The 72089-nt window shown below is 45.7% G+C and overlaps 1 protein-coding gene across 3 annotated transcripts; it reads left to right on the top strand.

The window, feature by feature from the left end:
* Nucleotides 1-31498: 31498 nt before the first annotated feature.
* On the top strand, nt 31499-64896 carry LOC141103007 (pyruvate dehydrogenase E1 component subunit beta, mitochondrial). 3 transcript variants are annotated; one of them, XM_073592122.1, is made up of 9 exons: nt 31499-31624; nt 50208-50315; nt 54050-54112; nt 55816-55851; nt 55932-56217; nt 56320-56430; nt 59020-59111; nt 62509-62650; nt 64352-64896. In XM_073592122.1, exons 2-9 carry the CDS (start codon nt 50274-50276, stop codon nt 64498-64500), a joined length of 921 nt encoding a protein of 306 aa, XP_073448223.1. In that variant the 5' UTR covers nt 31499-31624; nt 50208-50273; the 3' UTR covers nt 64501-64896. The 3 variants fall into 3 exon arrangements, with proteins under 3 accessions (XP_073448223.1, XP_073448222.1, XP_073448225.1); XM_073592121.1 differs by lacking the exon at nt 31499-31624 and adding an exon at nt 33151-33172; XM_073592124.1 differs by lacking the exon at nt 31499-31624 and adding an exon at nt 36074-36096.
* Nucleotides 64897-72089: the final 7193 nt, after the last annotated feature.

Here is a 72089-nt window from a genome sequence, read left to right as displayed (position 1 = left end):
CGGGTTAGCCCCCCCTTATCAAATTTTCTGGCCAAAAATCATTCAGGCTAATAGATATTCGTTAGATCCGGTAAGATCAAGTGGTTTTAACGTTAGATCTCACATAATTAGAGACTTATTAAGTGATTAATGAGGGGGGCCCCCCTTATCAAATTTTCGGGCCAAAAATCATTCAGGCTAATAGATATTCGTTAGATCCGGTAAGATCAAGTGTTTTTAACATTAGATCTCACATAATTTCAGAGATATTCCACATCAAAATAGAGATATTAGGTGGTACATATGGACGGGTTAGCCCCCCTTATCAAATTTTCTGGCCAAAAATCATTCAGGCTAATAGATATTCATTAGATCCGGTAAGATCAAGTGGTTTTAATGTTAGATCTCACATAATTTCAGAGATATTCCTCATCAAAATAGAGATATTAGGTGGTACATATTGACGGGCTGGCCCCCCCTTATCAAATTTTCTGGCCAAAAATCCATCAGGCTAATAGATATTTGTTAGATCCGGTAAGATCAAGTGGTTTTAACGTTAGATCTCACATCATTTCAGAGATATTCCACATCAAAATAGAGATATTAGGTGGTACATATGGACGGGTTAGCCCCCCCTTATCAAATTTTCGGGCCAAAAATCATTCAGGCTAATAGATATTCGTTAGATCCGGTAAGATCAAGTGGTTTTAACGTTAGATCTCACATCATTTCAGAGATATTCCACATCAAAATAGAGATATTAGGTGGTACATATGGACGGGTTAGCCCCCCCTTATCAAATTTTCGGGCCAAAAATCATTCAGGCTAATAGATATTCATTAGATCCGGTAAGATCAAGTGGTTTTAACGTTAGATCTCACATCATTTCAGAGATATTCCACATCAAAATACAGATATTAGGTGGTACATATGGACGAGTTAGCCCCCCCTTATCAAATTTTCGGGCCAAAAATCATTCAGGCTAATAGTTATTCGTTAGATCCGGTAAGATCAAGTGGTTTTAACGTTAGATATCACATCATTTCAGAGATATTCCATAAAAAATTGAGATTTTAGGTGGTACAGAAGGTACATCCATCTTCAACCGTCTCTGGATGGTCTTTGGAACCTTCTTTGCATGGTTCTTCAGCGGTGATCTCTCCTCAGACCAACAAGCTTAAGTCTTTAGCTAGCCCCCCCTTCTTGCAAAGCAGGCTGGGCTTGGTAGTTCCACCCCCTGTCGAAATCAATGGGGCTGTATTGTGGGTCGTGGTCCTCTGCTGCTGCTTGATTGGCTTCCTCTCCCTGCCAATAGGGACACAGGAAGAGGAGAGGGAGGGGGAGAAATCCCCCACAGGGACTCACAGGTGTGCTCTCCCTCAGTGAGTGCCTGTGTTAGTGTCTATTCAGTCCGGCAGTCGCTGGCAGGAATGGCGGGAGGTGTGGGACCATGGGTAATAGAGTAGCCCCGCTACACACTCCTCCCCACCAAAGAAACTTTGGTCCACCAAAGGAGGTAAAGAGTATATGACCTGTTACATGCTTTTGATATACACACGGAAAAAAAAAAAAACAGGTTAGTGTGCACAGGAAACCATACAATTTACATCTGCATAAAACCCTGGCAGAGGAACATCCCAACAATTAGCATAGGGGGGGAGGTTAACTGGAATGGCCCAGCTAGATGTGCCAGGGGCTGAGTGTCAGAAACCAAGAAATCAGGCCAAGACAGAAGTACAGTTAAATCACACTTGTTTAATAATAAAAGTAAAAAGAACAAACGTAATCAAAACATAGCCAAAGTTCAGTAACCGGAACGGATAGTCAGTCAAGCCAGAAGTCAGGGATCAATGTAGTGGAACAGCAAGTCTTGAACAGGATCACAGGAGATTGTTTCTGTGATGTTGACCAAGGCGAAGGCAGAGATCCTCTGGACTGGACGGCTTATATAGGCAGGACTGACGAGCAGGTTATCATCAACAGCTGAGTAACTGTGGGGAGATAAGAGCTGGCAATTATCCAACAGCTGAGTGGCCAGCTCAGAGAAGGAAGGGCTGAGCCCAGCCCTGACAGTGAGTTGGGATTGTCCACCACCAAATCTGCAGTGGAAGGGTCAGTTTCTTCAAGAGTCCTTTTTGCAATGAGAACGACCTCCTCAGAGCTTTCACTCAAAGTATCATATATTAGTCTTTTGGGTGGGTGAATAACCCTTCGCTCTTGCTGTTCTTTAGGTTTTGGGGTTACAGGCACACTGGTCTCTTCTTCTTCCTGCATATCAGCTTCCTCAATGAAGGATGGAAAGTCTTAGGGGTCTGTTGTCAGCAGGGAAGATTGAGGGTCTTCCAACTCTTCAAAAGGTGGACTTTGAGGTACAAACTCAAGAGCCTCTGGCCTGAAAGTCACCTCAGTCACCTTGGAAGGAGAAGAAAGGGTAGGGGGGGTGGCAGGCCCTAGCATTCGAGATGGCCACAGACAATCTTTTCTCTTCATCCTCGCTGTTTTCATCTTCAGCAAGGGGTACAGAGTGAGATCTAGTCACTGGCTGGGATCTTTGAGAGGCCGTGGGTGTGGACTGTAAATCTGGCTGTGGTGGCACATGAACTGCTTCTGACAGAGGCAACAGATGATTGTGATGCTAAGTCTTCAGCAGGCCTGTGCTTCCCTCTGGCCGGATTTGATATACTGGTTGTCTGGGCAGATGCTTGCAAACGACATAGGGCTGCGACTTTTAGCAGTTAGCCAACTTGTGCTTTCCAGGGACACCCAGGTTTCTCAGCAGTACCTTGTCATCCGGCTGTAGGTCCTGCACTCGTACCCTAAGGTCAAAGTTTATTTTGTTTCTCTGTCCTCGGGCATATGAGGCAGCTTGAGCCTTATCATAGGTGGTTTTCAGACGTCTCTGCAGGCGATCCACATACCCTCTGTGGAAAGTTGCTAAGGTATGGTCGAGGGATGTGCCAAAGGCCAAGTCTACTGGCAGCCGGGCCTACGGTCTGAACATCAAACTATAGGGAGAGTAACCTGTGGCATCATTGGCGGTGCTGTTATAAGCATGCACAATAGCCACTATATGCTTGCTCCAGTGCTGCTTTTGTTCTGAACTTAGAGTTCCAAGTATATCCAGGAGGGTTCAGTTGAATCTCTCTGGTTGAGGATCTCCTTGAGGATGATACGGGGTGGTTTTAGACTTCCTGATGCCCAACAGGTCTGAAAGTCTCTTGATGAGACTACTCTTGACCTCTCTCGCTTGATCAGAGTGGATGCGTTGGGACAGACCATAGTGCACAATTTCTCGGCGAAGATCTTGGATGCTTGTTGGTCCCTCGTGGAAAACGCCTGGGCATACCGAGTGAAATGGTCAGTCACTACCAGGGAATTTCCCTGCCCGCTCAAATCAGGCTCCAAGCACAGAATGTCAATGCACACCAGCTCCATGGGTCCTTGGCTCTGAAGATGGTCCATTGGGGCAGCTCGGTGAGGCAAAGTCTTCCTTTGGATACATCTGATGCAGGAGTGGCAATAGTCCTCAACTTCAGCCTGCATGCAGGGCCAGTGGAACCGGTCCCTCACCAGGAGAAAAGTCCTCTTGGGCCCTAGGTGGCCAAGGTTGTCATGTAGGTGTCAGGGCTGGGCTCAGCTCTTCCTTCTCTGAGCTGGCCGCTCAGCTGTCGGCTAATTGCCAGCTCCCATTTCTCTCCACAGTTACCCAGCAAGTTGTCCAGCTCACTTGATCTCTGCCTTCACCTTTGTCAACATCACAGAGTCTTTCTCCTGCGTTCCTGTTGAAGACTTGCTAGGCTGACGTTCTTTCTGGCTCCTGATCTTGCTTGCTGTACTACTACGTTTATCTCTGGCTCTCTGACATTTGCTTGGCTGACTACCCAATCCGGTTACTGAACTCTGGCTTGTTTTGACTACGCTTACTCTGTTTACCTTATTATTATTATTAAAGAAGTGTGATTTAACTATACTTCTGTCTCGGTCTGATTCATGGTTTCTGATAGTAGGGCAGTTAATACTGTCTCCGTATGTTTTTCATGTAGGAATAGTTGCCATTTTTCTTCAGAATCGTCAGAGGGGCCCCTTCGGTAGACCAACCCTCTGTGCACCTGAAACCGATCCCACTAGTCAGGGCATTGGCTCTCCAAGGCCTTGAATGCCAAGCTACAGGGAGGGTCCTCTAACTGGTCCCTCCACAGGTCTTTGACAGCTTGGGCAGACCTTCATCCCCGACTTGGGCGACATTGCAATAACATCTGGGGACACCAACGGCTGACACTCCCACCTCTTCGGTCCTGGATCCTACTCCAGGTTGATGTTCTGCTCCTTGACATAAGGCTTGTACCCTTCAGGTGTCAGTTGGGCCTATTCTTCTGGAGGGTCTCTGGAACAATGGGGCTTTCTTGACAAAGCATCAGCGTCTTGTTTCCTGACCCCGGTCGATACTTCAGGCTGATTATAAACCCTGATAGAGCAGCCAACCATTTGTGACCCGTGGCGTCCAACTTGGTGGTAGTGAGGATGTAGGTGAGAGCATTGTTGTCGGTCTTGATCACAAACTCCACTCCATACAGGTAATCCCTCAGCTTATCCACCCACTTCAAGGCCAGAAACTCAAGTTTGTGCATGGGATAGTTCTTCTCGGCGGGGGCCAAGTTCCGACTCACGTAGGTAACAGGCCGTAGATGGCAGTCATGTTCTTAATATAGCACCCCACCTAACCCATCTCGACTGGCGTCAAAGTGTAGCTCGTATGGCCTGGTTGGATCTTCATAGGCCATGACTGGAGCGGTTGTTAGGCTTCACTTCAGCTGCCTAAAACCTCTTCACACTTCAGAGTCAAGTGTTCCTTAATGTACTCTCTGGGTTTTCTGGCCCTCCAGCTGGTCTGACAGGCTTCGCCAGATTAGGGTCAGTGTCTTAGCGAATCCCTTGACAAATCTTCTGTAATAAGAGCAGAATCCCAGAAATGACCCAAGCTCAGTCACGTTGGTAGGCCTCGGCCAGGAGGTCAGTGGCCACTTCATCAGCAGACACAATGTGACCAAGGTAGTTGACCGAGGGTTGATAAAACTGGCACTTTTCCAGAGACAGCTTCAACCCCCTCACCATGGAGTCTCTTAAGGACCTTCTGCAGAAACTCTTCATGCTCTTCCAGGGTCTTGCTGAAAACGATGATGTCGTGTAAGTACACCAACACCTCGATCAGTTTCACGTCACCCATGGTTTTCTCCATTAGCCTTTGGAAGGTTGCTGGGGCACCAGACAGGCCTTGATGCATACAGTCAAATCCAAAGATCCCCTGCGGGTTAATGAAAATGGTCTTCTCCCGATCCTCGGGGTGCATGGGGATTTGGTAATGTCACGGAACGTCCCACACTCCGCTTGAGTGCTTCCGTCATATACCACTTCCTCCCAGTCTGTATACAGATATCAGATATTCCAACCTCTCTGAGCAGAAAACAAGGCGACACTTGCTTCACTGCTAACATGGACTGTTTATTATGAATCAAAGTTACAAGACTTTATATGCCGTTGGAACCTCCTCTAACGATACAACTGTAACTTAATTAACATGAGCTAATTATCTAATCCTTTATACAGCCTAGGTGACTGAGACATGACCTTTCGCCCAGACTTGTGGTCACCGAGCTTCACACAGTTAATTAACACAAACAACAATGGGTGAAAAGACTCCTAGAGCCACACTAGACTTATTTACAATAAACCCATTATAGCAGAATTGATGACATTAGCATTTAACAGTACGAGTCCCAACGGTATAAATCAGTCACCATTCTAATATGGCATATAAAGGGTTCCCAGAGTCTGTGTGTTTTTGGGGGGACATGGAGCTGAATCCAAAGTAACACCAACCCCAGGGTCCCCAGGCATACAGCTCATAGAGAGCACCATTCCCCCCAAATGCTAGGGCCCATAATCAAAAGGCAACAGGCCCGCACCCAGTCCTCTCCAACAGCCTCTGTCCCGGCCAGGTCCGTCACATTTCTTCCCTTTCGGCAGGAGACTAACACAGGAGGAGACCCCAGACGGGTTGACTCCGAAGTTAGTCAGTAGTTCCAGTCCTCTAATGCCTGTACCCACACAGTACCCCAAATAACTTATTCCAAACAGAGTATTACTCACCCAGCCAACCTCTGCCTCTCTCAGAGAACATATCTGCCGCTGGGGAGAGGCCTGGACTGGCTCTTCTCCCTGGAATCCTTTCTGCCGCTGGAGAGAAGACAGGGTGTCTGGGCTCACTCTGTCATGCTGTTGGGGATCTGGGCCCACTGCCCAGCATCCCTGGGGTATACAGGTGGAGACTGAAGTCCCATCCACCTTCACAGGAAATCCATCCTCTGTTGAGGGCAGAGTCCAGCAGTCCTCGGCCCTGTTGCCAGCCCTTCTGCTGGAAACCCCACACCATCTGTTCCGGCTAACTGTTGGAGAGGGAGGCCGACTGCCCCGCCTCCCTGGAACTCTGTAGTTGTTGCCGGTGCTGGGCAGAGGTTGGTAGCACTCTGCCCTGTTGCCAGCACTTCTGCTGGGGACTCCGCATCCTCCACTCCGGCTAACCGTTGGGGCAGGAGGCTGGCTTCCTCCACTCCCAAACTGTGTAGCTGCCATTGGGGAGGTGAGCCGGCTGCTTCCTTTTCCATTCCCTCATCTGGTACTGTCTCCCAGGTGCATGGATCTTTGCTGGGGAGGAAAGCCCGCTTCCTCCACCCTGGCCAACTGTTGGGGAGGGACAACACACACCTCCTCTCCCTTCTCCCCCTGTATCTGCTGCTGGGAAGTGATTGCCATCTTCTCACCCTGAGCCTCCACAATTGCTGCAGGTGTGGGGCAGAGGTCTTGGACCCTCTGTCCAGTTGCCAGCACTTCTGCTGGGGGTTTTCCAGGTGGTTCCTCCTCTACAGAAACGTCTATTAAATCCCCAGTCTCTGGAATTGGTAAAAGTGTGGGACAGAGGTCTTGGACCCTCTGTTCAGTTACCAGATCTTCAGCTGGAGAAGTTTGTTTTAACTCCATAGATGCTGCTGGCAGAAAATCACATGTCCCTGTCAGTGTTGTGGGAGAAAGGCCGACTACCTCTTCTCTCAAGAAGGCCGAAGCCACTGTTGGTGCTGGGCAGAACACAGTGAACTTTGGCCCTGATAGCAGCTCTTCTGCTGGAGGCTCATCAGGTTGTTCTTCCTCAGCAGAAAAGTCTATCAAATCCCATGTCTCTGCAACTGATGTCTGGGGATAGAGGTTCACCATCTCCTGTCCATGGAACCCAGAAGATGCTATCATTTCTGGGCAGAGGTTAGCAGAGCTCTGCCCTGTTGTCAGCACTTCAGGTTTGGGGACGGCAATCTCCGGATTTTCCACTGCCGATTCTCTGGCATGCTGCTGAACTTGTTCTAGCAGTTTCCTGTATGCCCTTTCCAGATGCTGTTCCTTCCTTAGCAAATGGTCCAGATCAGGTTTGAGCTCTGAGACCCCTGCAAGACCGAGCATAGACTCTCTATAGTCTCTCAGGTCCTCAAGGTCAGGTTCCCCTTCATCGCCAAACATAAAAAGATCTGTAAGGCTCTCCCACAGCAATCCAGGGCCGCCAAAGTCATATCCCTCCGGAGAGCATTCTGTTGTCTCCCCTAAATATCCCTCCTCTGCGTGCCTTTGCAGAGCCCGATAACGATTGTCCAGCTCTATCTCCTGCTGGGCCAACCTGTCCAACTCAGTCACCCATTGCTCCTGGGGCTGCTCTACCAGGAATGCCATCCGCAATGCCCGTTGGTCACTGGCCCGTTGCTCTTGGGTTGGAAAGCACTTGCCCTGTTTTATACCAGCGAGACGGAGGGCTGCAATCCAGAGCTCCACCCGAATTTGCTGCCTAAGCTCCAGGTACTCATCCTCAGACACAGTCCTGGTGTATGTTGAAAGGATGATCCGCAGCAGCCCCGGGAACTCTGATGCCAGGTCCATATCTCCGCTGGGGTGACCGAAGTCTGCTATGCTGATCTTGGATCTAGTTGGAGGTTTGGATGTCCCAGACTTCAGGAAGCTTTCCCGCTGCTTGCCACCAATGTCACGGAACGTCCCACACTCCGCTTGAGTGCTTCCGTCATATACCACTTCCTCCCAGTCTGTATACAGATATCAGATATTCCAACCTCTCTGAGCAGAAAACAAGGCGACACTTGCTTCACTGGATGATCGAGATACCCACTCTTCAAATCCAGCATGCTGAACCACTTCGCTCCTGACAGGCTCTGCAAGACATCTTCTATCCTTGGGGTGGTATATTGGTCGGGAATGGTCCTTAAGTTCAGCGTCCGGTAGTCAATACCCAGCCTCAGTGACCCATTCTTCTTCTGTACCACCACTATTGGGGAAGCGTATAGACTCTGGGACTCGGATGATACCTGCCCTCTTCAACTCTGCCAGTTGTTCATGCAGATCCTCCAAGTCCCCTAAAGGAATCTATCAAACTCTTTCCCTGAACGGCTTATGCACTCGAAGAGATGGATCTGGTATTGGGCACTTTTTTACACCCCACATCAAATTCACTCTTGGAGAATGCAACCTGCCATCTCAGGAGCTGAGTCTTGGCCCTTTCTTTCCATTCAGGCAAAAGGGGAGTATTTTTCAGATAGAGCTCCTCCACAGAGATCCCATCCTTTGCTCCCCCCACCAAATCAGACGGTGGGACTGGATTGGCCAGATTCATTTGTCCCAGCAACATCTGAGCCGGCATCTTCACTGGCGAGGCTGTTATGTTGTGGACACTAACCAAGATCTTTCCGTGACTTCTTTGCAACCCTTTGGTTGAAACTACCTCAGGAATTATCTCCACTCCTATGTCTTCTCTCTGTCCGTCTGATTCAAGGACAATGAAAGGGCCTGCTTGCTTCCAATTTAGCTTGACAGATGCTCGTAAATAGGCCACTTTACCAGGCTGTAACACCTTCTCACACTGGTCCAAGCGCCAGATCTTTCCCTTCTGTTTTTGTACCAGGTGCTGGTAGGCTTGTCTCAGCATGGGGTGCAAACTTGTAGTTGAAGTGCCCGGCTCCAGAACAAGAGGTGTCAACAGCCTTCTGACAAGATCAGTATTGGTCTCTATGATGAGAGAACTCTTACTGGCCCCTGGTGGGCGAGAACAGACCACTGCCTGAGTTTCAAAAGTCTTGGCTTTCCCAGCCATGGAGGGATCGAAGGTCAGCTTGACCGGTAGATAGCCATCATAGGGGAAGTTCTGAGTCACAATGCCCCATATCTGCAGCTCTTCCAACTTCTGCAAAGGCAGGTGCTTGAGGTGCCTGTCATAGAAGTCTCTGTAGAGAAGAGTCACTTAAGCTCCAGTATCCAGAGGCGCCTTGGTGTAGACTCCATTTACTTGGATGGAAACAACAGGAGAAGGTCCCACCAGCTTGTCAGGGAGCATGGAGGAAGTGGTGGCCCTGGCCTGTTCGGTGGTTTGTATCCGCGCTCCTCTCTGCGAGGTTCTGATTGGGCTTAAATCTGTGCTAAGTTCTGGGAGTCTAGTGTGCATTGACTCTCCAACACCAGGCAGCATTTGTCAAAAGAAACAGGACACTGGGTTGTTTGGAGGCAACAATGGGGGGCCCTCTGCAAGGGTTTGAACTTTCGCTGCTGTCTCTTCGTGTCATTGGTTTTGAGCCAGCTACCGTAGATGGGCACATGGTTGACTCCTTCACCAGAGCCCTCCGAAGTTTCCCTCTGGCTTCTGTGACTGTGCTTCAGGCTTCACTGGGCTTGGACACACCTGTCGATTAATGTCCCACATAATTTCAGCATACCTCGGTATGCTCAATGGCACTCCTCACTGGTACATGTGAAAATGCTCATCACCGCCTCCGGTATAGACACTAGTATGGATATACGTGCATCGTTACCAAATATCCATAATATCCCTGTAATTATGGATAATCAAACATTAAAATCACTTGATCTTACCGGATCTAATGAATATCAATTAGCCGGGTGATTTTTTGGCCAGAAAATTTGATAAGAGGGGGTCAGCCCCCCTCATTAATCACTTAATAAGTCTCTAATTATGTGAGATCTAATCTCATCATTACGTACTACCACCTAATATCACTAAAGTTAAAACCACTTGATCTTTCCGGATCTAACGAATATCTGTTAGCCTAGATGATTTTTGGCCAGAAAATTGCATGTAGGGGGGCTAACCCGTCCACATGTACCACCTAATATCTCTATTTTGATGGGGAATATCTCTGAAATGATGTGAGATCTAACGTTAAAACCACGTGATCTTACCGGATCTAACAAATATCTATTAGCCTGAATGATTTTTGGCCAGAAAATTTGATAAGGAGGGGCCAACCCGTCCATATGTACCACCTAATATCTCTATTTGGATGTGGAATATCTCTGAAATGATGTGAGATCTAACGTTAAAAACACTTGATCTTACTGGATCTAACGAATATCTATTAGCCTGAATGATTTTTGGCCCGAAAATTCGATAAGGGGGGGGCCAGCCTGTCCATATGTACCACCTAATATCTCTATATTGATGTGGAATATCTCTGAAATGATGTGAGATCTAACGTTAAAAACACTTGATCTTTACCGGATCTAACGAATATCTATTAGCCTGAATGATTTTTGGCCCAAAAATTTGATAAGGGGGGCCAGCCCCCCCTCATTAATCACCTAATAAGTGTCTAATTATGTGAGATCTAACGTTAAAAACACTTGATCATACCGGATCTAACAAATTGCTTCCAAAATAGCTGTTTGGTCAATTTTTTGATAAGGGGGGGGCTGATGACGGGTTAGCCCCCCCAGCAAATAACTGTTAATATCGCTTCTTCTGTGTGAGATCTAACGCAAACAACGGTTGATCTAACCTGATCTAACAAAGATCTAACAAACTGCATAAGATTTTTTCAAAAATTTTGATATGGGGGGGCTAACCCGGCAGAAGTAATACAGATCAAGCACCACCTTTCACAGCTCCACTGCTGATGAAGCCAAGTGGTTATGGCCTTTTTCAGTAGCATTGTGAAGTGTTTGCTTAACCACTTACCAACCGACCCATAGCCGAATGACGGCTGCAGGGTGGTTGGATAACTCTGGGAGGGCGTACTATGACGTCCTCCCAGAATTCCCCTCTCGAGCGCCCCCTGGGGCGCGCACCCGAACGCATCCGTGACCGCCAGGTCCAGAGGACCCGGCGCATCACGGATCCTGGTAAATGGCCGCTGATCGCGGCCGTTTACCATGTGATCGCTCCGTCAAATGACGGAGCGATCACATGTAAACAGACCGGCGTCATCTCCTCTCCTCCCCTCCTGTGTACCGATCGGTACACTGTGAGCGGAGAGGGGGATGGATGGATGGCTGCAGCGCTGTGGACTGGATGTGTAGTGCCCACAGCGCTGCACAGAGACATCCAACCATCCAGCCATCCATGCTCAGCCATCCATAATGCTCTGCAATGCTGTGCAATACTCTGCAATGCCCTGCACTACTCTGCAATGCCCCACAATACTCTGCAATACCCCCACAATACTCTGCAATACCCCTACAATACTCTGCAATACCCCCACAGTACTCTGCAATACCCCCACAGTACTCTGCAATACCCCCACAGTACTCTGCAATACCCCGCAATACTCTCCAATACCCCGCAATACTCTCCAATACCCCGCAATACTCTCCAATACCCCGCAATACTCTCCAATACCCCGCAATACTCTCCAATACCCCCCAGTACTCTCCAATACCCCGCAGTACTCTCCAATACCCCGCAGTACTCTGCAATACCCCGCAGTACTCTCCAATACCCTGCAATACTCTCCAATACCCTGCAATACTCTCCAATACCCCGCAGTACTCTGCAATACCCCGCAATACTCTGCAACACCCCACAATACTCTGCAACACCCCACAATACTCAGCAATACCCCGCAGTACTCTGCAATACCCCGCAGTACTCTGCAGTACCCCGCAATTCCCCGCAATACTCTCCAATACCCCACAATACCCCACAGTACTCTGCAATACCCCGCAGTACTCTCCAATACCCCGTAGTACTCTCCAATACCCCGCAATACTCTCCAATACCCCGCAATACTCTCCAATACCCCGCAATACCCCGCAGTACTCTGCAATACCCTGTAGTACACTGCAATACCCCACAGTACTCTCCAATACCCCGCAATACTCTCCAATACCCCGCAATACTCTGCAACACCCCGCAATACTCTGCAACACCCCGCAATACTCAGCAATACTCCGCAGTACTCTGCAGTACTCTGCAATACCCCGCAATACTCTCCAATACCCCGCAATACTCTCCAATACCCCGCAGTACTCTGCAATACCCCGCAGTACTCTGCAATACCCCGCAGTACTCTGCAATACCCCGCAGTACTCTGCAATACCCTGCAGTACCCCGCAGTACTCTGCAATACCCTGCAATACCCCGCAGTACTCTGCAATACCCCATAGTACTCTGCAATACCCCGCAGTACTCTGCAATACCCTGCAGTACCCCGCCATACCCAGACATACCCAGCCATACTCGGCTGTACTCGGCCTCTGTATGTGGCCAGGCTGTGGAAGTCTGACACATGTGGTATCGCCGTACTCAGGAGGAGTAGGAGAATCTATTTTGGGGTGTCATTTTTGGTATGTACATGCTATGTGTTAGAAATATTGTATAAATGGTCAACTTTGTGTTAAAAGAAAAAAATGCGTTTTAACCACTTCCCGCCCGCCGGCTGTCATATGACGTCCTTGACTTTGTGCGGGGATATCTGAATGATGGGTGCAGCTACAGGCATCATTCAGATATCAGCTTTTTCAGCCAGCGATTCCCTACACCATAAGAACGATCATAGCGGCTGTTCCACGGCTTGATCGTTCTTACGGGAGGCGAGAGGGGATGTCCCCCCCTCCCGCCGCCCTCCGGTGCTTCTACCAACTCACCGCTATGATCGAAGCCAGGATCTTTTTTTTTTTTTTTTTTTTTAATTTCAGGCTTCCCAACCTAGAGGTGAGATATGGGGTCTTATTGACCCCATATCTCACTGTAAAGAGGACCTGGCATGCCATATTCCTATTACAAGGGATGTTTACATTCCTTGTAATAGGAATAAAAGTGGTCAAAAAATTTTTTTTTTGGAAAAAAGCATCAAACTAAAATAAATAAAGTAAAATGAACAATAAAAAAAAAAAAAAAAAATTAAAGCGCTCCTGTCCCCGTGTGCTCGCATGCAGAAGCGAACGCATATGTAAGTCCGGCCCACATATGAAAACAGTGTTCAAACCACACATGTGAGGTATCGCTGCGATCGGTAGAGCGAGAGCAATAATTTTGGCCCTAGACCTCCTCTGTAACTCAAAACATGTAACCAGTAAAAAATTTTAAAGCGTTGCCTATGGGGATTTTTGAGTAGCGAAGTTTGGCGCCATTCCACAAGCGCATGCAATTTTGAAAGGTGACATGTTGGGTATCTATTTACTCGGCGTAACTTCATCTTTCACATTATGCAAAAACATTGGGCTAACTTTACTGTTTTGGGTTTTTTTAAAGCACAAAACTGTTTTTTGTTTTTTTTAAAAAGTGTTACAAAAATTGCTGCGCAAATACCGTGCGAGATAAAAAGTTGCAATGACCACCATTGTATTCTCCAGGGTCTTTGCTAAAATAACATATATAATGTTTTGGGATTCTATGTAATTTTCTAGCTAATAAATGATGATTTTTACATGTAGGAGAGAAATGTCAGAATTGGCCTGGGAGCTCCAGAACGCCTGAAGGTGCTCCCCTGCATGTTGGGCCTCTGTATGTGGCCACGCTGTGTAAAAGACTCACACATGTGGTATCACCGTACTCGGGAGGAGTAGGAGAATCTATTTTGGGGTGTCATTTTTGGTATGTACATGCTATGTGTTAGAAATATTGTATAAATGGTCAACTTTGTGTTAAAAGAAAAAAATGCGTTTTAACCACTTCCCGCCCGCCGGCTGTCATATGACGTCCTTGACTTTGTGCGGGGATATCTGAATGATGGGTGCAGCTACAGGCATCATTCAGATATCAGCTTTTTCAGCCAGCGATTCCCTACACCATAAGAACGATCATAGCGGCTGTTCCATGGCTTGATCGTTCTTACGGGAGGCGAGAGGGGATGTCCCCCCCTCCCGCCGCCCTCCGGTGCTTCTACCGACTCACCGCTATGATCGAAGCCAGGATCTTTTTTTTTTTTTTTTTTTTTTTTAATTTCAGGCTTCCCAAACTAGAGGTGAGATATGGGGTCTTATTGACCCCATATCTCACTGTAAAGAGGACCTGGCATGCCATATTCCTAGTACAAGGGATGTTTACATTCCTTGTAATAGGAATAAAAGTGGTCAAAAATTTTTTTTTTGGAAAAAAGCATCAAACTAAAATAAATAAAGTAAAATGAACAATAAAAAAAAAAAAAAAAATTAAAGCGCTACTATCCCCGTGTGCTCGCATGCAGAAGCGAACGCATATGTAAGTCCGGCCCACATATGAAAACGGTGTTCAAACCACACATGTGAGGTATCGCTGCGATCGGTAGAGCGAGAGCAATAATTTTGGCCCTAGACCTCCTCTGTAACTCAAAACATGTAACCAGTAAAAATTTTTAAAGCGTTGCCTATGGGGATTTTTGAGTAGCGAAGTTTGGCGCCATTCCACAAGCGCATGCAATTTTGAAAGGTGACATGTTGGGTATCTATTTACTCGGCGTAACTTCATCTTTCACATTATGCAAAAACATTGGGCTAACTTTACTGTTTTGGGTTTTTTTAAAGCACAAAACTGTTTTTTGTTTTTTTTAAAAAGTGTTACAAAAATTGCTGCGTAAATACCGTGCGAGATAAAAAGTTGCAATGACCACCATTGTATTCTCCAGGGTCTTTGCTAAAATAACATATATAATGTTTTGGGATTCTATGTAATTTTCTAGCTAATAAATGATGATTTTTACATGTAGGAGAGAAATGTCAGAATTGGCCTGGGAGCTCCAGAACTCCTGAAGGTGCTCCATTCATGTTGGGCCTCTGTATGTGGCCACGCTGTTTAAAAGACTCACACATATGGTATCACCGTATTCGGGAGTAATAGCAGAATGTGTTTTGGGGTGTAATTTGTGGTATGCATATGCTGTGTGTGAGAAATAACCTGGTAATATGACAATTTTGTGAAAAAAAAAAGTAAAAAAAAAAACTTGGATTTGCAAAGAATTGTGGGAAAAAATGACAACTTCAAAAAACTCACCATGCATCTTTCTAAATACCTTGGAATGTCTTCTTTCCAAAAAGGGGTCATTTGGGGGTATTTGTACTTTTCTGGCATGTTAGGGCCTCAAGAAATTAGATAGGCCGTCAGTACTTCAGGTGTGATTAATTTTCAGATATTGGCACCATAGCTTTTGGACTCTATAACTTTCACAAAGACCAAATAATATCCACCGATTTGGGTTATTTTTACCAAAGATAAGTAGCGGTATAAATTTTGGCCAAAATATATGAAGAAAAATTACTAATTTGCAAAATTTTATTAAGAAATTAAGAAAAATGCATTTTTTACAGATTTTTTGGTCTTTTTTCTTTTGTAGCGCAAAAAATAAAGAACCCAGCTGTAATTAAATACCACCAAAAGAAAGCTCTATTTGTGTGAAAAAAAGGACAAACATTTCATATAGGTACAGTGTTGCATGACTGAGCAATTGTCATTCAATTGTAATTCAAAATGTGAGAGCACAGAAAGCTGAAAATTGGTCTGGTTAGGAAGGGGGTTTAAGTGCCCAGTTGTCAAGTGGTTGAAGTGGGGTTCCACCCAAAAAAACAAAAATACCTGAAAAATTCTAAAAAACAAAAAAAAAAACAAAAAAAAAACATTTGGATATTTATTTTTTTTTTACTTACCTTAAATGCCTGTTGCTAGGTGGTCCCTCGTAGTCTGCCTCTTCCTTTGCCTGGGCTGGTGACATCACTTCCCCCTCGGCACAGGAAGGCTCGGCTCTGCTCCCTCCCTCCTGTCAATCATCTGGGACCCATTACAGGTCCCAGGTGATTGAGCGGCCAATCATGGCGCGCGGTGCCGCTCGCGCATGCGCAGTGGGTGCCAGGCTGTGAAGCCACAGCCCGGCGCCCACAGTTGAAATACCGGCGCCGACGAGTGGTGGGGGGGGGACGAGCGGGGCTTCAATCCCCCGCATCGCTGGACCCAGGGACAGGTAAGTGTCCAATTAAAAGTCAGCATCTGCAGTATTTGTAGCTGCTGACTTTTAATTTTTTTTTAATGGACCCCCTGGGTGGAACTCCTCTTTAAAGTGGATGTAAACCCGAAATTTTTTTTTTTTTAATGTCATAGTGTAGAGTATAAGATTTCCTATGATTTGAGCCCAGTCTTGCCACGAAGAGTTAATCCAGTTCTCAGAAATCCTCCTTTACTGTTCAGTGAGATAAATCTTGACAAACAGAGAAAAACTTTGTCAAATCCTCCCTCTTGCTGTGAGTGACAGGTGATTTACATATCTCGTGAACTAGACGAAGACACAGGCATTATTTTTTAATTCCCACCCCCACTCCTTTCTTCAGCAGCTCTGCAAGGATTGGCTGTTCCACACCTCAGCATGATTCCTGTCTTTTCACTGGATGTTAGAGATCATAGCAGAAGTTCAGTGTAAGAAATACACAGGAGAAAATGCATATTGACAAGGGGAGTGTAGAGGTGGGCGGGGAGTGTGACATCACGACTCCACCCACCGAGCTCCAGACAACAGACCCACCCACAGAATCTGCAGTTTTTCGGGTCTCATAACAGACAGAGGGGAGACATTTGACAGGTAAAGATACATGCAGGAGGCATCTATAGCCTTATAGATAACCCCTATGGCAGTAGTTTAGAAAGGATGACATTGGGTTAACATCCACTTTAACACCTTCCCGCCCACTGTACACAAATATGCGGCATATTTGTATCTCCCATGGCCCGCTCCCAGCACCGAGAGCTCCGTTCTAATGATCGGAACTCGGAGCGGCTGGTTCCAGGTCACCTGATTGCTGTGATGGCCTCTGAATGGCTATCAAAGTGATCAGTCACTGTGAAGCCCGCCCCCATTTTTTGTTTTTTCTATCTGAATAGATGAGACGTTGTAGCGTTCTCTGTCCTTGCAGAGATAGGAAAAAAATATAAAAATCAATTACCTAATTTACTAGCTGAACTGCAACTCAATTCATAGTGTTTGTTTTATGTGTTTTTTTTTCTGGAGTTTTGGTTGATATTCTGTCTCCATTTAAATTACACCTATGATAAAAACAACTATAGACACTTCATTTCTTTGTAAGTGGGAAAACTTACAAAATCTTCAGGGGATTAAAAATTGTCCTCACTGTATGTGGTATGGCTGCGATTATCATGAGAATTTTATTTTGGGGTGTTCTTTGGTAGTAGTAGCAAAAAAAAAAAAATGTATTTACTTTTTTGGGCCAGTTTATCTGTGATAATAAAAAAAAAAAAAGCCCAATTTGTCCTAGGGTTAAAAATGCGGTTGGATACACAAAGTAGTTGTGATATGTACAGTTTTTTTACTAACACATGTCAAAGTTGGAAAATTGGGCTTAGGCATTTCGATTTGTTTTACCCTAAGGCCCCTTTCACACGATCGGACCGTTCAGGTCCACCTGTCAGTTTTGACGGCGGACCTGAACGGGCGCTCCATGTTAGCCTATGGAGCGACGGATGTCAGCGGGGACATGTACGCTGACATCCGACCTGGTCCGATCCGCAAAAAGCAGACGGATGGCCCTACGTCCAGATCCGTCGCTGGCGGATCGGGTGAGATCTGATGAAAACGGACATGCTGTCCGTTTTCATCCGATCCCTCCATAGGCAGCAGCGGCGCCTAACAAGCCCCTCCCCGCTCAGTGAGCAGAGAGGGACTGGTCATCCGCCGGCTCAGCAGAGATCAACGGAGAGATCTCCCGCTGAGCCGGAGGACCATAGAAACGGAGTCCGCCTCGTGTGAATGAGGGCTTAGGCGCAAAGGAGTAATCTAGGTGCAAGGCATTACATAAAGTTAGTTACCCTAAGGCCCCTTTCACACGTGCGCATCCGTTTTTAGACATCCACTTGCTCAGCAGAGATCGATCCATTGATCCCGGCTGAGCCGGCGGATGACTAGTCTGTCTCTGCACACTGTGGAGAAATGGACCGGTCCGATCTCCACTTTCCTCTATGGGGGGATCGGATGAAAACAGACTGTCTGTCCGTTTTCATCTGATTCGCCAGATGGATGGAAAATAGGGTTTGCATCCGTCTGGATTTAGCGGATCGGATGTCAGCAGACATGTCACCACTGACACCCGTCGCTCCATAGAGATGTATGGAGCGTCTGTTCAGGTCCGCCTGAAAAAACTGACAGGCGGATCTGAACGGTCCACACGTGTGAAAGGGGCCTTAAGGTGTAAATTGAGCCAAAAAACTTTTTTTTTCTAGTTTTGGATAAAGTAGGGAAGGATTACAACATCAGACAGGTTTTGGATTTCTATACAGTTCTATGGAAATGCAAAGTACATTTGAAGCACGTCTGGGGCGGTCAGCTGCAGGTCAAATGTACCTGTTGATGAATTCTGAATGATCTTAGACGTGGATTTGACAATATCCCCATTCTCCCAAACTAATCCATACATATCCACTACCTGGAATTAAACAAAGGGGACCCTGCAGTGTTAATGCTGTAATCTTCACAGCATACTAGCACAATATGACGGATTTAACCTGTCAAAGGAAGCTCTCCAGAGCTACACTGTCAGTGTTGGGCGCTTCCATCTTCTCCCAGGCTTCCTTCCAAGATCACACTTTTTGGCTGCTTGAGCCTGGGTTCACATCTGTGAGGTGCGGGATGCATGCATGTTGTTCACACATGGATCACACTTCTTTCCTGTGAATGCAAATCGCATGCAATGTCTGTGCAGTGTGATTTGAGACATTTGTTTTGTATGGCTTGTATTGCACTGCGTCCACACCTGAATCTGTTTGCACTGCATTCTGCAAGCTGTTTTTCAGGGGTGTCATTAATTTAACATTGACACCCGCAGCAGATCACATGGACAGAGTGCATTTTCAATGCGGTGTGGGAAACGTACAGGACTCGCTGCGTTTCCCGCATTGCATTAGTGTGAACCTAGACTCGGTCCCTTCCTCATGTGCAGAAGTCACCTCACCATGGCACACAGTGGGAGCCGTAAATGAACTCTGAGCTGGCGCTGCGCATGTCATGTGGCTCTGTGTACATTACCGCTGACAGGGTGGGGGACCATTGGGGTCTGTCCTGCCATTAAAAAAAGTCTGTGGTTTTGTTCTTTATTTTAAGGCCCTTACCCTGGCTTACTGGTACAGGAAAAGGTTACAACAGCTACACAAAAAAATATATTTGACAGAGGTTCTAGCCTTACCGTACTTTACAAAAGAAAATAGTTTTTAATGTCTGCGCTGTTCTGTTGGAGAGTTCCTGTAGCTTCCTGTCTGGTAAAACATTGTCAGCAGGACAGGAAGTGAGGGTAAATCACGCTTACAGAGACCCCAAATAGTTGTGAAAAAACTAAATGGGGTTCTAAGCATTCCCCTCCCCCCCCTTTTTTTCCCCCTTTCTTGGAATTTACATTTTATGTCAGTGTCAATTGGTATCTTGTCTTAAGATATTTATATATTAATCTTTTCTAGGTCCTGCATTCAATTACCTGGATTCTCCTGTGTTCCGTGTAACTGGAGCTGATCTTCCAATGCCTTATGCCAAGACCTTGGAAGAAAACTGCACACCCCAAGTAAAGGATATCATATTTGCAGTGAAAAAGACTCTAAATCTTATCTAAATGTGTATATACTGTATATAAAAAGTCATTTACATGTCATTCTAAAACCTAGGTGTCCTGACATCTATGTTCTATTTTACGTCCCTAGAAAAATGTTTTTTAGGAAGAAAGCATTTCATTCTATGCCGGGTAAAGGACAAACCGGTTAAATCCTGGAGGGTGTTCCTGTATTGGGGGCTTTATCCAGTGGCAGCAGAGCCTCTTCCAACACTCCATCCAATCTGTCCTCCTTATAGTGAGAGCTGTTTTAAAAGATGGACAATATTTATTAGAGTAACTCAAGTACTTCTGTATAAAATGGCTTCTCTATCTAACTGTCCTGACAATGAAGGAATACACACATTGTTCCTTCCTACCACAATAAAATCCACTATTTGTTTCTTTGAGTCTTGTATTATTTTACTGTAAAGGTTTCTCCACATCACTATGGCTGAGTACAACTTGGCCCTTGACAGCTTTTTCTTTGATGCAGTTGATTGAGAAGTATGGGAGGAATTCATAAAGAGTTTTGTAGACACTCTGCACTGAAATTGTTATTGAGTGTGACATTCATGTACCTGTTTGTACCAGCTAAATCTGTCTATTTAGATCTATCTAAATCTGACATAGGAGGTGGTGGGATAGTCCATACTATGAGGGTTGATTTGCTAAAATTGGAGAGAGCAGAATCTGGTGCAGCTGTGCATGGTAGCCAATCAGCTTCTACCTTTTTAGCTTGGAAAATTGATCCTGTTCCCTTATAGCAGGTTAAGCAGCACAGTGCTTGTGCTCTCTAACCTTCCCCTCACTAAACTGTACAAAACCTGCTTGGCACTGCCCCCCCCTGTAAACTGACCTTGGTTTATAATGGCTGCTGAGCCCTGACATCGTGGTCAGTTTACTACATACCTCCGTCATCCGCAGCTCTCTGTCCTCTCCCTCCCTGTCAGCTCCTTTATGCAGCGACAACTCACAGTGCCCCAGTGTGTATTTATTGAAAATGAAGCCTCTAAATAATTTTTTCAGATATCTTCAAGCTGGTCATGTGACTCCCGGTCATTCTGCTACAGCGGGAGGGGCAGAACAGCCAGCATGCTGGTCATGTGACCTCCTGGCTAACAGAGTGAGAGCTTGGCCCCTCCCGCTGTAGCCCAGGGATCGGAGTAGCAGGGAGTCATGTGACCGGCCTGAAGATCTCTTTAACCACTTGACGACCGCCTCACGCCGATTTACGTCGGCAAGGTGGCACGGACAGGCAAAATCACGTACATATACGTGATTTGCCTTCCGCGGGTGGGGGGTCCGATCGGACCCCCCCCCCGGTGCCCGAGGCGGTCGTCTTCTGTCCCACGGCGATCGGAGATGAGGGGGAGGCCATCCGTTCGTGGCCCCCCCCTCGCGATCGCCGCCGGCCAATCACATCATTCCTAAGCGATCATTTTTCTGATCGCTGTATTAGTGTCGCTGGTGACGCTAGTTAGGGACCTAAATATTTAGGTTCGTCGTCAGCGTTTTATAGCGACAGGGACCCCCATATACTATCTAATAAATGTTTTAACCCCTTGATGGCCCCCTAGTTAACCCTTTCACCACTGATCACCGTATAAGTGTTACGGGTGACCCTGGTTAGTTTGTTTATTTTTTATAGTGTCAGGGCACCCGCCGTTTATTACCGAATAAAGGTTTAGCCCCCTGATCGCCCGGCGGTGATATGCGTCGCCCCAGGCAGCGTCAGATTAGTGCCAGTACCGCTAACACCCACGCACGCAGCATACGCCTCCCTTAGTGGTATAGTATCTGATCGGATCAATATCTGATCCGATCAGATCTATACTAGCGTCCCCAGCAGTTTAGGGTTCCCAAAAACACAGTGTTAGCGGGATCAGCCCAGATACCTGCTAGCACCTGCGTTTTGCCCCTCCGCCCGGCCCAGCCCAAGTGCAGTATCGATCGATCACTGTCACTTACAAAACACTAAACGCATAACTGCAGCGTTCGCAGAGTCAGGCCTGATCCCTGCGATCGCTAACAGTTTTTTTGGTAGCATTTTGGTGAACTGGCAAGCACCAGCCCCAGGCAGCGTCAGGTTAGCGCCAGTAGCGCTAACACCCACGCATGCACCGTACAGCTCCCTTAGTGGTATAGTATCTGAACGGATCAATATCTGATCCGATCAGATCTATACTAGCGTCCCCAGCAGTTTAGGGTTCCCAAAAACGCAGTGTTAGCGGGATCAGCCCAGATACCTGCTAGCACCTGCGTTTTGCCCCTCCGCCCGGCCCAGTCCAGCCCACCCAAGTGCAGTATCGATCGATCACTGACACTTACAAAACACTAAATGCATAACTGCAGCGTTCGCAGAGCCAGGCCTGATCCCTGCGATCGCTAACAGTTTTTTTGGTAGCTTTTTATTGAACTGGCAAGCGCCAGCAGCCTAGTACACCCCGGTCGTAGTCAAACCAGCACTGCAGTAACACTTGGTGACGTGGCGAGTCCCATAAGTGCAGTTCAAGCTGGTGAGGTGGCAAGCACAAGTAGTGTCCCGCTGCCACCAAGAAGACAAACACAGGCCCGTCGTGCCCATAGTGCCCTTCCTGCTGCATTCGTCAATCCTAATTGGGAACCCACCGCTTCTGCAGCGCCCGTACTTCCCCCATTCACATCCCCAACCAAATGCAGTCGGCTGCATGAGAGGCATTTTCTTTATGTCCTCCCGAGTACCCCTACCCAACGAACCCCCCCAAAAAAGATGTCGTGTCTGCAGCAAGCGCGAATATAGGCGTGACACCCGATATTATTGTCCCTCCTGTCCTGACAATCCTGGTCTTTGCATTGGTGAATGTTTTGAACGCTACCATTCACTAGTTGAGTATTAGCGTAGGGTACAGCATTGCACAGACTAGGACACACTTTCACAGGGTCTCCCAAGATGCCATCGCATTTTGAGAGACCCGAACCTGGAACCGGTTACCGTTATAAAAGTTAGTTACAAAAAAAGTGTAAAAAAAAAAATATATATATAAAATAAAAAAAAATAGTTGTCGTTTTATTGTTTTCTCTCTCTCTCTATTCTCTCTCTCTTGTTCTGCTCTTTTTTACTGTATTCTATTCTGCAATGTTTTGTTGTTATTATGTTTTATCATGTTTGCTTTTCAGGTATGCAATTTTTTATACTTTACCGTTTACTGTGCTTTATTGTTAACCATTTTTTTGTCTTCAGGTACGCCATTCACGACTTTGAATGGTTATACCAGAATGATGCCTGCAGGTTCAGGTATCATCTTGGTATCATTCTTTTCAGCCAGCGGTCGGCTTTCATGTAAAAGCAATCCTAGTGGCTAATTAGCCTCTAGACTGCTTTTACAAGCCGTGGGAGGGAATGCCCCCCCCCACCGTCTTCCGTGTTTTTCTCTGGCTCTCCTGTCTCAACAGGGAACCTGAGAATGCAGCCGGTGATTCAGCCAGCTGACCATAGAGCTGATCAGAGACCAGAGTGGCTCCAAACATCTCTATGGCCTAAGAAACCGGAAGCTACGAGCATTTTATGACTTAGATTTCGCCGGATGTAAATAGCGCCATTGGGAAATTGGGGAAGCATTTTATCACACCGATCTTGGTGTCATCAGATGCTTTGAGGGCAGAGGAGAGATCTAGGGTCTAATAGACCCCAATTTTTTCAAAAAAGAGTACCTGTCACTACCTATTGCTATCATAGGGGATATTTACATTCCCCGAGATAACAATAAAAATGATTAAAAAAAAAAAAAAAAAAATGAAAGGAACAGTTTAAAAATAAGATAAAAAAGCAAAAAAAAATAAAGAAAAAAAAAAAAAAGCACCCCTGTCGCCCCCTGCTCTCGCGCTAAGGCGAACGCAAGCGGCGGTCTGTCGTCAAACGTAAACAGCAATTGCACCATGCATGTGAGGTATCGCCACGAAGGTCAGATCGAGGGCAGTCATTTTTGCAGTAGACCTCCTCTGTAAATCTAAAGTGGTAACCTGTAAAGGCTTTTAAAGGCTTTTAAAAATGTATTTAATTTGTTGCCACTGCACGTTTGTGCGCAATTTTAAAGCATGTCATGTTTGGTATCAATGTACTCGGCCTAAGATCATCTTTTTTATTTCATCAAACATTTGGGCAATATAGTGTGTTTTAGTGCATTAAAATTTAAAAAAGTGTGTTTTTTCCCCAAAAAATGCGTTTGAAAAATCGCTGCGCAAATACTGTGTGAAAAAAAAAAAATGAAACACCCACCATTTTAATCTGTAGGGCATTTGCTTTAAAAAAATATATAATGTTTGGGGGTTCAAAGTAATTTTTTTGCAAAAAAAAATAACTTTTTTATGTAAACAATGAGTGTCAGAAAGGGCTGTGTCTTCAAGTGGTTAGAAGAGTTGGTGATGTGTGACATAAGCTTCTAAATGTTGTGCATAAAATGCCAGGACAGTTCAAACCCCCCCCAAATGACCCCATTTTGGAAAGTAGACACCCCAAGCTATTTGCTGAGAGGCATGTCGAGTCCATGGAATATTTTATACTGTGACACAAGTTGCGGGAAAGAGACAAATTTTTTTTTTTTTTTTTGCACAAAGTTGTCACTAAATGATATATTGCTCAAACATGCCATGGGAATATGTGAAATTACACCCCAAAATACATTCTGCTGCTTCTCCTGAGTACGGGGATACCACATGTGTGAGACTTTTTGGGAGCCTAGCCGCGTACGGGACCCCGAAAACCAAGCACCGCCTTCAGGCTTTCTAAGGGCGTGAATTTTTGATTTCACTCTTCACTGCCTATCACAGTTTCGGAGGCCATGGAATGCCCAGGTGGCACAAAACCCCCCCAAATGACCCCATTTTGGAAAGTAGACACCCAAAGCTATTTGCTGAGAGGTATAGTGAGTTTTTGCAGACCTCACTTTTTGTCACAAAGTTTTGAAAATTGAAAAAAGAAAAAAAAAAAAGTTTTTTCTTGTCTTTCTTCATTTTCAAAAACAAATGAGAGCTGCAAAATACTCACCATGCCTCTCAGCAAATAGCTTGGGGTGTCTACTTTCCAAAATGGGGTCATTTGGGGGGGTTTTGTGCCACCTGGGCATTCCATGGCCTCCGAAACTGTGATAGGCAGTGAAGAGTGAAATAAAAAATTTTCACCCTTAGAAATCCTGAAGGCGGTGCTTGGTTTTCGGGGCCCCGTACGCGGCTAGGCTCCCAAAAAGTCCCACACATGTGGTATCCCCATACTCAGGAGAAGCAGCTAAATGTATTTTGGGGTGCAATTCCACATATGCCCATGGCCTGTGTGAGCAATATATCATTTAGTGACAACTTTGTGCAAAAAAAAAAAAAAAATAGGTGTCACTTTCCCGCAACTTGTGTCAAAATATAAAACATTCCATGGACTCAATATGCCTCTCAGCAAATAGCTTGGGGTGTCTACTTTCCAAAATGGGGTCATTTGGGGGGGTTTTGTGCCACCTGGGCATTCCATGGCCTCCGAAACTGTGATAGGCAGTGAAGAGTGAAATCAAAAATTTACACCCTTAGAAATCCTGAAGGCGGTGCTTGGTTTTCGGGGCCCCGTACGCGGCTAAGCTCCCAAAAAGTCCCACACATGTGGTATCCCCGTACTCAGGAGAAGCAGCTGAATGTATTTTGGGGTGCAATTCCACATAGGCCCATGGCCTGTGTGAGCAATATATCATTTAGTGACAACTTTTTGTAAATATTTTTTTTTTTTTTTTGTCTTTATTCAATCACTTGGGACAAAAAAAATAAATATTCAATGGGTTCAACATGCCTCTCAGCAATTTCCTTGGGGTGTCTACTTTCCAAAATGGGGTCATTTGGGGGGGTTTTGTACTGCCTTGCCATTTTAGCACCTCAAGAAATGACATAGGCAGTCATAAACTAAAAGCTGTGTAAATTACAGAAAATGTATCCTAGTTCGTAGACGCTATAACTTTTGCGCAAACCAATAAATATATGCTTATTGACATTTTTTTTACCAAAGACATGTGGCCGAATACATTTTGGCCTAAATGTATGACTAAAATTTAGTTTATTGGATTTTTTTAATAACAAAAAGTAGAAAATATCATTTTTTTTCAAAATTTTCGGTCTTTTTCCGTTTATAGCGCAAAAAATAAAAACTGCAGAGGTGATCAAATACCATCAAAAGAAAGCTCTATTTGTGGGAAGAAAAGGACGCAAATTTCGTTTGGGTACAGCATTGCATGACTGCGCAATTAGCAGTTAAAGCGACGCAGTTGTAAAAAGACCTCTGGTCCTTAGGCAGCATAATGGTCCGGGGCTCAAGTGGTTAAAATAAAAAATGTTTTTAGAGGCATCTATTGCACTTACACTGTGCATTATCACCTGATAAAGGAGAGGGACTGACAGTGAATTGATTTATAAAGGTTACAAACACTTTAAGCTTTGATGATAAAAACTAGAAGCTGATTGGTTTCTAGGCAGAGCTGCACCAGATTTTGCACTCTCCCGTTTAATTAAATCAGCCCGTCTGTCTTCAGTGCTGCTCAGCATGATTGAACTTCCACCCAGCCATATAATGACATCAGTCAATATGTCTGATTCTTTTGTGGCATCGCCTAGCTGACAACTGAATGGGGAAAGGTATGAGTGATTGGGCACTAGACCATGGCTTGACAAATTTGCTTTGAATCTAGGAACCAGCTGCCTGGAACTGCATGGCCGAGGCTTGGGCCAATAGGAATTGGGCAGCCCCATATATTCAGCAAAGGGACTGCCCAAAAAAAATCAGCAGCAATGGATGGGCCTGTCCATGAAAGCTCCCCCCTTCCTCGTCACCCCCACTGACCAACTAAGCTCCGATCCTGACTCAGAGATGCAACATCAAACTGACTGAAGAGCTGCATGTTGCATCTCTGAGTCAGGATTGGAGCTTAGTTGGTCAGTGGCGTTGAACTGCACTTTACCACCAGTCATGTGACCCCCGACTCCCCACCTGCTCTCGCCAGCCAAACAGAGGATGCTGTAGCGGAGCTGGCAGCTCAGGAGTGAGAGTGGAACAGTTAATGGGCTGACAATTTCTAGTTGCAATTTCACCCCAGTGCCTGGGATTGGTCGAGCCCCACACTAGACCATGTGCGGGAAGCGGCGGTAGTAAGAGCTACATGATTTTGTTGCAAATGTCAGCAGTGTTACAGCAACACTCACAATGCTTGTCTGAATTAGGCACATGTGGTTGTATCGGCACCTACTGCCATACAAGTTATGTAAATGTCCGTGCCATGACACGAGTCTTTGAAAGAAGAGCTGTAATATGTATCTAAACTCAGGAACAAGAATGGAATACATTACTGGTTCAAGGTGGTGTCTGCATTAGTCCCTCCCCCAAATCTGCTGATCTTGCCAGTAACACACTTCTTGTTCTAGGGTGCTCACTCATCATGCTGTATAGAGGAGCAGCCTTTTCACCCTAGGACAGGACTACAGAACACCTCCCTGTCTCCTAGGTCGGAGTTGTTTTGAATTTCTCAGAGATAGTACAGAACAATTCTAACTAATCCGAGTGCAGTACAGGCACAGTGTGCAGGAAGTTCTGCTCACTAGATTTCTAGCAGAATCAGAAGTTTTTGTTTTTTTTTCTTTGCGCACTAATTGAACCAATAGAACAAACAATGTCATAATTATCAGACCAAAAGGGTGCAAATAAGAGGAGTTCTGGACTTCAGAGACTTGGGATTGGGATCCAGTGAGGACGGGTTGGATGTCATACTTTTACTGCTCTTTCCCTGTCCATTTCCTGTCTTGTTGAGCACTTTTTTTTTTTTTAAATTCATGACATGACATTTAATTGATGATCTTCTTAGTAATAAATTGCTATATGTGTGATTATTAGAAAGATCCTTTCTTGTCCTGGGAGTGCGGAGAACGTCAGGATTGTTCACCTAACAACTGGAGACACAAATACCCAAAGAAACCAGCAAAAGTTATAATCCTCCCTGTTCTGGAAACATCTTGAATGTAAAAAAAAAAAAAAAAGTTTGTGACTTGTAAAACTAATTGCAGCTTGATTGTGATTGGCTTTTTTGAGTCATGGATCTAAGGCTATTTTCACACTGAGGCGTCGGTATTTTTAGCGGCGCTCTACCGTCATTTTTGCGGTGCTATTTGGCTGCTAGCAGGGCGCTTTTAACCCCTGCTAGCGGCCGATAAAGGGTTAAACCCGCCCACAGCGGTGCTTTGCCGGTGGTTTGGCGGCACTGCCCATGGATTTCAATGGGCAGGGGCATTTTAGGAGCGGTGTATACACTGCTCCTACAGCACCTCAACGATGCGGCTAGCAGGACTTTTTTTTTACCATCCGTCCTCGGGGTTTTCACACCAGAGTGAGAGGAGAGGCTCTTTCAGGGCGCTTTGCAGGCGCTATATTTAGCGCTATAGCCCCTGGAAAGCGCCTCAGTGTGCAAGTAGTCTTAGGGTCACTTGAAGCCACATGTGTCAAACACAAGGCCCACGGGCCGAATCCAGCCCCCCCCCCCAGCCATTTCATGTGGCCCTTGCACGCAGGGTTTGTTTTTTGTTTTTTTACCCAGAACATGCACCACCTCTGGCTCCTGCCTTCCCCTCCCAGCTTACCGCTGTCACTTGTACACACAGAAGCCGGCTAAGTTCTGTGATTACAAGGACAACTTTCCTCTCAGCAGCTCTCACAGATCTCTGCCTGCCCTGCAGTCATGGCAAGGGGGATGTGGGTGCAATGTGGGGGTGGGGCATCACGTGGTAAGCTGCACTGTGATCCCCCGGGTGCACAGATCATGTGACCTGCAAGTGACAAAGAGAGGCCACCTACACTGCTGGGAGATACTAGAGCTGGGTAGATGAGATATGATGAAGATTTGGGGGGGGGGGGACTGTGGAGAGAGATGTGTGCAGGGTTGGGGGATGGGAGTGGAGGAGTGAAAGTGAGATGTGAACGGAAGCTGAGCCCTCCATACTTTGTATATAGCGCACTCCTCAACCCTGCACTCTGTACACTGCACATCCCTGAACTTTGTATGTAGTGCACCCCTGAACTCTGCACTCGATATAGTAGCGCATTCATTTTTAAAAAATATTACACTGTACCTTTTTTTTGGGTCACTTTTATTCCCATTAGAAGGAATGTAAACATCCCTAGTAATAGAAAAAAGGGATGACAGGTCCTCTTTATGGAGAGATCTGGGGTCTATACTGGTGGTGGCTGGTACCTTAGCCAGGGGGGCGTCAAACAAACCACCCCAACATCCCCCCCTCAACGGGTGGTACTCATGCGGATGGGCTCTGTGTTGGTGCTGAGAGATCGCTCCGATGAGGGCGCCCCCCCCTATACTGCATCTAAAAGCGATCCAGCAGCTAATCAGCTGCTCGGATCACTTTTATGGAAACAATCGCCAACTGAAAAAAAAATACCAGGGTTATAGCTGCTATATACCAACCATAACCTTGGTAAACCACTTCAAAGCCGCAACGTATATTTACGTATTGCAGCCGGTGAGTGGATAATAAATAAGACATCCAATAAAATGGGGGCCTGCTGTATAGGCCAACTGCAATGACCCCCCCACCACAATAAGAGATCCTGACCTTGGAGGTGGTGAGGTCCTTTTTTTCATACACATTTCATAGTGCAAAACATAAACATATAGTGGTTTTCTATATATTAAAGGATAAGGTCACCTTTAGGTGCATGATACATATTGAGGGTGTAACATGTTCTTATGTACCCACCTCCCGCCGCCAACACTTCCCGCTCTGTGACAGCTGACTATTCTCCCCACACTCGCTGTCACAATTTTTAAAACATCTCAGCCATGTGGGGTTCCACCCACACGGGGAGGTCATTCATTCAGTTTTCTGTGAATAAATAGACTACAAGTGCTGTCAGCCATTGCAGCTGATGGCTTGTAGTTCTCAAACAGCTGCGAGGGTGATGATGAGCGCTCCTGTAGTCCATTCATCTTTTTGCTCTCAGGTGATATGATATGGTGCCTGTCCACATCAGAAAGAAAGAGAAAAACACAGAAGCATTGTGTGACAAGTTCATAAAACCTTTATAAGACCCCTTTCACACTGGGGCGCTTTTCAGGCGCTACAGTGCTAAAAATAGTGCCTGCAAAGCGCCCTGAAAGAGCCGCTGCTGTGTCTCCAATGTGAAGGCTCCGAGGGCTTTCACACTGGAGGGGTGCGCTGGCAGGACGCTAAAAAAGTCCTGCTAGCAGCATCTTTGGAGCTGTGAAGGAGAGGTGTATACACCGCTCCTGGCCACTGAAATCATTGGGGCAGCGCGGATATACTGCTGCTGTAGCAGCGCTTTACGGTGGTTTTAACCCTTTCTCGGCCGCTAGCGGGGGGTAAAAGCACCTCGCTAGCAGCTGAATAGCGGCGCGAAATTGGTGACAAAGCACCGCTAAAAATAGCGGTGTTTTACCGCCGATGCCCCCACCGCCCCCGTGTGAAAGGGGCCTTGGGCTACTTTCACACTCAGGCGCTTTGCAGGCGTTATAGTGCTAAAAATAGCTCCCTGAAAGAGCCGCTCAATTCACTCCAATGTGAAAGTCCCGAGGACTCTCACACTGGAGCGGAGCGATTGCAGGACGGTCAGAAAAGTCCTGCAAGCCACATCTTTGCTGCGCTATAGGAGTGATGTATTCACCGCTCCTAAAGCGCCCCTTCCCATTGAAGACAATGGGGCAGAGCTGCAAACCCGCCGACAAAGCGCCGCTGCAGTGTGAAAGTGTTAAATAGTAAAAACTGATACAAACTCTCTTTGTCATATAAAATAAGAGAGATCTTCTCACCGCTCACCAAAAGTCCTTGCTGTAGTATCTACACCCCACATCCCTCTTCTTATTAGTATAATGATGAATGTGAGCCCCTCCCCCACCCTGTGATCACCTTTCCTGTGTGTCCTGTCACTACCTAGGAATACACACACAGCCATCACATAGATGTGAATGTACACAGGGGGTGTGAGGATCGGAGCCACCACAAGAGGGCGCAGTGAACTGTGTGACCGCTGAAGAGAAGGAAGATACCAACATAGCAATTTAGGGGGGGGCGGAATCTCCGATTTTTTAGGTTATCATCCGATCTTCTCCTGCTCTCCCTCAGGTTGAAACATGAAGGCGCTGAGTAATGTGATTGCCGCAGAGTCCGCACTGTGTTTACTGAGAGATAAAATACAGAATATACAGCGAATTATAAAGATGACAGGATTGAACTATGCACCATTCCCGGGACTCTAATGCGCATGCGTCGGCCGGGAATCCAAAGCATGCGTACTAGGGCTAGGTTTTTTCGCGATCGTACTGCGCATGCGTCGGGCGGGAATAGGACGCATGCGCACTGGGGTCGGTTTTGCCGCGATCGTACTGCGCATGCGTTGGCCGGGAATCCGACGCATGCGCACTGGGAGTCTGGTTTTCCACGATCGTACTGCGCATGCGTGGACGTAATCCGACGCATGCGCACTGGGGGCCGATTTTGCCGCGATCGTACTGCGCATGCGTCGGCCGGGAATCCGACGCATGCGCACTGGGGGCCGGTTTTGCCGCGATCGTACTGCGCATGCGTTGGCCTTGAATCCTGGAATCCAACGCATGCGTATTAGGAGGCTGTGAATCCAACGCATGCGCAGTTGAGGAGACAGTTTTTTGGAACGATCTCATTGGTTTGGATTTGTTTGGACGTTTCCGGGAAAAGTGAGAAGATCCTCCATAATGACTCCGCCCAGGTACAGAGGGGGAGGGGTCTATGTCTCTATATGATATTATATGGAATGATAAGATGTGTATTATGATGTGTGCTGAGGGGCCCATCCCCCCTCTCACCACCACACATCCACATTCAGCAGGCCTTTCCTAGTGCCTCTATGTAGAGGTAATCAGAGAAGGTGATGTACTATAGGGGGCAGTGTGGGGATTTCTACCATAGAACATCGCTGACTATCAGAGTCTCCTCTACACCCCAATCCTACACCTGGGGGGTAGTAAAAGCAGGCCGCTGATTTCTGGATTTATTGTGTTCTATTTTACACGGATCGGGCTCAGAGGAAGCGGAGATTTATCTGCTCAGGGGGGATAGGCGAGATCTCATTATAGAATAATCCGCTTCTTCTAGGTTCCCCTCCCCCACATGGAGCTCATCCGGAACCATCTGCAGCCTCTCTGTAATGATTAATCACTAGTATTACCCCGGGGAGAGGAGAAAACATTTCACTTACCTGATCCTCCACCCCTCCCCCAGCAGGAGGTGCCCCCATACCATCCCCCGCTGGACTGTCCTTTGGTGTCCTGACATCCAATACAGGACTATGGACCCTGCTCTGGTCACCAATCACCTTTGTAGTGTTGGGGTGCGGATGGTGCGGGGAGGAGGATCAGGTAAGTACCTCTCCTTTTATTCTTCCTCTGGACATAAATGGACAATTACCCCTTACAGGTTTTTTTGCTAGAAAATGACTTAGAAATCTCCAAACATTACATATCGGTTTAAGCAGAGGCTCTAGAGAATAAAATGGTGGGTGGTGCAATTTTTTTATATCACACAATGTTGTGTGGGGAAAAAAAATCTACTTTAACCACTTACCTACCGGACACTTTTACCCCCTTCCTGCCCAGGCCAATTTTCAGCTTTCGGTCACACTTTGAATGACAATTGGGCGGTCATACAATGCTGAACCCAAATGACATTTTTATTATTTTCTTCACACGGTCGCGGCTTTGTTTACATCCGCAGCCCAGAAGTGACGTCATAACGTCGCGCCCAGGCCTCTAACGGTCATAGAGATGACTGGTGACCACCTGGTCACCTGAAATCTCTATGGTTGTCATCCGGCGGCCAATTCTTTCTCCGGGTCCCCGATGTCATAGGAGAGCCTGGAGAAGCACCAGATGGCAGCAGGAGGGGGGAGGGGGGGGTAGCTGTAGCATCATTCAGATATCCCCACTGAAAGTCAAGATCCTCATATGACATCCTTGGGCTGGAAATGGTTAATCACCTCGGGGGGGGGGGGTTATTTTTTGCTAAACAGATGAAAAATGACTGAACATTTTGAAAAAAAAAAATTTGTCATAAAATTTTGCACACAGGTAATTTTTCTCCTCCACTGATGTTCGCTGATAAGACTGATAGGCGGGTAGTGAGCAGGCAGCACGGGGGGGGGGCTCCGCTGGGGACATATGATGTAAGGACGGACTCTGCTGGGACATCTGAAGCAAGGACGGACGGCAGGCGACGTGGCTAGTGACACGCTCAGGGATCCCACTGATTCTGCATTATGGTGAGTTGAATGATTTCATTTTATATTACAATGTAATAATAGAAATAATGCACTTCAATCATCCTGACACCATAACAACCATGGTGCCGGGATGATTGAAGTGCTAACACCAGGTGCTTGGAGTATCTTTATCTGCTGATTGTTAAACTTTCTAGAATACACATATTTTTATTGTGTAGCATCTGGGGCTGCTGTCCGTCATTTCCCTCTCCCCCTTTCCCCCTCTCCCCCTTTCCCTCTCCATCCCTCATTCATCTCAGACTCTAACCACACCCTCTTGAGCCACGCCCATTCAATCCACGCCCACTATGTCGCGTAACCCACGCCCATTTTTCAGCACTTGTGTATTTTTCCTAAGCCACGCCTACAAACGAATGCCCCACCCCCTAATTATTGTACGGCTCCGCCTACAGCCACAAAAGTGTCCCACATTTTTTTTTTTTTACAATGTTGGCAACTATGCATTACTAAAGATCCTTAAGTGTATGTCCACTTTTGCAGCAAATTGAGAGAACATCTACTTTATATGTGACACGTGTCCCCCAATCACATAATGTAAAAATTTAAAAAAATTGCTGGTTCCTTCTATTTAGATGCTGTAGTCTGGACCCTCCAGAAAGGTAAAATTCTAGGTAGTTCTCTTTGTTTATGAGGGGGGAGGGCAGCCGTGTTTGCCATAATTAACCCCGTCTGTACTGTGCCGACAGATCTTCATTATCCATTGTAGATAGATTTGAACACTGTCTGTCCTAACAAAGGGTTAAAGGTGTAGAGGTCGGGCTTCTTGAATTGTATGTTAAAGTGTAAGTTCACCTTTTATATAAAATCTGTACCCCCTCCCCCTCTTACACTTGACCTTGACCCCTCCCTATCCCCCCTGTACCAGATTGCCGCCATCTCCCGCTCTCAGACACCGAAAAGCCGCCTTAGCAGTACAGGGATTTGAAATCCTGGTGGCGTCTTCTCTCCGTTTCGACAGTATGGGCTTCTGATTGGTCAGCGCCGTCTGACCAATTAGAATCCCGGTAATCCCTACTAGCTTAGCAATACTGACATGCGATTAAGGCTCCATTATCACCATGGCGTTCTGTTTTGCGGGTGGAATCGCCACCATTCTGCTTGCGATTCGGAAACACCGCAAATCGCGGGATGCTCTTGCGATCACCGCTATTTTGAATCTCACCAAAGCGCGAACAGAACCGTGGGACACCTGACCCCCAAAATAAGTTCTTGTACTTTTTTTGGGTGTTGGGTGTCCCGCAAGTTTGTTTGCGTGTTTTCACTGTGATTTTACCACGAATCGTCAGGCAACAATCGCACCGTGATTTGGCATCATTCAAAATAGCAGGGATCGCAAGGGCGTCCCGTGATTTGCGGCGTTTCCGAATCACGGGCAGAATCGCAGCGATTCCGCCCACAAAACAGAACACCATGGTGTGAATGGAGCCTAAGTCGCGGGGGTTTCAAATCCCCAGATTGGTGAACTGCCTGACCGGGGGAGATCGTGGCAATATGGCACAGCAGACTGGAGGGGGGGAGGGTCCAGTGTAAGGTGTTTTCTGTAAAAAGGTGAACTTGCACTTTAATGAGGACAGACTTAGGACAGACTCAGAGGGGTGGATTTACTAAAGGCAAATAGACTGTGCACTTTGCAAAGTGCAGTTGCTCCAGAGCTTAGTAAATGAGGAGAAGCTCTGCTGACTTCCAACATCCAATCAAGTGCAAGCAAATATTGTGTTTTTTTTAATACTTATTTTCTATGCACGCGATTGGGTATTCTTTGCAAAGTGAAGCTTTACCTCATTTACTAAGCTCTGGAGCAACTGCAAAGTGCACAATCTTTTTGCCTTTAGTAAATCAACCCCAGAGACTCTAACATTATTTAAAAAAAAACAAAAAAACTTGCACTTAGCCATGACACCTTCTCCTAAGGTAAGAAAAGGTAAGAAATATTCGCAGGGATAAGAAACTGAGATCTAGTAAAAGCAGCACACTTTACACTTAGACCCCTTTCACACTGGGGTGCTTTGCAGGCGATACAGTGCTAAAAATAGCTCCTGCAATGCGCCCTGAAAGAGCCGCTGCTGTGTCTCCAATGTGAAGGCCCCGAGGGCTTTCACACTGGAGCGGTGCGCTGGCAGGACGGTAAAAAAAGTCCTGCTAGCAGCATCTTTGGAGCGGTGAAGGAGCAGTGTGTATACCGCTCCTCCACCGCTCCTGCGAATTGAAATCAATGGGCAGCACGGCTATACCCCAGTCTGAGCCCCATACTTCTCTCGCCGGGGACGCTCTGTCCCTCTCTGCACGGGGTCCCAGCTCGATTGGATAGATTGATTGCAGCGCAGCCATTGGCTCCCGCTGCTGTCAATCAAATCCAATGACGCGGGGGCGGGGAAGAGTCTGGCATTCGTATCTATGGACGCTGAATGCTGGACTCGGGAACGCGCCCGCAAGGTAATCCCCCGGAAGAGCGCTTCTCCTGGGGGGGGTTATCTGATGCAGAGAGGAGCCACGAGAGCCGCCGAGGGACCCCAGAAGACGAGGATCGGGACCACTCTATGAAAAACAAGCTGCACAGTGCAGGCAAGTATGACATGTTTGTTATGTTAAAAAAAAAAGGAGGGTTTACAATCACTTTAAAGTAACGCGGTAATGCCGTATCACAAAAAAATGCCTGGTCATGAAGGGGGTAAATCTTCCGGAGGTCAAATGGTTAAAAGGCTTTACACATGATGGCCAGTTTAGAGGTACACATCATGTTTTATAGCAGAAAGTAAAAAAAAAATATTTTTTCAAAATGTTTGGTCCACAGGCATGGTCCAGTTGCCATCATCAGGAAACACACCCTGAGAAATAAGAAGTAGCTGTAAAATAAAAGCTGCAGGAGATCTGCAGCACTGAGATGCAACAAAGGATGAAAAAAGGTAAAAGTTTTATATAAGAAATGGTCATTTGCTTTTATCACACACAGGCAGAGGCGTCGTTAGCATGGGGCTATTGAGGCTGAAGCCCCGAATGTGTGGCCAATAGCCCCGAGTGTCCCCCGAGTGTCAGAGAAGGAAAAAAAATAGGTTGCGCCATCAGACTGAGACAGGCAGACAGCAGCGGTGGCAGTTTACACAGACTCTATGTGCTTTGTTTGCGGCGCCGCCCACTGACTGACAGCAGGCGGAGTGATATGCCGCAGGAGGTCAGGAGAACAACGGCACGGCAATGGCGCGGCGACGCCCCCTTCTCCCTCACCCTCAACCTCCAGTCATGCTGGATAATGGCCATGGTGGCTGCCTGTGACTGGGACAGGACAACAAAGTTTATAGAAAAAAAAAAAAAAGGTGTTTCTCTCTCACCTTGTGTCACTGTCTGTCTGTCTGTCTGTCTCTCTCTTTTTCTCTCTTTCTCTCTCTCTTTTTTGTATTTCTCTCTCTCTTCTCTCTCTCTCTTTTTTGTATTTCTCTCTCTCTTCTCTCTCTCTCTTTTGATGGGCACAGTGGCTGCAATTGATGGGGCACAGTGGCTGCAAATGACAGGGAACAGTGGCTGCAATTGACGGGGAACAGTGGCTGCAATTGACGGGGCACAGTGGCTGCAATTGACGGGGCACAGTGGCTGCAACTGACGGGGAACAGTGGCTGTAAATGACGGGGAACAGTGGCTGTAAATGACGGGGCACAGTGGCTGCAATTGATGGGGAACAGTGGCTGCAATTGACGGGGAACAGTGGCTGCAATTGACGAGGAACAGTGGCTGCAATTGACGGGGCACAGTGGCTGCAATTGACGGGGCACAGTGGCTGCAATTGACGAGGAACAGTGGCTGCAATTGACGGGGCACAGTGGCTGCAATTGACGGGGCACAGTGGCTGCAACTGACGGGGCACAGTGGCTGCAAATGATAGGGCACAGTGGCTTCATGTGACGGGGCACAGTGGCTGCAATTGACGGGCACAGTGGCTGCAATTGACGGGGCACATTGGCTGCAAATGACGGGGCACAGTGGCTGCAAATGACGGGGCACAGTGGCTGCAATTGACGGGGGACAGTGGCTGCAATTGACGGGGAACAGTGGCTGCAAATGACGGGGCACAGTGGCTGCAATTGACGGGGAACAGTGGCTGCAATTGACGGGGAACAGTGGCTGCAAATGACAGGGCACAGTGGCTGCAAATGACGGGGCACAGTGGCTGCAATTGACGGGGAACAGTGGCTGCAAATGACGGGGAACAGTGGCTGCAATTGACGGGGCACAGTGGCTGCAAATGATGGGGCACAGTGGCTTCATGTGACGGGGCACAGTGGCTGCAATTGACGGGCACAGTGGCTGCAAATGACGGGGCACAGTGGCTGCAAATGACGGGGAACAGTGGCTGCAAATGACGGGGAACAGTGGCTGCAAATGATGGGGCACAGTGGCTGCAAATGATGGGGCACAGTGGCTGCAAATGACGGGGAACAGTGGCTGCAAATGACGGGGAACAGTGGCTGCAAATGATGGGGCACAGTGGCTGCAAATGATGGGGCACAGTGGCTGCAATTGACGGGGGACAGTGGCTGCAAATGACGGGGCACAGTGGCTTCATGTGACTAGGCACAGTGGCTGCAATTGACGGGCACAGTGGCTGCATTTGACTGCCCCTTGGCTAATTTTAAATAAATAAAATTGGGCTTTAAGGGGGCAAGGAAAGGTAGGTCAGTGTATGTCAGATAGGTAGGTCAGTGTGTGTCAGGTAGATCAGTGTATGTCAGCCAGGTAGGTCAGTGTGTGTCAGGTAGATCAGTGTGTGTCAGGTAGGTCAGTGTATGTGTGTCAGGTAGGTCAGTGTATGTCAGCCAGGTAGGTCAGTGTGTGTCAGGTAGATCAGTGTGTGTCAGGTAGGTCAGTGTATGTGTGTCAGGTAGGTCAGTGTATGTCAGTCAGGTAGGTCAGTGTGTGTCAGGTAGGTCAGCGTGTGTCAGGTAGGTCAGTGTATGTGTATCAGGTAGGTCAGTGTATGTGTGCCAGGTAGGTCAGTGTATGTCAGCCAGGTAGGTCAGTGTATGTCATATAGGTAGGTCAGTGTATGTCAGGTAGAGCTGGTAGGTCAGTGTGGGTCAGTGTATGTCAGATAGGTAGGTCAGTGTATGTCAGGTAGGTCAGTGTGGGTCAGTGTATGTCAGATAGGTAGGTCAGTGCATGTCAGCCAGATAGGTCAGTGCATGTCATGTAGGTCAGTGTAAGTCAGATAGGTAGGTCAGTGTGTGTCAGGTAGGTCAGTGTATGTCTGTCAGATAGTTAGGTCAGTGTATGTCAGATAGGTAGGTCAGTGTATGTCAGATAGGTAGGTCAGTGTGTGTCAGGTAGGTTAGTACGTGTCAGGCATGTCATGTAGGTCAGTGTATGTCAGCTAGGTAGGTCAGTGTGCGTCAGGTAGGTCAGTGTGTGTCACGTAGGTAGGTCACATAGTTGCCAACAGTCCCGATTTTCCCGGGACAATCCTGATTTTGGGACCCTTGTCCCGATTTAAGCTCTTCCCGATTATTTTCCTGGGATTTGGCTTTTGTCCCGGGAAGATCGGGAATGTTTTTGGCTAAAAACGGCACTGAACACAAGGAAGTGATCAGCCCCCACCCGCCGCCGCCGCCGCCAACCCTCCGCCCCCGTGTGTCCGACGAGCGGGGACACTGATAGAAGGACCGGGGCTCCGCTGGCTGGGGACACTGATGGTCCTGGCTCCCCCCTTTCACAAGGCTCCATTTGGAAGACTCCTCGAACCCCCAGCTTGGCCTAGGTCAGCCCCACATCCTCACGCACCGCAGGTACCATCTTCTGGACACGGTAGTGGTAGTGTTGTGTAGTGGTAATCAGTGTAGTGTAGTGGTCAATGTAGTGGACAGTGTGTAGTGGACAGGTAGGTCAATGTACTGGTCAGTATAGGAATCAGGTAGGTCAGTGCAGTGGACAGGTAGGTAAGTGTAATGGTCCATGTAGTGGATAGATAGGTCAGTGCAGTGGACAGGTATGTAAGTGTAATGGTCAGTCTAGGAATCATGTAGGTCAGTGTAGAAATCAGGCTGTGGTAAGTACTATTGTAGGAAGGGAAGGGACCCGGGGAGTGCTAAAAGTCCATAGGTTAGGGGGTGCAAATTTCTTGCCTTGCACCGGGGCCCTGACAACCCACGCTATGCCACTGCTGCTGGGGGCACCTGATGCAAGGACAGACTCTGCTGGGGGCACCTGATGCAAGGACGGACTCTGCTAGAGGGGCACCTGATGCAAGGACGGACTCTGCTAGGGAGGCACCTGATGCAAGGACGGACTCTGCTAAGGAGGCACCTGATGCAAGGACGGACTCTGCTGGGGAGGCACCTGATGCAAGGGCGGACCCTGCTGGGGAGGCACCTGATGGCATCTGGTGGCAGGCGATGTGGCAAGTGACACGCTCGGGACTTGCACTGATTCTGCATTATGGTGAGTTGAATGATTTCATTTTTTATTACAATGTAGTAATAGAAATAATGCACTACAATCACCCTGACACCATAACAACCATGGTGCCGGAATGATTGATGCGCTAACCCCAGGTGTTTGGAGTATCTTTATCTGCTGATTTGTTAAACTTTCTGGAATACACATATTTCTATTGTGTTGTAGGATCTGGGCCTGCTGTCCTTTCTTTCTCCCTCCATCCCTCATTCAACTCAGACTCCAGCCACACCCCTTTTGAGCCACGCCCATTTAAGCCACACCCACTATTCCGCGTAAACCATGCCCAAACTTCGCGCGCCGCATTTTACTATTTTGCTATGTCACGCCTACAAACAAATGGCCCGCCCCCTAATTATAGCAAGGCTCCCCCTACATGCAAAAAAGTGTCCCTAATATTTTTTTTTTCACAATGTTGGCAACTATGTTATCAGTGTGTGTCAGGTAGGTTAGTATGTGTCAGACATGTCATGTAGGTCAGTGTATGTCAGGTAGGTCAGTGCGTGTCAGGTAAGTACAACCCCCCCCCCCGGTGCCGGACTCTGACTTCGGGCTGAAGCCCCTGGTCTTTTTGCCACCTAGCAACACCCCTGCACACAGGGCTTTAGCAAACTAAATGCCATTACTCTAAAGGCCCCTTAATACCAGTCTGTTGCGGTGCATTAAATTCAGTATTTCACCTATTTATGTGCTGCAGATGTACGGCACAGACAAAAAAAATGTCCCTGTAATTCCACCTACTGTATATATGTGTTGGGGTGATATTCTAAAGCCTCATACACACGATCGGATATTCCCATAACAAATGTGTGATGGAAGGGTTTTGTCGGATAATCCGATCGTCTGTATGCTCCATCGGACAATTGTTGTCGGAATTTGCTCTAAAATTTTCCGACAACAAATGTGTCTTGTTGGATTATACGATCGTGTGTACACAAGTCCGTCAGACTAAAATCCAAAGTACAAACACGCACGCTCTGAACCAATGCTAACCATCAGACATTAGCAGAAGTTGCCCAAAGGGTGGCGCTAATGAGCAGAAAAACCACGTAGTTTCGTAAAAGTTGGCTGAAAAAGTTCTGTATGCAGAACAAGTTCACGGCCAACGCCCTTAGGAAAAAAATCCACGGATTTGTCCGACGGAAATCCGATCGTGTGTATGAGGCTTAAGGGTGAGTGCATGTGAATCGCACAGGAACGCTCTGCAGTGATTCACATGCAGTTCTGTGCATTGCGATTTCAGCATTTTTTTTGCAAAATCTTTTTTATTGAATTTTTCATTAGCACACAAAATTTGCCCACACAGGGGCCACGCATTGGCGATTTCAGCATTTGAATGGGTTGAAATAGTACTATACCACATTACTGCATGCACTACTTTAACCACTTCACTACCCGGCCATTGTCAAATGACGTCCACAGATGGGATCTCCCATCCTGGGTGGACGTCATATGATGGCCTGGGCTTCCCAGCCGTCTAGGGGGCGCGTGCGCACGCCCGCCGTGTTGCTCGGGACCCGGTGCGTGTGCCCGGCGGCCGCGATGTCCGCCGGGCACCCGCGATTGCCCGTTAACCGGGCCGGACTGTGGATCTGTGTGTGTAAACACACAGATCCACGTCCTGTAAGTTGAGAGGAGACTGATCTGTGTTCTCAGTACAGAGGAGCACTGATCGGTGTCCTCCCCTTGTACGTCCCCGCCCCCTACAGTTAGAATCACTCCCTTAGGAAACATAATTAACCCCTCCCTGCCCCCTAGTGGTTAACCCCTTCCCTGCCTGTCACATTTATACAGTAATCAATGCAATTTTATAGCATTGATCGCTGTATAAATGTGAATGGTCCCAAAAATGTGTCAAAAGTGTCCCATGTGTCCGCCATAATGTCGCAGTCACGAAAAAAAATCGCAAAAAATGCCATAAATCTATCCCGTATTTTGTAGACGCTATAATTTTTGCGCAAACCAATCAATATACGCTTATTGCGATTTTTTTTACCAAAAATATGTAGAAGAATACAAATCGGCCGAAACTGAGGAAAAAATTAGTTTTTTAAAAAAAAAATTGGGATAATTATTATAGCAAAAAGTAAAAAATATTGTGTTTTTTTCAAAATTGTTGCTCTTCTTTTGTTTATAGCGCAAAAAATAAAAACCGCAGAGGTGATCAAATACCACCAAAAGAAAGCTCTATTTGTGGGGGAAAAAGGACGTCAATTTTGTTTGGGTACAACGTCGCACGATCGCGCAATTGTCGTTTAAAGTGCGACAGCGCTAAAAAACTAAAAATTGGTCTGGGAAGGAAGGGGGTGAAAATGCCCTGTATTGAACCGGTTAAGAAACGCATTGTTGGGGTGCATGGTAATTTTGTTAAGTACCATGAAAAGTGATCTGAGCCTAGATCATTTTTCAGAGCAGTGGCAGTCCTTGTAGCATATGTGGACAAGCCTTAAAAAAAGCCAAAGACAAAAACTTAGACATGAATATCCACAAGACACAAGTGATGAAATAAGAAAATTTAATATTAATTCAGACCGTATTGTATACATCAGCAGGAAAAAAAATATTTACCAAAAAAAAACCCCAAGTCTACACTCGGGCTTTTTTCACACTTTTTGCTCTCCACCCGTACCTACCATGTGAGGAATTCCTGTTCCAAAAATTGTTCTAAAGCAAATAATAAACAAAGATATTATTGATACCTGACCAGCAGATTACCGTATATACTCGAGTATAAGTTAAATTTTTCAGCCCTTTTTTTTGGGCTGAAAGTGCCCCCTTCGACTTATACTCGAGTCACCACCGTCTGTCTGCACGATCAGCGTGTCATGCAGGCAGACGGCGGCCGGCGTGTGATGATAGTGTTCGGCGGCTATTCCAGCTTTCAAAAGCCGTGCCTCCTGCTCGTCTGTGATAGGCTGAAAAGCTGTCAGTGTACAGCCTATCACGGACATTCTCTCATCCTCGTCTGTGGTATGAGAATGAGAGAATGTCAGTGATAGGCAGTCAGCGGTCAGCCTATCACAGACGAGGAGGAGGCGCGGCTTTTGAACTGTGGAATGGCCGCCGAACACTATCATCACACGCCGGCTGCCGTCTGAGGATGGAGAGGCTGCACATGCACACAGGACATGTACAGGACACATGCACACAGGGACACAGGAACACAGGACACACATGTACAGGACACACATGTACAGGACACACATGTACAGGGTACAGGTAGGCTGCACAGGACACAGGGAGGCATGCAGCTGCAGATGGGCATTGTTGACCCTCTGCATTTCTCACCCTCGTCTTATACTCGGGTCAATAATTTTTTCCCAGTTTTTTGTGGTAAATTAGGGGCCTCGACTATACTCGAGTATATACGGTATAACTAATTTATATATATATATATAAAAAAACTTTGGTGATCATGTGTAAAAATCGAGCTGTACCATCAAATAATCTTTAAAGGCCAACTCCCCCCACAGGTAATGGAACTCACTGGTGTCCACCGAATCTGACATATTACTTTAGGATGGACACCGGTAAGTCGTCTCACCTGCCAGCTTTTTACATCTCTAAGTCTGACCACAGGTGGACAGTTTGCAGGAGATCCGGCAAGAGTTTAAAATGTTGCGATATGATTTTGGTTCTTTGAATTTTAATTACAGTACACAGGTGCCTAGACTATGGACATTGTTGTACTTACATATTCTTAATCGAGCCAGCCATACATGAATGGAAATTCAGCTGGTTCATCAGGGACTGTCCGAGATTCGATCCATGTATGAACGAGCTGATCGACAACCAGCCTGTCTCATTGTTTTACATGCGATTACTGCTGCTAGCAGTAATCATTGTGTTCCGCCGGCTGGGAAGGCTCCCCGTGCCCCCCCTGCTGGCAGAACACAATACCACTGCAGGAGGGATTCCCCCCATCAACAGTCAGTCGAGTTAATCAAGTGAATTTCTTTCCTACCACCCCTGGTGGAAAGAAAGAAAATCCAATCTTCTATGGGCTGCTTAAATGATTAAAAGAGCTTTAAAACAAAACAATGACCTCTGTAGCTGTAGGCACTGAAGAAAAATCCATCCTCAATGTTCACAACAGACACTGACATCTCAGATCCTCTCTCGTATTTTCTCTGGCAGCTGGCCAACCCTCTAATGAATACCAACAGTGCGTCTAATCAAGCCCTTCTTAAGCAGACCATACACTAGTAGATTTTTGGATGAACCTTCATACAGTCCCATACCCTCCTTCTCTACAGTCTAAAAATGTCCCAGGGAACCCCCCTAAAATATTACTAGAACTACAGATCACAGAACATTGGGATGATCAGTAGGCTGTAGAACATTTTAAATTGAAGAATGAAGAAAACTGCATAATTAGATATTTGATACCCAGATTTAAAAAAAAAAATCAACATGCCCCTTCTCTATAGTATAATAAATTAAACAAATAATAGTTACCTGTAAAAAAAAAAAAAAAAAAAAAAAAATGGCAATTATAGTGTCCCCTTACATTGATGGTCAAGTGACAAATGCCCTCCCCCACATTGGAGGCCAAAAGAGAAAAGCCCCTTTACATTGGTGGTCAGTGTAGACCCCTTATATTGTACGTCAGTGGGAAATTGCTGTGGGAGACCAATCTGTCGCTGTTTAGGGAACCCCGAGGAACCCTGGTTGAGAAAGCCTGGTCTAAGCTGTTAGAAACTGACTGAAACACCACTTTAGAGTCTCTGTTGTAATGTTTGAGAATGAATTGCTCCACAATACCGAGGTCAGCAATAGCTTTCTTTCTTTCTTTTTTTTTTTTAAGGCTTTTACAACTTGTAAAGAACATTAATATTAGATTATTTACAGTATAGTCTGGGCACAGATGCATTGCAAAGCTTGCCATACATTGCTCACGTTTTTTCGTTAAAAAAAAAAAACTGAGACGATTTCCCTATCCACACATTTGAGGTGGATGAGGAAATCCTCCCCGCTATTTTTGTATTCTGACAGCTGGATTTCACCACCAGCTGAATACACTGATCAGGGCTGCAGCCGATTGGCTGCATGTGCTCATTGAATGCTGGTTTTCCAACAAGACCATTCAGCAGAAGCCTGTCAAAAGACCTCTTGGCTTCTGTTGAACAGAGACATGGATCAAAATGTATTCCTGGTAAATAGCTGCAAGGATATGTATGGCCAGCTTAAAATATGAAAACAATTGTAATGACCAGTATATAAAAACTATTTTCCAGCTTGAAAATTATTCTGTGCACACAGCTGATTTCCAAGAAGTAGAATCAATATACAACAATCATATAGCATGTAGGGAAATTGGAACCCAACAAATAACTAGTACTGTTCAAAGTCTGAGCCACCAGTGACCTATGACCCTAAACTATTATGTATCCTATTTAATGATTATGTACTGTACATGTATCATTGGGCTGATCTGAGAAAATGCACAAGGAGATTTTCCAGCTTGCTGGTAAATCTTTCTCTTCTATGGAGAAGAGTGAAGGATCAGAGTTCCATGTGCACGCCACTATGTGTGGGCCACAAAATGTAACAAGTCTTGGCGATTCTGCAACTTATCACACCTGCCCTTCTAATGCAAATATTATTCTGTCCAATGCAAATCAATTATCGCTCATATATATAATTTCAATAACAAAATGCTCATTAAGCATCTTCCAAATCTTTGTCGATTCCTCTGAAAAACTGTCCTGTGTATGGTCACCTACAGACTCCAGTTGTAAGGTTTAGTAGTAGATGTGCCCCGCTCCTCTCCCACAAGCCCAAAACAAGGGCATCAGTCTCCCGTAGCTGGACTCCCCAATTCATTATTTTACAATATGGAGGATCAACCAGAGGTAATCATTGTGAAACCGTCCAACTAATGGCATATATGGCCAAAAGTTTGACCTGACCATCACACCTACTCTGTAGGCAAAAGTATCAGAGAACCCTTCGAAATACTGAGTTCAAGTGTTTCCAGTGAAGGGTATGGTTCATACTACGGTATATATAATACAATTGTGTACTTCCAACCCTCTGGTAAGAATCTGGAGGAGGCTCTGTTTTGCTCCACCATTACTGTGTCCATGTATATAAAAAGTCAGCTTCATAAAGACCTGGTTTGACCATATTGGTGTGGAGGAACTCTGGCCTACACAGAGCCCTGACCTCAACCCTATTTAATACCACTGGGATGATTGGGAATGCCAATTGTGAGCCAGATCTCCTTATCCAAAGTAAATAGTTGACCAAACAATGGCTCTTTTGGCCTAATGGGCAGAAACACTCCAAAATTTGGTGGACAGCCTTTCCAAAATGGGTGGAGGATGTTATAGCTGCAATGAGGGGCAGTTGCATATTAATTCCTTCCCATCACAACCTCGTTAAGAGCTTCTAAATGCAAGGAGCATTTAGAAGCGGGCATTCAGGTCATGTGATTGCTGTGATTGGCTCCCAATCACAAGTAGGCATCAGGAGCTTTCTGGTACCTACTGGAAACTGTGCTGGGAAAGCTCTGAGCACAGAAATGTTTACAATATATGCAGCCTCTCTGCATTAAAGCCCACCCGAAGAGAGGCCACATATATACATATGGCCTTTGGGAAGAGGTTAATACCCAAGGGTTTGTAATAGGAAGCCCAATATAAAATTCAGTAGGAAGTTGCCCAATTCGTTATGGCAGACCTGTGCCATCTGGGCACCGACAAGTCCTATGGTATGGCAATTAGTGCAAGGCACGTGAGGTGAGGAATGAAGAATTGGCCGCTTCAAACTAAGGTGCCCGGTTTGGAATCTTCATGCCACATGATGTCTTGGTCGGTGGGCGGGGGGTCGCTGGGTAGAGGTGAGATTTCTGGGTCGTTCAGCTGGGAAGGATAAGCGACAAAACTCCTGGCAATCAAAACAGGAGATAAAATGTTTTATTGATGACGTTTTTACAGAAGTAAAAAGGTACATTTCTGTAAAGTAATTCTAGATATAAAAAAATGATGGAATTTATTGTGCCAAAGATACTAAACATTAATGTTTAAAGGACTCTTTCAGACAAATGTGGGATTTCAGAGGCAGATGGAGTTTTGCAGGTTTAGAGTCCCCCATGGCTTCATCTCTATTACCACTCTTACTATATAAAAGAAAAAAAGACCAAAAATGTGGGATTGCTTACATTTATCACCTCTGCGGTTTTTAATTTTTACACTATAAACCAAAAAAAGAGCGTCAATTTTGAAAAAAAAGCAATATTTTTTACTTTTTGCTATAATAAATACCGTATTTATCGGTGTATAACATGCACCGCAAGTTTAGGAGAGAATTTTAAGGAAAAAAACTTTTAGGAGGGCAGTTTAAGGAAAAAACTTACATTTAAATGCCCATCAATGCAGCCTTATCAGTGTCCATCTGCAGCCTTCCCCAGTGTCTTTGCAGCCCTGTGTCATTATTGCAGCCTCCCCAGTGTCTTTGCAGCCTTCCCAGTGTCATTGCAGCCTTCCCAGTGTCTTTGCAGCCTTCCCAGTGTCATTGCAGCCTTCCCAGTGTCTTTGCAGCCTTCCCAGTGTCATTGCAGCCTTCCCAGTGTCATTGCAGCCTTCCCAATGTCATTGCAGCCTTCCCAGTGTCTTTGCAGCCTTCCTAGTGTCTTTGCAGCCTTCCCAGTGTCATTTAAAATTGGCGCCGCCGGAGGAGAGAAACGAGCGGCGCCGAGATGCACAAAGCCGAGTGTACTTTGGCTAGACTCGGCTCTGCTCACAGTCAGGGGCAGGACTGCGAGAGGAGCCGAGTCCAGCCGAAGTACACTCGGCTTTGTGTATGTCGACGGCGCTCGCTTCTCTCCTCTCGCAATCAGAGGAGATGGGCGGGACTGCGGGAGGAGTCGAGTCTAGCCGAAGTACACTCGGCTTTGTGTATGTCGGCTCCGTTCGCTCCTCTAATCACAATCAGCGGAGATCGGCGGGGATCGGCGTATAACACGCACCTGCGATTTCCCCCTCATCTTAAGGGGAAAAAAGTGCATGTTATACGGTACCCCCAAAAATTATATAAAACAAACATTTTTTTCCTCAGTTTAGTCCGATATGTATTCTCTTACATATTTTTGGTAAAAAAAAATCGCAATAAGCGTTTATTGATTGGTTTGCGCAAAAGTTATAGCGTCTACAAAATAGGGGATAGTTTTATGGCATTTTCATTAATATTTTTTTTTTTTTACTAGTAATGGCGGAGATCAGCGATTTTTATCTTGATTGCGACATTATGGCGGACAGATCGGACACTTTTGGCGCTATTTTGGGACAGTTCACATTTATACAGCGATCAGTGCGATTAAAAATGCATTGATTACTGTGTAAATGTAACTGGCAGTGCAGGGGTTAAGTGTGTCCTAGGGGTGTGTTCTAACTGTGGGGGGGATAGGCTATGTGTGATACGACACTGATCCCGATTTCAGGGAGCGGTGATCAGTTTCAGTGTCACTAGGCAGAACGGGGAAATGCTTTTTTACATTAGCATTTCCCCGTTCTTCCTCTCCGTGAGATGATCGCGGGTATCCCTGCGGGACCCGCGATCACACTCACGGAGCTCGCGGCAGGGTCGCGCCAGCGGCAGGGCGCACACCACCACATGGCGGCAAATTTAAAGGGATGTACCTGTACACCCATCTGCCTGTCCGTGCCATTCTGCTGACGTATATGTACATGCGGCGGTCGGCAAGTGGTTAAAAGTTTAAGTGTTGTTTTTTTTTTACCTTTTAGAACATGTTCCAGTTCCACCCATATTTTGTTTGAAGCTTGTAACTTGTTCCAGCATCTGCTGCCACCCCCCCCCCCCCCCCCCCATATACAGCGGGCAGACATCTTTTACAGGCATCTGCTGTCACTCTGAAAATAACGTGATCATACAGGGCTCGTCTCGCCCCGCCCGGCTACGTCATTCATTCACAGTGCCCTGTGAGTGGAAAACTACAAGTCCCACCAGCCTTTGTGAATATTCATATTCTCTAAAAAATAATCCATACACATCTACCTTGTAATGACATTGTTGGCCATTTGGTTTTTAGGTCCATGACCAACTAGCATTGTAACAGATTCACTAGCAGAGCAAAGAAAGCACCCAACTGCCTCTATAGCAGTGATGGCACACCTTGGCACCCCAGATGTTTTGGAACTACATTTACCATGATGCTCACCTACACTGCAGAGTGCATGATCATCATGGGAAATGTAGTTCCAAAACATCTGGGGTGCCAAGGTTCACCATCACTGCTGTATGGGGTCACCCCCTTACTGGCCTCACCAAAAGGGTGTCACACCATGCTGTTCCCTTGGAGACCACAAAGATCGTGTAGCATATTGGCCACCGCAGGAGCAGCTCTGTAGAGTCAGGTAAGTGTTCTATTTATCTAAGGAGCCGCCATCAACAACAGGATCACTAGTCTGACCCGGCCCTAATGCTTGATACATACCTTACAATCTTCTTTAGATCTACCAACAACTACGTAGTACAAGGGCCTGTCTGATTGGATGCAAATTGACTGGAAAGATTAGGTGGGTCCTCATGTTACATAGTGTTGTTAAATCTAAAGTGGATTGTACAGAGATTGTATAATCGGATTGTAGAACTCGTGTCAACCGGGGTTCTGTTCGAAAGGTACACTTGCTGTTTGAGTGGAAAACACAGCTTTTGACTAGCAAAGGCAAAAAGTGATCTGTTTTGCTTGCAATTCAAACGCACCTCAATAGTACATGCTGCCCAAAATGAAATACAATTCAACTCAAACCCAGCTTCTGAACCGCCATGTGTAACACTCAATCAGTGGGATTTTTGTTGACTTGTGCCTGTTGCTTTCTAAATGCAGGAAAACACCTGTTGACCTGAGATCTTATCCCTCAGGGAAAGGCTAGGTTCACAATATTGTGATCAGACATCACATGTGATTCGCATCGCATTGCTGTGCAGATCACATGCGATGTCTGTGTGATGCAAATTCAGCCATACAAATTGTATGGCTGAAATCGCATAGCATTCACACCAAAATGGTGCAGGACTTTTTTTTTTGTCCGCACTGGAATCGGATCTCGTGGGTGTGCAAACCTATGTGATCTGATTCCTGCACCATTTAACATTTCGCACTGCGATCTGCGACCCGATTTGGGGGTGTCATTACATTTACATTGACACCCCCAGCGGTTTGTAGATGTCAGTGTGCGATGTGGGAACCAGCACTGAATCGCAGGGTTTCCCACAACACACCAGTGTGAACCAGGACTAATGTGGAAAATTAAAAAGCGGAAAATATATCTTTTACTCCAGTTTGAATACATCAGTTATGTATCCTCTGATAGACCCCGACAAGCTGCCATTGGTTCTCCTACAATAGAAACAACTGCACACAGGAAAGAAGAAAAGTGACAGAAATATGATTTAGCAAATTGACAATTTTCAGCCAATTTTCATGGCTGGAGCTTTGATGTATAATTTTTTTTGAATATTTCTTTAATCTTTCAGTACATGTTGTTTTTTTTCTTTCTTTCTTTGTAAATGTAAATAATTTCTTTAGAAAAAAAAAATGATTTTGTTTTAGATCACTGTTCGGGATGCTCTGAACCAGGCTTTGGATGAAGAGCTGGAGAGAGACGAGCGGGTGTTTATGCTAGGAGAGGAAGTTGCACAATACGATGGAGCCTATAAGGTAGAGTACATAGGTGGATTATTTTAGTTTCTGGAAACCAATGAAAGCTGACAAAAGTCCAAAAACCATATCTCCGATCATTTCCTCCCCTCCGCCGCAATCACTCATCTCCCACAAGTCTAAGGCTCCTTTCACACGATCGGACCGTTCAGGTCCGCCTGTCAGTTTTGACGGCGGACCTGAACGGGCGCTCCATGTTAGTCTATGGAGCGTCGGATGTCAGCAGAGACATGTCCGCTGACATCCGACCCCGTCTGATCCGCTAAAAGCAGACGGATGGCTCTACGTCCAGGTCCGTCGCTGGCGGATCGGGTGAGATCTGATGAAAACGGACATCCTGTCCGTTTTCATCCGATCCCTCCATAGGCGTCAGCGGCGCCTGACAAGCCCCTCCCCGCTCAGTGAGCAGAGAGGGACCTGTCATCCGCCGGCTCAGCGGAGATCAACGGACAGATCTCCCGCTGAGCCGGCGGACCGAGGCGGGCTCCGTAGAAACGGAGTCCGCCTCGTGTGAAAGGGGCCTTACTTTTATTGATGACTCTGATCAAGCCTCACTCAGTTGACTTCTTCATTATATAAAATTAATGAAAATTTCAATTAGGTGAGTGAAATCCCATCATGTTGGCAGTATTAGGATTTGGGAACTCTGTTACACGGGCCATTACATCCGAGTCTAAGATGAATAAAACAGAATCAACCCAAAAGTGACACCAAGTTTGATCATTAATATCTATTTTATATGTATAGTAACACACTGCTATCTTTGCGCTGACCTATTTCAGAAGACTTCTATTGTGAAAGCTGAGCCCAAAAAAACAGGCAGAGGTCAAAGGACTAGTCATCACCAGTATTGTCTGTGCTTTCCCTACAGCCAAGCTTTTCCTCATTACATGCTTTATTCTCTGAGTAGATGCAGCTATCTTGTCAAAGGTCCGACCGAACAAATCCGTCGGACAATTCGATCGTGTGTGGGCTTCATCGGACCTTTTCTGTCTAAAAATCCAATGGACCTTAGAAATAGGACAAGTTTTAAATCTTTCCAATGGACTTGATTCCTATAGAAAAATCCGTTCGTCTGTATGCTAGTCTGACGGACCAAAAACGACGCAAGGGCAGCTATTGGCTACTGGCTATGAACTTCCCTATTCTAGTCTGGTCGTACGTCATCACAGTCGAAACAATCGGACTTTGGTGGGATCGTGTGTAGGCAAGTCTGTTTGGTCGGAACTCCGTCGAAAAGTCCTTCAGAGTTCAGTCCGACGTGTAGTCCGCTCGTGTGTACGCGGCATTAGAGGTAGGGCCTTGCTTCATCATGTCAGAGCTGCCCACAATGACTGGTGATTGGTGGGAGATTATTCAAGAACCCACAAGAGAGGTGGAGGGAAATACAGCCACAAAATAAGTCAAAGTAAAAAAAAAAAAATCCTTGCAAGGCCTCGTGTAAAGTTTTCTTTATAGCGACAGGAATAGTGAATACAAAAAACAGTATTGCCTGGCACAAGGATCATTAAATTCAGGGTTAAATGACCATTTCATGGCCCCCTGCTCCATATGGAGGAGTGCTTGTGATTCTGGCTTCCCTATTTCTCTCTTTTGATGATTTGTACTTGTTACCATTATGCATTATCATATCTCTTACAGAGTATTGTGACTTTTTTATTTTTATTTGATCCCCTTCTGCTCTATGATCCTTGCTGCTAAACGTGTCTGGATGTGGTTTGTTGGACATTTTTATTGTCAAAATAATTTGCAAAAAAGACCAAACAATTCACAATTGTATGATACGCAAGAAGGACCGTAAGTAAACTGAAACACGGGTGGATTTACTAAAACTGGAGAGGTCAAAATCGGATGCAGCTGTGCATGGTAACCAATCCGCTTCTAACTTCAGCTTGTTCAATTAGGCTTTGACAATAAAACCTGGAAGCTGATTACTATGCAGAAATGCACTAGATTTTACACTCTCCAGTTTTAGTAAATCAACCCCATAGTGTCAGAGAAACTGGTCCATGTGCACATCTGTGGCTCCACAATTGGCCACAGAGGAAAGATGGGTAGAATTGTCAGCTGTCAGTCATAGCTGTAAACACCGGTGGGGAGTGTGTAAAACTGCAGGACTGAGACCCAGCAGATTGTTTCATGAGTGGTAGTAGTAGTCGTAGTAGTAGTAGTAGTAGTAGTAGTAGTAGTAGTAGTAGTGAGCGATTTCAGGATGAAGACTAGATACAGGGAGGCTGTGAAAGGGCTGCAGTGTGCACTCCTAACAAGGATCCAACAGATTGGCCTGTGTATAACAGAAATCTGCAGAGTGTGGTCTAGGTGAGGGGGGAGCTGTCAATACTCAGGCTCTGATGTTCACTGTCTTAGAGATTAGAAAGTTCAGTCTGTAAGTCCAGAAACCGGAAATCACAGCTGGCTGCGAATCGGTGCAAGGAGAGATGTCAAGGAAACTATGTGCTGAATCAGCAGCTTGCATTATGACTGTAGAAAGTTACAAAACCTTGATGTACAGCTGAACCAGTTATGGATCAGGGACTGGCCACAAAAAAAAGGTTCATTATGGGGAGAGCTGTCAGCCTCAGGAGGCAGAAGGCACTAGATGGTAAATAGCAGTTCAGTCTTCTGTGTACACTGAGTGAAGGTCCAATGGTTTGTCCGTGCCAAGGATGACAAGGGGCAAGGAATGATAGTAATTGTTATAGTAGAACAAGATATAGTACAGATGATATCGCAAAAAGGCTGAAGGCAAAGATAAAGAGCACAAACTTGCAGCTCTCCACATACATGCTATGCAGAGCGGCTTTTTCAGGTAGCTGAGGAATGGGTAGTGGCTGGCAACACATTTCAGAGGAACACACTTCTTTCTCAAGTCTGTGGGGGAATAGATGGAGAGATAATATGGGGGAAAAAAGGATACCTCATTCTCAAAAGGAAGAGACTATTACACATAAAAACAAAGTCGCATAAAAGGCACTATTGGAAACAAGCCAACAAAGTAGTGGCAAGCTTAATAAAACAACTGTAACCAGATGCAGAGTGTAAATACATTATTTGAAAGGCCTTGAGAGGAATAAACCTATTTTGTCCTTCTTGAATATCATGCAACTGGATTTTCCCATGTGTTGGGCCCTACTGTGTGTTTTTTTTTTTTTGTACTTAACCTTCTGGCCCAGCCGCAGGTTTATTCTCCTTGGTTTCCCTCCAGACTGACCGATAATCTGATAGGGACAGTACCATATATATTTTTGTGAACAGTCGTGTCATCTCCAAACTTCACTACAAATCTCGTGAGACTAGCAGTCGCAGGAACGGGCAGATTTACTAAAACCGGAGCACTCAGAATCTGGTGCAGCTGTGCATAGAAACAAGTCGGCTTCTAATTTCAGCTTGTTCAGTTAAACTTTGACAATAGAACCTGGAATCTGATTGGTTTCTATGCAGAGCTGCACCAGATTTCATACTCTCCAGTTTTAGTAAATAACCCCACAGTGATGATTTAAAGCTGCAGATATACAGCTATGAGGCTGTGTAGGTACAGAAAGGGCTTTTTTAATTCTGAAAAAAAAAAAAAATTAAGAACTTGGGTAAATCTTTCAAAGCACAATAACATTTCTAGGTGTTCTCTGTCAGCACTTTTTGTGTTCAGGCTCAAAAAAAAAAAAAAAAAAAAAAGGTGCTTAGTGTGTTTAGTTCGGAATCCATGCAGTACCGTCGTTTCCCCCTCTTTCCTTTAGATCAGTAGGGGACTTTGGAAGAAGTATGGTGACAAACAGATTATGGATACTCCTATATCTGAGGTAATGTGTGGTAAGAAGTATACTGGATAAAGCATTTTTTGCTCAGGTCAGATTCCATCTCTGAGTCCTTCCAAATCCCTGAAGTTGTGCCATGTTCACAGATACAGTGCCTTGAAAAAGTATTCATACCCCTTGAAATTTTCCATGTTTGGTCATGTTACAACCAAACACAAATCTATTTTTATCTGATAGACCAACACAGAGTGGCACATAATTGTGAAGTGGAAGGAAAATGATACATTTGTTTTCCAAATCTTTTACAAATCTGTGAAAAGTGTGGGGTACATTTGTATTCAGCCCCCCTGAGTCAATACCCTTGTAGAACCTCCTTTCACTGCAATTACAGCTGCAAGTCTTTTTGGGGATGTCTCTACCAGATTTGCACATCTTGAGTGAAATTTCTGCCCATTCTTCTTTGAAAAACAGCTCAAGCTCTATCAGATTGGATGGAAAAAGTCTGAACAGCAATTTTCAAGTCGTGCCACAGATTCTCAATTGAATTTAGGTCTGGACTTTGGGCCATTCTATTATATGATAATGCTTTCATCTAAACCATTCCATTGTAGCTCTGGCTGTATGTTTCGTTGTCCTCCTGGAAGGTGAACCTCTCCCCCCAGTCTCAGGTCTTTTACAGGTCTTCTTCTAAGATTGCCCTGTATTTGGCTTCTCTGATTCATGCTCTCATTTTCGGATTCGGTTTCGGTTTTAAATCCCAAGCTTTAAAACCGGATTCGGTTTTAAAGCTTGGGATTTTTTATTTATTTATTTTTTTTATTTAGCCGAACCCTGCTTTTATCTTCTCCACAAGTTTATCCCTGACCTGTCCGGTGTGTTCCTTGGCCTTCATGATGCTGTTTGTGCACTAAGGTTCTCTAACAAACCTCTGAGGGCTTCACAGAACAGCTGTATTTATACTGCTATGTGTAAAGGCACCCCCCCCCCCCCCACACTATGTCATTCCCTTTGCTAAAGTAGAACTTAGTGTCACAGTGAACTATAAATGGAGGACAAGTGATTGCTGGAAAGGTCCATGTCGTTCTTAGGAGCTGTAGTACGGCTTCTATGAATGGAAGTTCGGGTGTAGTCAGGGACTCTTGATGGCGTGACAGTCGCAGCATCTTCAGTTCTATTAACACTTTCTGCTCCATGAAGGAGAATTTCAGCTAACAGAGCAGACAGGAGCACAAGGGACACATCCTACTTGATGACAAGTAATGTCCCTTGTGCTGATTGATTTATTCCCTACTAAACCTAGGCTTTAATGTTTCATTAGTAATGGGTCTTCTCAGGAATCTTCCAGGACCGCATTCCTATATCTCAGTCACTGGTTTCCTTGTTCTTGCTAAATTAGTTTCTTACTCTGTAGTTCCTTCCACTTGGCATTAATGGAAGATGTTGGCAGAAGGGGCTTTTATCTGCTTTTCTGATAATTTTGAGGAAATAGATTGCGGAATCTATTGTTAGAAGGCTGTCCTGGAAAACTATTGGGGGAAATCTTGTTAATTTTACATTTCTTAAAATAAAGTAGAATAACCAAGAGCTGTCTGCGGCAGAAGTCATTTCATACTTCTAGGTAAAACTGTAATTTTGTGCCATCTGCTGAATTAGGGTGTTGGTGTAGCTGGTTTATCAAAAGCTGACAAAAAGTAATGTTCTTATTCTATGTCAGATGTATAAATGTTGACTTTTTTTTTTTTTGATAGATGGGATTTGCAGGTATCGCTGTTGGTGCTGCTATGGTATGTGTCCATTACAGATCACTGAACTCCATTTGCTTTGGTGCAGATATTTGTATATTAACTCTTTTTTATTCCTACAGGCTGGATTGAGGCCAATATGTGAGTTTATGACATTTAACTTCTCCATGCAAGCCATTGATCAAGTCATTAATTCTGCTGCTAAGACCCATTACATGTCAGCTGGGCGCGTCCCTGTCCCAATCGTTTTCCGGGGACCCAACGGAGCATCGGCCGGTGTGGCTGCCCAGCATTCTCAGTGCTTTGCCGCCTGGTATGGGCACTGTGCAGGACTGAAGTTCGTGAGTCCCTGGAATGCCGTAGATGCAAAGGGTCTGCTGAAAGCTTCAATCCGAGATGATAATCCAGGTGAGAAGATTGACAGGGATTCAAACAGACAAGTACTCCCCTTCATCGATTCGATGAGGTCCTTTAAATTGTATTTTTTTTTTTTTTTTTTGTTCTTTACAGTGGTTTTTTTGGAGAATGAACTGATGTACGGTGTTCCATTCGAACTGTCCGAGGAAGCTCAGTCTAAAGACTTTGTTGTTCCTATTGGTAAAGCAAAGATTGAACGGCCAGGTACACACTTCTTTTTTTCTGGATGTTTTATACCATTTCTGCCCAATACTTATATAGGAAGTTATCCAGTGTCTGCCACTGATTTTACAAAACCTTTCCTTAACAGTAGGGTTATAAACTCTAACTAATTTTTTGTTAATTATTGTACAAATGTACATAAATCCTTAAATGTAGTGGCAGGTCTGTCACTCCGGACACTGGCTGTAAAGGGAATGGAGATAAACTGCACCCTTAGGACTAGTTTAAAAACAAGGGGTTAATATGGCACACTCTGGATGTGGCCGTATATTAGTAGCTGAAAGGGGGACATAAACAGAGAGAGGGGAACTTGGTGGTGAATATGGGTATTTCAAAACAAATCCATAATAAATATGTCCATGTAAGGATAATAGTTGCTGAATATATAGAAGGCTGCCAGTCCATAAAAGAAGAGTACGGAGGCTAGAAGAGGCTCGAACAAAACAAAGAAGAGAACGGCGCCCTCTAAATGCAGCGTGATTTACAATAAATTTAATGTAAATGGATTAAAAACACTCACCTCGTGGATGCTCCGTGATGTCACATCCGGGCACATGAGCCTGAGGAAGGAGCACGCATGCTCCAAACGTGAAGCACTGCCTGCCGACCCCGTTCCCGGATGTGACGACATCACGGAGCATCCACGATCTTCATCCCAGCCTCCCAGAAGCGCTGTGTGCATGCAGTATGACCAGACAGCCACAGGATTTGATGATCGTTCCCATCGGCCCGTGAATTAAACACCATTAGGGGACTATGCGGATGAACTACTGTATTTCTAATAACATAAAAAAAAAAAACAGGGGACAGGAAGAAGGCAGGAGAAAGAACCCCAAGGGGCTGGGAAAAGGATTCTATAGAGGGGAACACCCATCAAATATAGTAAACAGGATTCTTTATTGGGGATAAAAAATCAATTCCACCCACAATAAATATGAGATACCACAATACCTCCACCATAGAATTTAAAATTTATGTTAACGTTATCATGGAATAGGTGATCACCACGAACAACACCCCTCGGTCAATCAAACATTCACCCACTATTGGCAGCTAACAGTACAAACTAAAGAAAAATAATGCAGGTGGTCGACTGTAATAAATTTCAATAAGCTAAATAATCTTCAGTTCATAGAGAGCAGTATTGGTTAGTACACCAAATGATACAGTACCTGCCCTGATACAATGACAAAGGGGGAGCAGACTAATATATACACGGGTGGCTGCAGGAGTAGTCTTGAATAGTAATGGAAGTCCCCTGGTATGGAAACAGTTATGGAGAGTAGAAGAGCGTAATGCAGCAGCACTATTGAATAGGTGAGCTTTTTGTGAGGAGAGCAGATGAATAGGGGGGGGGGTAAAATCCCTTCCCTTACCAAGGCCCGTGTGAGTAGGCTTCAGTGGAAGCTTACTTCATTATCTGGCTTATGCAAACGCTCGCAAATACAAAGTTAGGTGGTATATTGAACACCCGCAGACAAATATCACTTTGAAGGTTCCTGCCAGTGTCAAATGACCCGTTTTTTCTATATGTATTTCTAGTAATAACGCTGGAAAATCACTGCTCCCATGTGAGTGTTTTTATTCCATTTACATTAAACCTATTGTAAAACACGCTGCATTTAGAGGGCGCCGTTCTCTTTTCTTTGTTAGGGCTAGTTTACACTTGCTTCAAAACAAGGCTTTGGACACGCTTTGTTAAAGCTCTCTGAACACCAGTCAAAACCACGGTCCCCAAATAAAATGGTTAGCTTACAGTCCTGTTTACACCTTGCTTTTGCTTTGACTTCAAAAATTATAACCCATGTCGCTTTATTGGTGCTTCAAACTGTCCTGAAAGCCTCCCTAGAACTCTGACAAAGCTTGTTTGAAGCACCAGCGGCTTTTGAGATTCTTTAATTCAGCTTTGCTTTGGAGAAATTTGTGTGTGTGTGTGTGTGTGTGTGTGTGTGTGTGTGTGTGTGTGAGAATAACACACACAGGCTTCAAAAGAGCTTTACGGAAACATGTCCAACACTTCACTGAAGCTTCATCAAAGCACCACCGAAGCATCAAAACCACATCATAAATGCATGATGAAGCGGTATGCGCTTTGTGAAGTCAAAGCAAGTGTTAATGAGCCCTTAGAGTGTTCTGGCCACAGCCTTTATCTGCTCCCTCCACCAGACCTCTACCTCTTATTCCTGATAGTAGAAAAATCTCACCAGATCAAAAGTGAAAACTGCTGGATAGTAACCCCACTGTCTGTGTGCATTTACAGTCATGGGAGGGATTATCAAAGAAGAAAAGGTGCCGCTCACCAGTGCAGTGCATTAGTAAGTAGATAAATGTGCCGCCTTTTCTTCTCTTTGATAATGCTCTTACATCTCTGAATGGTGCACTGAAGCCGGCTCCCTTTCCTTCAATCGGTGGGGAGATCGCTGTCTCAGCTTAGACCGCCACTGCAAGTTTCATTTGGATCATTGTGAAGGGGGGAGGTTGCTGGTGGCTTGGAAGTCTAGGCATGAGCAGTGCTAACAAAATAAGAACTGTATACATTGTATGTATCACATGTCTTTGCTGTATCTACAGGCAGTCAGATCACTGTGGTCGCTCACTCTCGTCCTGTGGGTCACTGTATAGAGGCTGCCAAAGTGCTGGCAAAGGAAGGGATTGATTGTGAGGTAAGAATGTAACAATATCTGCATAAATGAGCATTTTTATAAGCGTTTATTATAACCAAAAGATTCAGTTCTAAAAAGGCGTGAAAAATATGCTGTGAAGTGTTACTAAACCCAGGACTCTGCATTCACTATATCTGGTCTCCCACAGTACACAGAACATGGAAATGTGATTATTTTAGTAAATAGAAACTGCTAAATACCTTTTTTCCCATTAGCAGTTTGAGCAGTCTTGTAGGAGGAGTTTTCATTCTCCCATGACTGTCCTATGAGGCTGCATGACCCCTGACCCTCTGTCTCGACAGTGCTGATTGGCCCTGTGCTGATCACATGCACTCTCCCCAAGAAAAACAAACTCTCTAGCAATACACACCAAACCGAGCATGTGCAGCTTGTCCCCTATCCTCTGTACTATCCAGAGATGGCTTGGGGACTGTGGAAAAAGGGATGATCAGAGAAGACAGGATCAAACAGCCTTTTTACAGATGGCCAAAGATTAACCCCTTCCACAGTTTGTATATGCAGCAAACCATGTTTGTTATACAGACTGATTTTACTGCTGTGGGTTTAGTAACACTGTAGCCTCCCTGGCGGTTTTCCCGAGTGTGGCTCAGGGTTAAAATTCAGGACTATTAGCGGTAACCCCGAGCCACACTCGGGATTGCATCGCAGGATCCTGGTGCCTCCTTACTTACCTTGTCCCCAGGATCCTGCGATGTCCCCTGCAGTGTCCGTGGGCTGTGTCCTGTTCTGAAGCCTCTCTGTGCCAGGCTCCATTCCCTGCCAGCGTCGCGACGCACGGGGGCGGAGCCTGGCGGCAAATTCAAAAAAATGTAAAAAGCATAACACATACAGTACTGTAATCTTACAGATTACAGTACTGTATGAAATCATTTCACATCCCATTTGTCCCCAGTGCTCTGGCCCATGCCCTGCATGCAGTTTTATATTGCATATACTGTTCTTTCTGCCTGGAAACTGGAGATTGTCCATAGCAACCAAAAAGTGTCCCTTTACGTCAAAAATGGCTTTAGACCAGCTAGAAAACAGCGATAGTAAATTAGAACACTTGCAGAATTGAGCGATAGTGAATCGTGTGGAAATTTATTTTATTACTATTTATTTTTATTTTTTTTAATTATTATTTTTTTTTTATTATATTATAATTTATGTTTTTGTGTTTCAAACTTTATCATACCCGGGATATCTACTAGACTCTTGTTTGGACAGATTTAAGTGTGTTATTGTTAAGAATTACAGGCCTACAATATAAAACGCCAAATTTCCATGCAAAATAATTGTACCGCTTTCAGCACCTAAAATCCGAAATAATCATACCGCCAGGGAGGTTAAGAATACTTTCAGAAATAGAAGTGTTAATCGTTTCTTATCAATTGACAAAATTGAAAGTAAATGAATGGAAGAGAAATTCAAATCCAGTATTTGGTGTGACCCCCCTTTTGTCTTTAAAACGGCTTCAATTCTTCTAGGTACGCATGCAAACTTTTTTTTTTTTTTTTTTTGAAAGTACTCGGCAGGTAGGTTGCTCCAAACAACATGGGCAACTAACCACAGATCTTCTGTGGATGTAGGCTGCCTCAGATCCTTCTGTCTTTTCAGACTCCTTGTTCTTCTTTACGGTGAAGACAGTTCCTAATGACATTGGCTGTATGTTTGGGGTCGTTATCCTGCTGCAGAATAAATTTGGGGCCATTCACACACCTCCCTAATGGTATAGAATGATGGATAAGTATCTGACTGTATTTCTCACCATTGATCCTGACCAAATCTCCAACTCCTCTTGCAGAAATGCAGCTCCAAACCTGCAGGAACCTCCACCATGCTTCCCTCTTCCCTGCAGACACTCATTATTGTACCGCTCTCCAGTCCTTCCGAACAAACTGCCTGCCGCTACAGCCAAATATTTCACATTTTGACTCATCAGTCCAGAGCACCTGCTGCCATTTTTCTGCACCCAGTTCCTATGTTTTCATGCAAACCCTTGATTCCACGTCCTATGCATGGAAACATAAAAATGACATAAAAGTGAAAATGGAGATATAGAAAACATAACTGTCTTCAGTGTAAAGAAGAACGAGGAGATAGTTTGCCCCCACAGAGCCCTGATCTCAACATCAAGTCTGTCATGGGTTAACATGAAAAGACTGAAGGATTTTTGTATACAAACTTTTTATTTAGAAAAATATGGTGATACAAGAGAATATTGCATATCAAATATACAGTAAGTGATACATTGTAAATGTATAGTCAATAGGTCATAGAACAGTATTGTAATTGAAGAAAAAAATAAAATAAAAAATGTTACTAGAAAAATTTGTAAAAAGTAATAAACTTTTGATATCAGGTTGCTTAGACTGTGATAAGACTGAAGGAATTGGGGCAGCCTGTGTTCTCCAACAACCTACCCGCCCAATTCCTTCAAAAACTGCGCACTGTGTGTACCGAGAAGAATTGATGCTGTTTAAAGCCAAAGAGTAGTCACACCAAATTTGAATTTCTCTTCTGTTCATTTACTTTCAATTTTGTTAATTGTTAAACTATAAACACTTTATGTCTGAAAGCATTCTTAATTTGCATTACATTAGTTATCATTATTATGTAGTTTGTGAACATTAGTGGCTCACACATGGGACTCCCTAGTATATACTATCATTGATTTTGTCAAAAACTTTTGCACAGTACTGTACATCATGTGCTTTTGTGGTAAAGCTAAAATATTTTCTGTAACATACAGTTGTAGCACTTGTTACTATAACTTTAAGGCCTCATGAACACTGGATACTATTATTATTATTATTATTATAATACAGGATTTATATAGCACCAACAGTTTGCACAGCGCTTTACAACATGAGGGCAGACAGTACAATTCAATACAGGAAGAATCAGAGGGCCCTGCTCATTAGAGCTTCCAATCTAGGAACAGCTGCTTCTAGGGGCATCTGGTGTGGGTGTGTTTTTTTTTTTGTTTGTTTTCCTGCATCTAAACACCCCTCCATGTTGGTCTGTGTCTCCAAGCACACATAGGCTTTTAGCAGCATTTAGTGGCAGGAGCTTTTAGAGGCTTATAGAGGGGGAAATAAACCCATTACTGGTGTGTCCAGGAGCAGCAGCGTTTGGGCAGAAAAAACACTTGCTTCTGCTAAACGCACCTAAAAGCTAGTGCTTGAGCATTAATTCATCTCACTGGCCTGAATAAATTGAATTATTCTGGCCAATGAAATGAATTAATGTTCCAAGAGCTTGATGCCTGTAAAAGCTTAGACACTTTCACAAACGTCAGGCATTTTTTTCTGCAAAAAACGCTGCTGGCTTCTAGGAGAGGTTAATAAAAATGTCCTGTGTGCATGAGGCCTTAAATCCTTGTCCTTTTTTGTAGGTCATCAACTTACGCACAATCCGACCAATGGACATTGAAACTATAGAGGCCAGCATTGTGAAGACCAACCATCTGGTCACAATCGAGGGAGGGTGGCCTCAGTTTGGTGTAGGAGCTGAAATCTGTGCCAGGATTATGGAAGGTAAGACTACAATGAAGATGTGTATTTACATGTCTCTGAAAAGGTCTCCTAATACACATCATGGTGCCGCTATCTATACCAGCTGGAGTAAAGCTTGGCACTAATACTTTTATTTATTTATAGATTTATTGGAATTGTTTTTGCGTTCTCCATTTCACACATGCTATTCTACTGACCCAGTAAATAGAGGTTTGCCTTTTTTTTTTTTTTTTTGGTGCAAATTTGGCCGATTACTGACTGCACTCCTCCCTTCCCCACACTCCACTGGCAGTTTTGCTGCTCAGTGTGTGAAACTGACATTTGCAACTGAATGCAGAGAGAGAGAGGAGCTGTCAGAATTCAGCGGTGATGTCGGGGGTGGGTGGGACCCAGCAGCTATCAAACACCAGCCAATGGGATCTGGGCAGGCCGCTACATGTATGTGGCCCTGCCCCTTTCTTAAGCAGCCCAATCATTGTCTGGTGTTAGCTGCAGGGTCCCGCCCATCCCGACATCACCGCTGAATTCTGACAGCTGGTCTCTCTCTGCATTCTGTTACATATAGTGTAACTGACAAATCGGCTCAGTGTGAAACCTGCCAGTGTCACCTATCAGTGGCAACCAGTGTCACCTATCAGTGGCAACCAGTGTCACCTATCAGTGGCAACCAGTGTCACCTGCCAAAAAAAAAGGAAAAATCGGCTACAAAAAGTGGCTGCAAAAATGGGCATCATATATCAGCCGCCCTGAATTCTAAATATCGGCCAGGGAAAAACCCATATCGGTCGACCTCTACTACTAAAGCTGCGTGCACTTCAAACACTCAAACATGTGTGGAAGATAAATGGATTGATAGATCTATGATGAGATGTGTGAGTGCACACAGATATACACAGAACCCTTTATGCATTTCCCACTTGCTAACTTATATATTTGATTGTGTCTTGGGAGCCTACAAACCTGCATTGTCTATTCACTTCACCCAGGAAGTAATTATTTTATTGCATGGTAACATTTCTGAGCTGTCCCTTATTACAGAAATAAAACCAAACAATAACTTGTCATTCAAAGTGTCACACAAGATTTAGTATCTGCAGGATGGAGTCTCTTTCCTACATTCAGAACGATCTTCTCTCTTCTTTTTTTTTTTCCCCTTATATGAACCTCCAGCCTTCATCATCTCTATAACAGTGTCATGATGATGAAGAAAGGGCCAAGCCACGCAGGTGGCCGCAGGGGAAAATTACCATCCTGGCAATCAATTTTTGTTTATCTGCTGTAATAGCTAGATATTATTTAAGCTAGATATTTATTTAATGCCACTGACTGATAAAATACAGATCAAGCACCACCTTTCACAGCTCCACTGCTGATAAAGCCAAGAGGTTATGGCCTTTTCCAGTAGCAGTGTGAAGTGTTTGCTTAACCCCTTCCTGCCCACTGTACACAAATATGCGGCATATTTGTATCTCCCATGGCCCGCTCCCAGCACAGAGACCGGGATCTCACCGAGAGCCCCGTTCTAACGATCAGGACTCGGAGCGGCTGGTTCTAGGTCACCTGATTGCTGTGATGGCCTCTGATTGGCTATCAGTGATCAGTCACTGTGAAGCCCGCCCCCTTTTTTTTTTTTCCCTTCTTTCCTTCCTTGGAATTTACATTTTATGTCAGTGTCAATTGTCTTGTCTTAAGATACCATATTTATTTATTAATCTTTTCTAGGTCCTGCATTCAATTACCTGGTTTCTCCTGTGTTCCGTGTAACTGGAGCTGATCTTCCCATGCCTTATGCCAAGACCTTGGAAGAAAACTGCACACCCCAAGTAAAGGATATCATATTTGCAGTGAAAAAGACTCTAAATCTTATCTAAATGTGTATATACTGTATATAAAAAGTCATTTAAAGGTCATTTACATGTCATTGTAAAACCTAGGTGTCCTGACATCTATGTTCTATTTTACGTCCCTGGAAAAATGTTTTGTAGGAAGAAAGCATTTCATTCTATGCCGGGTAAAGGACAAACCGGTTAAATCCTGGAGGGTGTTCCTGTATTGGGGCTTTATCCAGCGGCAGCAGAGCCTCTTCCAACACTCCATCCAATCTGTCCTCCTTATAGTGAGAGATGTTTTAAAAGATGGACAATATTTATTAGAGTAACTCAGGTACTTCTGTATAAAATGTCTTCTCTATCTAACTGTCCTGACAATGAAGGAATACACACATTGTTCCTTCCTACCACAATAAAATCCACTATTTGTTTCTTTGAGTCTTGTATTATTTTACTGTAAAGGTTTCTCCACATCACTATGGCTGAGTACAACTTGGCCCTTGACAGCTTTTTTTTTCTTTGATGCAGTTGATTGAGAAGTATGGGAGGAATTCATAAAGAGTTTTGTAGACACTCTGCACTGAAATTGTTATTGTGTGTGACATTCATGTACCTGTTTGTACCAGCTAAATCTGTCTATTTAGATCTACCTAAATCTGACATAGGAGGTGGTGGGATAGTCCATACTATGAGGGTTGATTTACTAAAATTGGAGAGAGCAGAATCTGGTGCAGCTGTGCATGGTAGCCAATCAGCTTCTACCTTTTTAGCTTGTTCAATTATAGAGTTTGTAACCCAAAAAAATGGATCCTGTTCCCTTATAGCAGGTTAAGCAGTACAGTGCTTGTGCTCTCTAACCTTCCCATCACTAAACTGTAAAAAAAACCTGCCTGGCACTGCCCTCCTCTGGAAACTGACCTTGGTTTTTAATGGCTGCTGAGCCCTGACCTCGTGGTCAGTTTACTACATACCTCCGTCATCCGCAGCTCTCTGTCCTCTTCGTCCTTGTCAGCTCCTTTATGCAGCGACAACTCACAGTGCAAGTATTTATTGAAAACGAAGCCTCTAAATAAATTTTTTTTCAGATATCTTCAAGCTGGTCATGTGACTCCCGGTCATTCTGCTACAGCGGGAGGGGCAGAGCAGCCAGCATGCTGGTCATGTGACCTCCTGGCTAACATCAGAGTGAGAGCTTGGCCCCTCCTGCTGTAGCCCGGGGATCGGAGTAGCAGGGAGTCATGTGACCGGCCTGAAGATCTCTTTAAAATAAAAAATGTTTTTTAGAGGCATCTATTGCACTTACACTGTGCATTATCACCTGATAAAGGAGAGGGACTGACAGTGAATTGATTTATAAAGGTTACAAACACTTTAAGCTTTGATGATAAAAACTAGAAGCTGATTGGTTTCTAGGCAGAGCTGCACCAGATTTTGCACTCTCCAGTTTAATTAAATCAGCCCGTCTGTCTTCAGTGCTGCTCAGCATGATTGAACTTCCACCCAGCCATATAATGACATCAGTCAATATGTCTGCCTCTTTTGTGTCATCCCCTAGCTGGCAACTGAATGGGGAAAGGTATGAGTGATTGGGCACTAGACCAGGGCTTGACAAATTTGCTTTGAATCTAGGAACCAGCTGCCTGGAACTGCATGGCCGAGGCTTGGGCCAATAGGAATTGGGCAGCCCCATATATTCAGCAAAGGGACGGCCCAAAAAAATCAGCAGCAATGGACGGGCCTGTCCACGAAAGCTCCCCCCCTTTTCTCGTCACCCCCACTGACCAACTAAGCTCCGATCCTGACTCAGAGATGCAACATCAAACTGACTGAAGAGCTGCATGTTGCATCTCTGAGTCAGGATTGGAGCTTAGTTGGTCAGTGGCGTTGAACTGCACTTTACCACCAGTCATGTGACCCCCGACTCCCCACCTGCTCTCGCCAGCCAAACAAAGGATGCTGTAGCGGAGCTGGCAGCTCAGGAGTGAGAGTGGAACAGTTAATGGCCTGACAATTTCTAGTTGCAATTTCACCCCAGTGCCTGGGATTGGTCGAGCCCCACACTAGACCATGTGCGGGAAGCGGTGGTAGTAAGACCTACATGATTTTGTTGCAAATGTCAGCAGTGTTACAGCAACACTCACAATGCTTGTCTGAATTAGGCACATTTGGTTGTATCGGCACCTACCGCCATACAAGTTATGTAAATGTCCGTGCCATGACACGAGTCTTTGAAAGAAGAGCTGTAATATGTATCTAAACTCAGGAACAAGAATGGAATACATTACTGGTTCAAGATGGTGGCTGCAATAGTCCCTCCCCCAAATCTGCTGTTCTTGCCAGTAACACACTTCTTGTTCTAGGGTGCTCACTCATCATGCTGTATAGAGGAGCAGCCTTTTCACCCTAGGACAGGACTACAGAACACCTCCCTGTCTCCTAGGTCGGAGTTGTTTTGTATTTCTCAGAGATAGTACAGAACAATTCTAACTAATCCGAGTGCAGTACAGGCACAGTGTGCAGGAAGTTCTGCTCACTAGATTTCTAGCAGAATCAGAAGTTTTAGTTTTTTTTTCTTTGCGCACTAATTGAACCAATAGAACAAACAATGTCATAATTATCAGACCAAAAGGGTGCAAATAAGAGGAGTTCTGGACTTCAGAGACTTGGGATTGGGATCCAGTGAGGACGGGTTGGATGTCATACTTTTACTGCTCTTTCCCTGTCCATTTCCTGTCTTAATGAGCACATTTTTTTTTTTTAAATTCATGACATGACATTTAATTGATGATCTTCTCATTAATAAAAGCACATTTATTGCTATATGTGTGATTATTAGAAAGATCCTTTCTTGTCCTGGGAGTGCAGAGAACGTCAGGATTGTTCACCTAACAACTGGAGACACAAATACCCAAAGAAACCAGTAAAAGTTATAATCCTCCCTGTTCTGGAAACATCTTGAATGTAAAAAAAAAAAAAGTTTGTGACTTGTAAAACTAATTGCAGCTTGATTGTGATTGGCTTTTTAGAGTCATGGATCTAAGGCTACTTTCACACTGAGGCGCCGGTATTTTTAGCGGCGCTCTACCGTCATTTTTGGCTGCTAGCAGGGTGCTTTTAACCCCTGCTAGCGGCTGATAAAGGGTTAAACCTGCCCACAGCGGTGCTTTGCCGTGGTTTGGCGGCGCTGCCCGTTGATTTCAATGGGCAGGGGCGTTTTAGGAGCGGTGTATACACTGCTCCTACAGTGCCTCAAAGATGCGGCTAGCAGGACTTTTTTTTTTTACCATCCGTCCTCGGGGCTTTCACACCAGAGTGAGAGGAGAGGCTCTTTCAGGGCGCTTTGCAGGCGCTATATTTAGCGCTATAGCCCCTGCAAAGCGCCTCAGTGTGCAAGTAGTCTTAGGGTCACTTGAAGCCACATGTGTCAAACACAAGGCCCACGGGCCGAATCCAGCCCCCCCCCCCCTGGCCATTTCATGTGGCCCTTGCACGCAGGGTTTGTTTTTTTTTTTTTACCCAGAACATGCACCACCTCCGGCTCCTGCCTTCCCCTCCCAGCTTACCGCTGTCACTTGTACACACAGAAGCCTGCTGTGTTCTGTGATTACAAGGACAACTTTCCTCTCAGCAGCTCTCACAGATCTCTGCCTGCCCTGCAGTCATGGCAAGGGGGATGTGGGTGCAATGTGGGGGTGGGGCATCACGTGGTAAGCTGCACTGTGATCCCCCGGGTGCACAGATCCTGTGACCTGCAAGTGACAAAGAGAGGCCACCTACACTGCTGGGAGATACTAGAGCTGGGTAGATGAGATATGATGAAGATTTGGGGGGGGTGACTGTGGAGAGAGATGTGTGCAGGGTTGGGGGATGGGAGTGGAGCCGAGGAGGAGTGAAAGTGAGATGTGAACGGAAGCTGAACCCTCCATACTTTGTATATAGCGCACTCCTCAACCCTGCACTCTGTACACTGCACATCCCTGAACTTTGTATGTAGTGCACCCCTGAACTCTGCACTCGATATAGAATACTACCTGAAACTGTACTCTGTATGTAGCACATTCATTTTTTAAAAATATTACACTGTACCTTTTTTTTGGGTCACTTTTATTCCCATTAGAAGGAATGTAAACATCCCTAGTAATAGAAAAAAAGGGATGACAGGTCCTCTTTATGGAGGGATCTGGGGTCTATACTGGTGGTGGCTGGTACCTTAGCCAGGGGGGCGTCAAACAAACCACCCCAACATCCCCCCCTCCACGGGTGGTACTCATGCGGATGGGCTCTGTGTTGGTGCTGAGAGATTGCTCCGATGAGGGCGCCCCCCCCCCCATACTGCATCTAAAAGCGATCCAGCAGCTAATCAGCTGCTCGGATCACTTTTATGGAAACAATTGCCAACTGAAAAAAAAAATACCAGGGTTATAGCTACTATATACCAACCATAACCTTGGTAAACCACTTCAAAGCCGCAACGTATATTTACGTATTGCAGCCGGTGAGTGGATAATAAATAAGACATCCAATAAAATGACATGTGGGGGCCTGCTGTATAGGCCAACTGCAATGCCCCCCCCCCCCCCCCCACAATAAGAGATCCTGACCTTGGAGGTGGTGAGGTCCTTTTTTTATACACATTTCATAGTGCAAAACATAAACATATAGTGGTTTTCTATATATTAAAGGATAAGGTCACCTTTAGGTGCATGATACATATTGAGGGTGTAACATGTTCTTATGTACCCACCTCCCGCCGCCAACACTTCCCGCTCTGTGACAGCTGACTATTCTCCCCACACTCGCTGTCACAATTTTTAAAACATCTCAGCCATGTGGGGTTCCACCCACACAGGGGGGTCATTCATTCAGTTTTCTGTGAATAAATAGACTACAAGTGCTGTCAGCCATTGCAGCTGATGGCTTGTAGTTCTCAAACAGCTGCGAGGGTGATGATGAGCGCTCCTGTAGTCCATTCATCTTTTTGCTCTCAGGTGATATGATATGGTGCCTGTCCACATCAGAAAGAAAGAGAAAAACACACAAGCATTGTGTGACAAGTTCATAAAACCTTTATAAGACCCCTTTCACACTGGCGCTTTGCAGGCGCTACAGTGCTAAAAATAGTGCCTGCAAAGCGCCCTGAAAGAGCCGCTGCTGTGTCTCCAATGTGAAGGCCCCGAGGGCTTTCACACTGGAGGGGTGCGCTGGCAGGACGCTAAAAAAGTCCTGCTAGCAGCATCTTACACAGCAGTATACACCTCTCCTTCACCGCTCCTGGCCATTGAAATCAATGGGGCAGCGCGGATATACCGCTGCTGCAGCAGCGCTTTACGGTGGTTTTAACCCTTTCTCGGCCGCTAGCGGGGGGTAAAAGCACCCCGCTAGCAGCCGAATAGCGGCGCGAAATTGGCGACAAAGCACCGCTAAAAATAGCGGTGTTTTACCGCCGCTTCCCCCACCGCCCTAGTGTGAAAGGGGCCTTGGGCTACTTTCACACTCAGGCGCTTTGCAGGCGTTATAGTGCTAAAAATAGCTCCCTGAAAGAGCCGCTCAATTCACTCCAATGTGAAAGTCCCGAGGACGGTCAGAAAAGTCCTGCAAGCCGCATCTTTGCCGCGCTATAGGAGTGATGTATTCACCGCTCCTAAAGCGCCCCTTCCAATTGAAAACAATAGGGCAGCGCTGCAAACCCGCCGGCAAAGCGCCGCTGCAGTGTGAAAGTGTGAAATAGTAAAAACTGATACAAACTCGCTTTGTCATATAAAATAAGAGATCTTCTCACCGCTCACCAAAAGTCCCTGCTGTAGTATCTACACTCCACATCCCTCTTCTTATTAGTATAATGATGAATGTGAGCCCCTCCCCCACCCTGTGATCACCTTTCCTGTGTGTCCTGTCACTACCTAGGAATACACACACAGCCATCACATAGATGTGAATGTACACAGGGGGTGTGAGGATCGGAGCCACCACAAGAGGGCGCAGTGAACTGTGTGACCGCTGAAGAGAAGGAAGATACCAACATAGCAATTTGGGGGGGGGGCGGAATCTCCGATTTTTTAGCAGTTATCATCCGATCTTCTCCTGCTCTCCCTCAGGTTGAAACATGAAGGCGCTGAGTAATGTGATTACCGCAGAGTCCGCACTGTGTTTACTGAGAGATAAAATACAGAACATACAGCGAATTATAAAGATGACAGGATTGAACTATGCACCATTCCCGGGACTCTAATGCGCATGCGTCGGCCGGGAATACGGCGCATGCGTACTAGGGGCCGATTTCGCCGCGATCGTAGTGCGCATGCGTATACCCCTGATCCGATGCATGCGTACTAGGGCTAGGTTTTTCCGCGATCGTACTGCGCATGCGTCTGGCGGGAATCCGACGCATGCGTACTGGGGGCCGGTTTTGCCGCGATCGTATTGCGCATGCGTCGACCGGGAATCCAACGCATGCGCACTGGGAGTCGGGTTTTGCCGCGATCGTACTGCGCATGCGTCGGACGGGAATCTGACGCATGCGCACTGGGGGCCGGTTTGCCGCGATCGTACTACGCATGCGTCGGGCGGGAATCCGACGCATGCGCACTGGGAGTCGGGTTTTGCCGCGATGGTACTGCGCATGCGTCGGGCGGGAATCCGACGCATGCGTATGGGGGGCCGGTTTTGCCGCGATCGTACTGCGCATGCGTCGGCCGGTGATCCGACGCATGCGCACTGGGAGTCGGGTTTTCCGCGATCGTACTGCGCATGCGTTGTTTGGGAATCCGACGCATGCGTACTGGAGGCCGGTTTTGCCGCGATCGTACTGCGCATGCGTCGGGCGGGAATCCGACGCATGCGCACTGGGGGCCGGTTTTGCCGCGATCGTACTGCGCATGCGTCTGCCGGGAATACGACGCATGCGCACTGGGAGTCGGGTTTTCCGCGATCGTACTGCGCATGCGTCGGCCGGGAATCCGACGCATGCGCACTGGAGGCCGTTTTTGCCGCGATCGTCCTGCGCATGCGTCGGGCGGGAATCGGACGCATGCGCACTGGGAATCGGGTTTTCCGCGATCGTACTGCGCATGTGTCGGCCGGGAATCCGACGCATGCATACTAGGGGCCGGTTTTTCCGCGATCGTACTGAATCCTTGAATCCGACGCATGCGTATTAGGAGGCTGTGAATCCAACGCATGCGCAGTTGAGGAGACAGTTTTTTGGAACGATCTCATTGGTTTGGATTTGTTTGGACATTTCCGGGAAAAGTGAGAAGATCCTCCATAATGACTCCGCCCAGGTACAGAGGGGGAGGGGTCTATGTCTCTATATGATATTATATGGAATGATAAGATGTGTATTATGATGTGTGCTGAGGGGCCCATCCCCCCTCTCACCACCACACATCCACATTCAGCAGGCCTTTCCTAGTGCCTCTATGTAGAGGTAATCAGAGAAGGTGATGTACTATAGGGGGCAGTGTGGGGATTTCTACCATAGAACATCGCTGACTATCAGAGTCTCCTCTACACCCCAATCCTACACCTGGGGGGGTAGTAAAAGCAGGCCGCTGATTTCTGGATTTATTGTGTTCTATTTTACACGGATCGGGCTCAGAGGAAGCGGAGATTTATCTGCTCAGGGGGGATAG

This window comes from Aquarana catesbeiana, linkage group LG07 (assembly GCF_042186555.1).
Source record: "Aquarana catesbeiana isolate 2022-GZ linkage group LG07, ASM4218655v1, whole genome shotgun sequence".
NCBI lineage: Eukaryota > Metazoa > Chordata > Amphibia > Anura > Ranidae > Aquarana > Aquarana catesbeiana.
Note: the sequence above shows the minus strand (reverse complement) of the source record. Positions and strands in the feature narration are given on the sequence as shown.

Coding starts and splice junctions, on each gene's coding strand:
- LOC141103007 (XM_073592121.1), top strand. Junction 50,316..54,049: donor AATACGATGGAGCCTATAAG/GTAGAGTACATA, acceptor TCTTTCCTTTAG/ATCAGTAGGGGACTTTGGAA. Junction 62,651..64,351: donor CTGTGCCAGGATTATGGAAG/GTAAGACTACAA, acceptor AATCTTTTCTAG/GTCCTGCATTCAATTACCTG.